Source organism: Lactuca serriola, chromosome 4, assembly GCF_051521515.1.
Source record: "Lactuca serriola cultivar US96UC23 chromosome 4, Lser_US96UC23_V15, whole genome shotgun sequence".
NCBI classification, from domain to species: domain Eukaryota; kingdom Viridiplantae; phylum Streptophyta; class Magnoliopsida; order Asterales; family Asteraceae; genus Lactuca; species Lactuca serriola.
In genome coordinates, this window is record NC_136411.1 from 143,320,228 (window position 1) to 143,392,316 (window position 72,089).

Consider the following 72,089-nt stretch of genomic DNA (forward strand, 5'->3'; position numbering starts at 1 on the left):
AAGGTCCTCATTCCGACTCACTCGAGTCCTATGGGCGATCCTCCTACCTGAATTATCAACCACGTACTAACCATCACAATTACACGAACTAACCGATGGGGAGTTTCTCAAACTCCCAAACCTGAACCCCTCAGCCCATCAATCGCTTTGCCACTCCCATTCCTTCTCTACGGCTGCGTACTCATTCTGGATCTGCGTGCTCACACCCTTGTATGCTCGGAGGGTTCTCCCCCACTTCGATCCTGCTTACACCTCGCTGCTCAATGCTCGAAAAGAATAATCAATCTGCTGAGGAAACCAAGCTTACCATAGCTAGGTATCTAACCAGTCCACCTCTAAAACTACACAACTCCGAACTAGCGAGACATACCAAGTCCCTCCCAGGCATGCTACAGTTACTGCATCCTAAGTAACCTTCTCCAATAGAGCACATCCCCTAAGTGCCATTCAAATATCCAAGTTATGCAGATGGCATATAACTCAATCACAAGCAAGCCACACAAAATTTAAATACTCATACCGATAATGATGTAGAACCATAACCATATAATCATGCACAATTAAACACTGAAAACGGAAGTCGCATACCTGAAATGTCCAACGTTGCTCGTGTCTCCAAGGTAGTCATGTGAAAAGCCCTGCCTCCTACCGCAGGCGCCTCTGCACGGCCCTGACGGTCGTCTGTGATCCTCAAAGTTGCAGGGGCAGGTGCCATCACCCGTCCTACCGAAAGCAAACTCGGGCACTGGGCCTTCTTGTTGCCCCGCTGATTGTAGTGAAAACATATCAAGTCTGATCCCTGTGTGGTGCTGGCAGTACAATCCCTGCTAAAATGACCAGTCCGGCCGCACTTGGGGCAGCCTGACTCACCACCGCTACCACTCCTGCACGTGCCCCTGTGCGCCCTGCCACACTTCCTACACCGGCTGCGGTCCTGATAATCCCTCGATCTCGAATCCGACCCCTTGGGCCTTTTTCCCGAACCCGTGACTGCCTGAACCTCATCCGACTTGCTCTTCCCGATCTGCTCCAAATCAATTTCCCTCTCTCTAGCCTGAGAAATCATATCTTCTAGCGTCTTATAGCCAGACCTGCTCACGAACTACCTGATGTCAGCCCTCAACATCTCGTGATATCGGGCCTTCTTCATCTCCTCATCCGCGACATACAGCGGTACAACAAGAGCCCTCTGCCATCACTTGGCGGTGATCTCCGCCACTGTCTCAATGGTCTGTGTTAAATCCTGAAACTCCCGTGCCAATTGCTACACCTCAATAATCGGTGAAAACTCAGCCCTGAACCTGGCTGAAAAATCACTCCATGTCATCGCGTCCAACGCGGCATCATCCCCCAAAGAATGACCAATCTCCTCCCACCATTCCCTCGCTCTGTCCTTCAGAAGACATGAGGCGAGTCTCACCTTGTCCCTCTTAGGACACCGGCTCGTACAAAATGCATTGGCGACATCAGCCAACCACCTGCTGCTAGATGTGGGGTCCCTAGCCCCATGATAGTCTGGTGCCCCGCAAGCCCTGAACTCTTGGAATGTCAAAGTACGTGCTCCCATCAAAGCCATCATCTCAGTACAAAAGGCTCACAGCCTCTCATCAAAGATCTCCAATATACCCTCCTTGACTGTGCCAAAGATCACAGGAGTCTGGTCTAGAATACTGCGCGTAACTTCAGCTGATATCAACTCCCTCATCCGCTCCTCAAGCTGGTCGGCTCCCAAACCCGAGCCTGATCCCTCCCCGGCGCCTGGTCTGCCCACTGGTCTCTCTCGCAATGTCACCATGCTGAAAACATATCGCAAAATTATCAGAATACTCATCACTGCTAAGGGATCATACGCACACACTACAAGTTTCCCGGTCTCATCTCGGCCTTTCCCGAATCGAGTACGGATCCTCTGCTTTCAGTAGTACGGGCTCATACTACCTTCCACATCTATCCGTACTTTCCTCAAGAACTGCTTCGACTCCACCAGGTCCTTTTTCTACCACTACTGCTCTCTGTACTATCTCATCCTAGGCTTACCCTAGGGAACCCTCTGACTCAACTCAAACAAATCCTCAGCCGCTGATGGCCTCCTTGTGATGCCAATTAGCCATCACCTGAATACCATCACATGTGATGATGCTCAGATAATCATATGAGTAAAAGACTCGTCCCTACAACGGTTGGACTCAGACAATAGCTGCACAATAGGGCCAAATCTAGCACTCTAAGATTATTCAACCCTAATCACATGTGACGTGACGTATTCACCTAATGGCTAACTCCCATCACTCATAATCCCACAATGCACAAAGCAAGCAGCATTCAGACAAGGGAAAATCTAACCGTAACATACTCAAGCAATCATATCCATATAGTAAGAATCTATACTAGCATGCAACATAAGCTCATATAATCAGGCATAACCTAAACAGGCTATCCTACTACTGTCTAACCAGCATTATCATGCAGCTCAAAGCACATATAACAGGCACATAAGGCATCCTCCCTAGATCCTTAGTCCTAATCTAGCATGTTGTTCTACTAGCTGATAAACATAAACTTGTATGGGTATTATGGGGTACTTACTCGAGCTCGACTGATTTCATGCACCACACCCTTTTCTCATATCAAAATTCTTTTCTTTCTGAATTCTTTTTGCTTTTCTAAAACTATTTCATTTCTAAAAACTCTTTTTACAAAACTGTCTTTTCATTTTGAAAACTTTTTATCCAATCCCTTAGTTTGAGTTCAGACACACCCGAGAGTATGTCCGAATCCCTCAAACCAAGGCTCTGATACCAACTTGTAACGTCCCGAAATTCAAGACTAAAAATTTCTTTTATAAAACATTACTTAAAACATAATTATCAATCCATAACATAATCAGGGTAAAACATCCCAGGCTGACAAATCAATGGTGTGTGCCATGCGATCACCCCGAGCTCTTCCCTCCGCTACCGGAAGTACCTGAAACCAAAACTGAAAATCATAAGCACGAAGCTTAGTGAGTTCCCCAACCTACCACATACGATGCATAACCACATACTGCACATACTCGGCCACGCCCGCTATTATGGGCCTCGCCCGCTACAACGGCACCGACACTCCAGGCCCAGCCTGGCTTCGAGCCCCGCTCGGACACAGATCTGTTTCATTTAGGCGTCGCTTGTCATTGGGCCTTGCCCGCCAACAAATACTAACACATAAACATATCGCAACACATACACTAAACACATACTACCGAATCCTGTTCTAAAGGCCTCGCCTATCTTGGGCCTCGCCCATGTCCTACAACTGATGTGTCATGGAACCCCGTCCACGCTCCTACTGATAGTGAGATACGGGCCCGGCCCACACTCACTCTTTCCCTAAGCTGGGCCTCTCCCTTACTCTACTGCTAATGAGATATGGAACATCGTCCACACTCTGCTGCTGGTGAGATACGGGACCTCGCCCACACTCACCTTCTTACCAGGTACATACATGTATCACACAGACAACAAGTATAACTATCATGCAAACCATTCCTTGGGCACCCGCCCGCTACACTGGACCTCGTCCTGAATATCATACTAGCATACTGTGCCTAGGGCTAACCCCCGGGTCTTCCTACTCATAACTATATGGGTCGGCATTGTGTCCGTAGACCCATCCACACAAAAGGGAAACTCACCTGCACTTGCTGAACTTGCTGATAACCCCTCTAGCTGCTGCCCAACAACTGTGTGAACTTAACTCCTCAAAAAGCCAAACTCTTTGACTTTCTCATCGAAATAAAGATTCCATCTGCGAGGTGCTTGTTTCAATCCATAGATGGATTTCTCAAGCTTACACACTCTATTTGGGTAATCTGTACTGACAAAACCCTCCGGCTGACTCATGTAAACATCATCAGCCAACTTTCCACTAAGGAAAGTAGTTTTGACATCCATTTGCCATATTTCATATTCATGAAATGCAGCAATGGCTAACATAACCCTAATTGACTTAATCTTCGCTACTTGTGAAAAGGTCGCATCATAATCAACTCCCGGTGTTTGAGAAAAGCCCTTTGCAACCAGTCGCGCCTTATAAGTGTGTACCTTACCATCCATGCCGGTCTTCTTCTTGAAGATCCATTTACACCCAATTGTCTTACGACCTGTTACATTGTCAACCAAGTTCCAAACTTGATTGTCATACATGGATTGTATCTCGTTGTCCATAGCCTCTTTCTATTTAGCAACCTTAGGGCATGCCATGGCTTCCGTGTAGCTGTTAGGTTCATCTAGACTTACCAATGTATTATCACTGATAAGTCTATCACCTTCCGCAGTAATATGGAAACCATAGTAATGCTTAGGTGTATTCCTAACTCTCGGGGAACGCCTCAGAGGTACAGACTCATCTTTCGGATCAACAGGAGTTTCCTCCTCATGTTGATTGCTAGGGTTTGAGGTTCCTTCACCACTTGACTCTTGAATTTCTTCAAGGTCAATTTGCCTCCCACTGTTTCCTTGGCTTATGAACTCTCTCTCGCGAAAGACTCCTCTCCTTGCTACAAATACCACATTATCACTGGGTCTGTTAAAGAGGTAACCAAAGGATTTTTGTGGGTAGCCGATGAAAATACACCTCTCACTTCGAGGGTCGAGCTTATCGTGAGTCTCGCGCCTCACGAAAGCCTCACAACCCCAAATCTTGATGTGGTACAAATTGGGAACTTTACCAGTCCACATCTCGTAAGGTGTTTCGGCAACCTTCTTTGTAGGGACTAGATTAAGAATATGGGCGATAGTCTCTAAGGTATACCCCCAAAATGAGATTGGTAGCGAAACTCGACTGATCATGGAATGAAAAATATCCAACAAGGTTCAATTACGCCTCTCAGCCACACCACTAAGTTGTGGTGTCATGGGAGGTGTCAATTGTGAGACAATCCCACATTCCTTAATGTTCCTGTCCAACTGATTCTCCACTTCCTGTTTAAACTCCTTGAACTTTTTCAAATGTTTCTGACTTATGCTTGATTAGGTAGACATATCCATATCTACTAAAATCATCAGTAAAAGTCATATAGAAGCGGTTAGCATCCCTTGTGGCGGTTCTGAAGGGTCCACACACATCAGTATGTATGAGATCCAACAAACCCTCACCCCTAGCACAAGAACCAATGAAGGGTAACTTCGTCATTTTCCCAAGCAAACAATATTCACAACTATCATCCGAATTTAGGTCAAATGACTCCAAGACTCCATCCTTTTGGAGTTGGCCTATGTGTTTCTTGCTTACATGTCCAAGACGACAATGCCATAATGATGCTTTATCCAAGCTAGTGGAAGAATCGATACACAACACATTATTTCCTAGGTTATCTACAACCGAAACAGTTTCATACACACCATCACAAGGTAATGCTTTAAAATAAAGAACATTATTAAAGAAAGCATTAATACCACCACATTCATTATCAAACGAAATGGTAAACCCTTGTTTATACAAACCATGAAAGGAAATAATATTTCTCGCCATTTCAGATGAGTAACAACATTTATTCAAATATAATGTAAATCCACTACTTAGCAACAAAGAGTAAACTCCAATCTTGGTGACAGGTGAAGCTTTCCTATTCCCCATGATTAAGTTTATCTTCCCATGCTCCACATTCTCACTTCTTATTAGTCCGTGCAAATCAGAACATATGTGAATACCATAACCTATATCAAGGAACCAAGAATTAGAATAGGGTGAGTTATTAGACAATATAGTGTAAATACCTGCATGGTTGGGTTTCACTTTCCCATCCTTAACATCTTGCAGGTACTTCGGGCAGTTCCGCTTCTAGTGTGACTTTTCATGGCAATAGAAGCATTCAGCCTCTTTAGGGTTGGTAGAAGGAGTGACAAAACCTTTCTTGGTTCCACTTAAAGAGGAGCCATCAAGAGACTTTCCCTTGGTACCCTTCGAAGGGCTCTTCCTCTTCTTCCCTTTACCTTGTCTGATTGCCAAGACAGGGGCCGCGGTAGGAGTAGGAGTGGTAACAACCAATTTACCCTTAAGACCACTTTCGGCGGTCTTCAAGAGTCCTTGAAGTTTGCTGAGTGTAACTTCCTCCTTTTTCATGTGGTATGTCATTCGAAATTGATCATAACACGAGGGTAAGGAGTGAAAAATGATGTCAATCGCCAACTCCTCGGGGAAGTTCACATTCAGTTTCAGCAAACGGTCTATGTACCTTTGCATTTTCTGCATGTGGCCTGTGATGGGTTCACCATCCTTCATCTAGGTTGTTATCATGGAGGAGATGATATCATACTACTCTTGATGAGCACTCTGATGGTAGCGGTCCATCAAGTCCTAGTGCATCTCAAAAGGGTAATAGTCCTCATAGGACTTTTGGAGCTCGTCTGTCATTGTGGCCAACATGATACATGCCACTTTTGTGGCATCTCTCACATGAGTCCGGTATTCAGCGATCTCCTCATAAGTTGCAGACGACTCATCAAGTTCCTTAAGCTCCTTGTCGAGTACATATTCCTTGTCCTCATACCGAGTGACCATCCTGATGTTCCTGATCCAATCCATCAAGTTATATCCATCGAAGATGACTCCCCCACAAAGGTTCTTGAGAGAGGAGTCAGTAGGGTTTGAGCCAGAAGCAGCATTATTGGAAGACATCTTAAAAAGAAGAAAGACAAGTTTAGATAAGATATAAAGGTAGTCCTTAATAAGACAACCAAATGTAATATTAAGGCTTGGACCCAACACAATATTTTATAACTTAAAAGAGGGATGCCGTAATCCAAGCTATAAAATATTTTAAGCTAAGTGAATGACGATTCATCAATTTCCACCATGAAAAACGAAATAACTTATTATGTTTTAAATGGTTTTGAAACTCCTAGATTCTTTGAGATTTGCTGAACTTTTCAATGGCATGTTTGCCCTTCAATTTTTGTGACTGGGATGCCGAGGATCACAAAAAAAGATGTAAAGTAACCATGTAAATTACTTGGTACTCTTAATGTTTATCACTCAACTGATGTGTCGGTTAACCACACGCGCTCCACCAATCTGTGATGAAACTTAAGCCACCCTTTGCCTACCTTGTTAAGTCCAGGTTAGTGTGTCGGTTAACCACACACGCTCCACTAACGACTTAAGCACAGTGCAAAGTGTAATTTCATGGGTTAGCACCTTATTCGCATTTTCCTAAAGTAACTAAGATTGGGAATTTATAAAAACATTTAGTTACTTTACAACCTTTATACTTTTAATGAGGATTAAAGTCATTGTCCTACCCGTTAGGCTAACGCCCTCCACCAGTCAAGGAAGCGGTGCGTGAGAGTGGACACCCATTAAGCTGTCATTTTATAGGCAACAACCTTATACACCCCTTATTGACCGGCTTCGTGAATGAGGGTTACTAACGGTAAAACAACTTGTTCTTTTATATATATATATATATATATATATATATATATATATATATATATATATATATATATATATATATATACCTTAAAAAGCATTTACAAGATTTTGCTGAAGTTTAAGAGGTACAAACTTTTAAGCATCATATACAATAATTTTATGCATCGGAGAATAATAAATCTTATCCGGTCAAAGACAGATTTTGAATAGGTCTTCTAAGCTTATCTTCAAATTGAATGGGTTAAATATGAAAAAGTCAAATAAGATGATGATGATGATAAGATTTTGAATGGGTCAAAGTTTGACCAAGTGTTCCTCACATCCAATTGAATCGGTAAATACTAAATCTTATCCGGTCAACATTTATGAAAAAGTCAAATAAGATGATGATTATAAGATTTTCAATGGGTCAAAGTTTGACCAAGTGTTCCTCATATCCAATTGAATCTGTAAATACTAAATCTTATCCAGTCAACATTTATGAAAAAGTCAAATAAGATGATGATGATAAGATTTTGAATGGGTCAAACTTTAACCAAGTGTTCCTCATATCCAATTGAATCGCTAAATACTGAATCTGTCAATAATAATGAAAAACTCAAATAAGATGATGATGATAAGATTTTGAATGGGTCAAAGTTTGACCAAGTGTTCCTCATATCCAATTGAATCGGTAAATACTAAATCTTATCCGGTCAACATTTATGAAAAAGTCAAATAAGATGATGATGATAAGATTTTGAATGGGTCAAAGTTTGACCAAGTGTTCCCCATATTCAATTGAATCGGTAAATACTAAATCTTATCCGGTCAACATTTATGAAAAATTCAAATAAGATGATGATGTTAAGATTTTGAATGGGTCAAACTTTGACCAAGTGTTCTTCATATCCATTTGAATCGGTCTAATACGATGTACAAGATATAAAACATTTCATATAAACTGGAAGAGGCGCATTGATCTAGCATTCGTCTATCATGAATGCCTTGCCATTGACCGCAAAACTTTGGTTCTCTCTCATGCTCGCTACCTCCTCCTTTGTTTTTCTTTCTATTAAAATCGAATAAGCCCAAAAATGTTTTACGTTTAATCCTAGCACAGGTATAAGAAATCTCTATCTGTTCATCATTTTGTTTAACAAATTTTTTATGTCATTTTGTTAATCCGCACCCGTCGCTTTGTGCGGGTAAACGGCTAGTATATATATATATATATATATATATATATATATATATATATATATATATATATATATTGTTTATTATGCAAATTTGGTCAAAGACTAAAAATTAAGAGTTACAAACCATTAGTGCATCATGTACAATGACTTTATGCATTAAAAGAATACTGAATCTTATCCGGTCAACATTTATGAAAAAGTAAAATAAGATGATGATAAGATTTTGAATTGGTCAAAGTTTGACCAAGTGTTCCTCATATCCAATTGAATCAGTAAATATTAAATCTTATCCGGTCAACATTTATGAAACAGTCAAATAAAATGATGATAAGATTTTGAATGGGTCAAACTTTGACCAAGTGTTCCTCACATCCAATTGAATCGGTAAATACTGAATCTTATCCGGTCAACATTAATAAAAAAGTCAAATAAGATGATGATAAGATTTTGACTGAGTCAAAGTTTGACCAAGTGTTCTTCATATCCATTTGAATCGGTCTAATACGATGTACATGTTATAAAGCATTTCATATAAACCGGAAGAGGCACATTGATCTAGCATTTGTCTATCATGAATGCCTAGGCATTAACCGCAAAACATTGGTTCTCTGTCATGTTCGCTATCTCCTCTTTTGGTTTTTCTTTCTACTAAAATCGAATTAGCCAAAAATGTCTTCCGTTTAATCCTAGCCAGGTATAAAAAATCTCTATTTGTTCGTCATTTTGTTTAACAAATTTTTTATGTCATTTTGTTGATCCGCACCCGTCGCTTTGCGCAGGTAAATGGCTAGTATAAATATATATATATATATATATATATATATATATATATATATATATATATATATATTATTAACTTATAATATTATAAAGTATAAGGGTTAAATTTTAACTTTTAAAGTGCGAGGGGTTGGGACTAAAGTTTTTATAGTGACTTTACATGTTCCAAAACTTGAGGGCAACTTTTGTAACTTTCAAAACTTTTCATCTTTCATAACTTATGAGTTAATGGTTTATTAAAATGAGAGACTTTTAATTTTATGTAACCTATGTGTTTAATAATGGACTTTAAAAGAAAGACTTTTGGTAATCCATAACTTGAGGACAAATTATGGTTTTCATTAAAACACATCAAGATCAAGAATTAAACTTACAAGCAAGTTGCAGATAATTCATATATTCTTCTAAACTCATAATTTAATGAACATTCATATCAACATTTTCAAGAATCATAAATAAACCATACAAAACTTGAAATTTTGATAATAGCCATTGAAAATGGATTAGCATAACCATTACACCATCTAAAACAAGTTGTATAAGACCAAAACAGTTTAGGGTAATGTTTCTAGTCCATTACTAGCAACAAAACTCAAAAAACTGCATTCAGGGGCTCCGACTCGTCGAGTGCAAGAACCTACTCGACGAGTAGGATGAATTAACTCATGGACTCGTCGAGTCCCCCCATGGACTCAGCGAGTTCATGCTGCAGAATGCAGAAAATTTAGTTATTTCATCAAGTTTGCATCAAGTATCAAGAAAACAAGCCTAGGCTCTGATACCACTGAAGGGTTTTGAGCACTCTAACACTCCTAAGGTGTACATGCAACCCTAGAAACCTTTGATCTATTTTTTACTAAGATACATGCAAATTTGATTTCCAAGGTTCTTAACCTATCTAGCATGTCATGGGGAACTTGAATCATAAAAGCTAGTAAGAAAAACATACCTTTCTTGTAGCTTGGATTCCTTGAGAACCTTGTGAGCCTAGCACCTCAAGTGTGATGCCTCAAATGTCTCACACAACACCACAACACTTGGAATAACCTTGAGAGAAGACACTTATCACTCACAATCGACTATCCCTCTAGTTCTCTTCTTAGTGCCCGGTTTTGCTTGCCTTGGAGCTTTTTATATAGTGTGCCACAAGTAGGGTTACTCCATGTAAACCCTAATGTGCATGGCTTTTCATATTCCATGATCCATGGGTTTGTAACCTCCATGGACTATCCATGGAGCACCTTATGGGTTTTAGCCCAATTCATATAAACCATGGATCATTAGCCCACTACACAAGAATAGATTATTTACACAATCAACCCTATATATTTAATTAGTCTCTTTTTGATCACTTAATTAATTCCAAATTAATTCTTGATCAATACTAATCAAATAATATTATTAATATATTAGAACTTATAATATTTTAATAAACCTTAAGTGCCATTTCTCTCATTTAGTCTATCCAAGTGTTGCAATGCCATGCAACCCAAATAGACCATGCCAACTGGGTCAAGTATATTCTAGAAATAGTTATGAACTTAGACACCTAATCCAACAATATCCTCCTTTTCTATTTTGGAGATCTTGGCATGTCTTTTAGCCTATGAATAAGAGGTAACAGTGATGTTAGATTCGCCTAAGATAATGTTAATTATCTTAGCGTCGGGGGGTGGAGATCCTGGTTTCTCTGGGATCCTGCGATCATCTTGGTTGTTCTCTTTGGATTTTTTCCCTTTTTCTCTCAAGGATCTACTTGAGGTGTCCTTTGCTAAGGAGGTAGTTGATTTATTTTTTTAAAGCTATGCAGTCCTCTGTCATGTGGCCAAACTCTTCATGGTAAGCATACCATTTGGACTTGTCTTTCCAAGCAGTGGACTTGCTGTCTCTCTTTGGCCATCTTGTTTTTATCTCTATGATCCTGCATGGCATGAATTACACCTGAAATATCCACATAAAAATAATAGTCAGTGATTTTAGGAAGTTCTTCTTCTTCTCCATCATCAAGGGAATTAACCCTGTGATGACCCAGTTTGGAGTAGGGCTTCGATTTGTAGGATCTTTGAGTCGAGGATTCGACCTTCCTGTTAGGGTTCTCGTACTTATCTGAAAGGTTGTTTCTCTTATTGATATATGTATCCTCTTTGAGCCTTATGAACCTCAATGCTCGGCACCTGACTTCATGCAATCTTTTGCATGGGGTCATCACAAGGTCTTCGTAGAAGGGTGAATCCTTTCTTAATCCCATTTTAAAAGCTTCCACAGTAGTGGCCATCTCAATGTTGGGGATGCTCAGAGCTTCCCTGCCAAACCTGTTAACTAAGTCCCTAAGTTTTTCTTTAGGATCCTAAACCACTCGGTAAAGATCACTAGTGATATTCTCGAAGGTTCTGTTGCAAGAAAATTGGTTATTAAAGATATTGACTAAGTGTGCAAACGAAGTAATAGAGTATGGGGGAATGTTTAGTAGCCATTTGAGGGCTGATCCTATAAGATTCAAACCAAAGCCTTTGCATAGGGAAGCTTCCTTCAAGTGCCCTGGGATGGGAATGATCTCCATCCTTTCTCTGTATTGGGCTATATGCTCTTTAAGATCTTTAGTCCCATTGTATAACTTCATGTTGGGAGTTTGGAAACGTTTAGGGACTTCGGTATCGGTTATCGCATGAGCAAATCTTGAGATCCTGTGGCTTATATGGGACGCTTCTGGTACTGGTTGGACCACTCCGGGTACACTGGAGATCATTTGTCTTAATTGTTGAAGTTCCCTAACCAAGTTCAGGTTTATTCCTGCAACAACATTAGTGTAGTTAATATTTGTTTAAGAAGTTACTAGAGTAAAGGTTTCTAGGAGTGTTGAAAAGTTCATTGAGATCATTGATCATCGATGCTCGGTTGTCCATAGTCGTCCCCCAGGGATATGCCACAGTGGTAGGAATTATGTCCTTCTGGTGATTTTCTGAGGATCCTGCATTATTGAAGTCCAGGATCCTGCATTGTTGAAGTCCAGGATCCTTGGTTGCACAACTATGGGTGTAGTTTCCTGGGATTTCTGAAATTCCCCCTTCATCCTCTCCATTTCTTTGAGTAGTGCTCTATTCTCCTACTACAGTTGGGTCACCTGTTGCATCATTTTCCACATTATAGCGAAAAGTTTTGCAGTAGTGACTGAGGCAATTAGATCCTGGAGCCCTGAGGATCCCAAACTTCCCGGATTAGCGATTGTGGGGGGAGCTTTTCTTAGAAGTGTCGGGCGTTTTCCTCTAAGTGGGAGGTCCACTCAGAGGATGTGGTAGGTTTTTGGTTGGAATGGAAGGAGTAGAGGACGAAGAGAGGATCGTTTGTGTAGACATGATTTTTTTGAGGATTTTGAACACCACGACCCCACGGTCGGCGCCAAATTTTTTGGTCAAAAATTACACAAGTACTAATCAACCAAATTGAATGAGAGGTTGTGATGTTCAGATTGTGTAATCGAAAGTAGTAAAACAAAAATTCCACGATGGTTTACAAGGAAAGCCCTTGATCCTTGCAAGGATCTCGGGCATAAAACCTTGGGAAGTGATAATGATCACCTGCCTTGATGATTTTATTGATATGAAGTAAAGATTACAATGAGTTCTTAGTAAGAATGAGTAGAGAATTACGTAGATTAAACTTAATCTAAAGAACAGTGTGTTGTGTGCAGATTACAAGTGTCAATTTATAGTCTATTCCAGCCAACAAGAAGTCCGATATTTCCGGGATCCTCTATGACCAGCTACATGAACGTTATTTGACGAAGTATTTCGGGTCTTTAGTTGAGATGATTCTTCGTTGAGAATTGGTCTTCCATTGACCACTTCTTCACACATGTTAGTTATAGACAAAATATGGCCGATATAAATATTAATAAAAATAATAACGGTAATTAGCCAGGATCCTGATGTTGCTGAGGATCATGGATATTTGAGGATCCTAGTCCCAACAGTAACAGAACTCCAAATTTTGGCACCTTTGTCCTTTCCTTTCAAGAATCTTTCCATTCTCATCTTCCAATGATCATATTCTTCGACAATCAATAATGGGGTTCTTGTTCGGCAACCCATACTGTTGGTGATTTAAACTAAACACGGTGATTGATTTAGGGTTACGAGCAGCCATCATTGTGTTGTTTTGAGCATAAGTGTTATATAGAAGAAATTTTATCCTAATACAAAAATGATTATGAAACCAAGGTATTCTTAATCAATGATAATCTAATGTTGTGGATTGAAAGGGCAGCCACTCAGGCTCAGATAGCAAATGATAGATCAGGAGATATCTTGAGGATATTTATGTACAAGGTTTAATTACTTAAACCTTGAGTGAACCACAACAATGAAGGCTGATAATAGATTCCATTCAAGTCTGGATAAAATTAGTAAGCCTTGAATGATGAGGAACAATAATCAAGTATTTTTGGTGTAAATAATTAATGTAAATTAAAGAGAATGGACAAATAGAAAAATGGAATGAGAGAATGTCAAATGTGATTCTTGATTGATCAAATGTGCACTTATTACATGGTTAATACTCCTATTTATACTATATATAAGCACAATGGATAAAAAGACACAATAAAGTAAAACACGGACTGTAGATCAACTGCATAACAATGCCTCGTGGTTGATCTTGTCTCCTACTACTATTACAACGAGTAAGACAAACACTACAACAAAAATGTACAATTCTTCAATTCGTCAGTCATTCTCTCTACTTTGGATGCACGTTAAACTTGAAACCTTCATTACTCTGGATAGGCCATGATCTCGGAAACTCGACAACTTCAGATAGCACAAAGGGTCACTTTTCTTGTATCAACAATTTTGGTCAACATAGTTATGATCTCGTTGTTCGAGTCTATAATTGGTATTTCTTTAGTTGCACTTCTTGAGTATTGGACTGGCGAGGATATTGGTTTTCTCCTTCTAAGGACCTTAACATTCCTTCTTTATGAGGTGGTTGTAGGAGGTGTGGGAAGGCTCTGACTAGTTGCGATTGATGTAATAGTACTAGAAGTATATATTGGTAAAGAATCCATTTTTGGTTCAAAAATGTGTAACTGGTTGAAAATCTGAAAAAAGCTTTTCGAGTAAATTTAAGGAGAAAAATGTAATAATACCACTTATCCCAATGATGGAGCCAAATTGTTTTGGTTAAAGTTTAACAAACTAATTTTATAACCAAATTAGAAAGTGTGGTGTGATGTTAGAAATGAAATGTTAAAAGCTAGTGTAACATCCCAATATTCGAGTCCTAAAATTTCGTTTGTAATTAAGTAATTTATAAATTCGTTTACTAAACACATTGTCAATATCATATCAATCCATAAACCATCATGAACATGTCTCCAAAATCAAAACATCGAACAGTAGCATAAATCAAAGTAAAATCCCAGAAACTCATTGCGGAAATCATGTGTGTGTGATACGCTGCTACGCCACCGGCTCCTTCCCCTTAGATGAAGAGGTACCTAAAACCAAAACTAAAACTGTAAGCACAAAGCTTAGTGAGTCCTCCCCCCCCCCCCCATCATACCACATACCGTACAATCATACATGCTGCCAGGAAATGCTACGGTGCCTAACCTACCCATGTCAAGCAATTCTAGGGTGCTGACTACCCGTGTCAAGCCATTCTGGGGTGTTGACTACCCATGTCAGGCCATTGTGGGGTGTCTGCCTACCCTCCGGTCTATCTCACCTGGTCACGGGGACTATTTCACCCCCACTACTATCAAATAATAACATATAATAAACGTGCTGTTAGACATATCTGAGGTGTCTGACCTACCCTTCGGTCCTAACAATCGATCGGGGACTATTCCCCTCCTACTACCACTATCACATAGAACATAGCATACTGGCACATAGAACATATCAAGTAATAACAAACTATACAATTATCACAAAGACAATCATCTCAACTATAATCAACTACTAGTGGGTCGGCCTTGGTGCCTTAGACCCACTTCTACTGGAAGGTAACTCGCCTCAATGTCGCGTAGTGTCTGAACTGTCCTCGACGTCAAAATCAACTCTCCTTGACTCCTTAATCCCTACACGATAACCCTTTTAAGTTATCAATTTGTACTTGCAACCCTTAACCAGGGTCAAATCAAATCCGGTCAAAGTCAACTTTGGTCAACATCCAGTTAACATGACTCACCGAGTTGGTCGACCAACTCGTCAAGTCCATACTCCTCCAACTCAATAATACTCCTGACTCTACTCATCGAGTCTAGCAAGAACTCGATGAGTTCTCCTTCAACCATACCATAGGGACAATCTTCAACCGACTCGCCGAGTTCCCCTTGAACTCATCGAGTTCATCTCCCTCAAAAGAGTGTGTTCAGTCTATGACTCGCCGAGTTGTATAAACAACTCGTCGAGTCCATCTTCATGGTTTGGGAGATTGCCTTGGACACACCGAGTTTTTTCATACACTCGTCAAGTCCTATGATTTCCAGGTCTATAATCTCATCCAACTTAGTTGAGTCCTTCTCTAGACTCAACCAGACCCCTAAAACTGCAAAGGTTGGGGAACTACTACCCGACTGAACAACTCGCCGAGTCCACTATGGTCCATGTCTACAAACTCGATTTCTGCTAAGCTCATGTCATCCAAAAGTTAGATCTTAACTCTTAGGGTCGATATAATACGTAAAGTCACGAACTTTATGTCCATGCATAAGTCTTTAAGCCCAAAAGGACCAAAAAAGAGACCTACAAGATGCATGGGGCTCTCATGGCCATAGAGTTGGCACCTTTATGCCATGAGACCCCTCCAAAGACCAAGATCTGAAGCCATAACTCCATATTACACTCCACAACCCGAAAATGGCTTAGATTAACCTAAATATACCAAAATCCAAGCCCTAAAGATGATTAAACACATGGAAGATCAAGATAGAAGCTTTTTAACTTAAAGGAGCTGGAAATGGAACACAATCTCGGGATCTTCCAGCTTCAACTTGAACTCCCAAGCTCCTTTCCTCTTCTCAAGCTTCACAATCCACCAAAATGCACAAAAATAGCCTTAGAACACTCAAATAAGGCTAGGGTTTCAGGCTTATGTCTTTTGGAAGTATATGGGACGATGGAGGCTAAGATGAGGGAAAGATAAGTTATTTAAATATGGTGCAAACCCTTAAATGTAGGGTTTCACTCAAATAGCGTCTACTCGCCGAGTCGGTCTCCCGTCTCGTCGAGTAGATCACTTAAACTTCCCGCGGAACACGAGTGTACTCGACGAGTTGGGGCCCCAACTCGTCGAGTCCCAGAGAAAAATATAAGAATTACTTGCGTGAAATGCATACCGGGAATCAGGTGTTACAAATCTCCCTCACTTATTTTAGACTTCATCCTCGAAGTTTGCTGCTGGGTCCTAAAAAAGCTCGGGGTAATACTCCCTCATCTCATCCTCCGGCTCCCAGGTCCATTCCGAGCCCTTGCGGTGCTGCCATTGCACCTTCACTAGTTGCACCCTCTTGTTCCTCAGATCCTTCGACTTTCTGTCGAGGATAGCTACTAGCTGCTCAATGTAGTTTAGGCTGTCATCCACCTGAATACCCTCGAAAGGCTGCACTGCTGAATCGTCCACCAGACACTTCCGCAACGGGGAGGCGTGAAAAGTGCTATGAATCAGACTGAGTTCTGATGGCAGGTCCAGCCTACGTGCCACCTTTCCCACCCAGGCTACAACCCTGAAAGGTCCAATACACCTGGGGCCCAGCTCGACCCGCTTCCTGAATCGAATGACGCCCTTCCAAGGCGACACTTTCAGGGGTACCATATCCCCGACCTAGAACTCTAGGTCTGATCGACGTTTGTCGGCATAACTTTTCTGCCGACTCTGAGCAGTCTGAAGTCTGCTCTGAACCTGCTGGATCATTTCTGTAGTCTGGAGCACCACTTCGGTACTCCCCATGACCCTCTGACAAACCTTACCCCAGCATATCTCCCATACAACATCTCGAAAGGAGGACGGTCGATACTCGCCTAATAGTTGTTATTATAGGAAAACTCCGCCAGAGGAAGGTAAGTATTCCAACTACCTCCGAAGTCTAAAACGCACGCCCGCAGCATATCCTCCAGAGTCTGGATGGTCTGCTCACGCTGACCATCCGTCTACGGGTGAAAATCGGTGCTGAAGTACAGACGAGTACCCAACTCGTCGTGAAACTTCTTCTAGAATATGGAGGTGCACATCCCTATCGGAAATCACTAAGACTGGCACCCCGTTCCGTGCCACTACCTCCCTGATATAGATGTCGGCCAACTTTTCGGCCGAAATGCTCTCCTGAATCGGAATAAAATGGGCGCTCTTGGTCAATCGATCAACGATGACCCAAATCAAATCCACTCCTCGTGCGGTCCTGGGAAATTTCGTGATAAAATCCATAGTGATGTCCTCCCATTTCCACAGTAGAATATCGAACGGCTGGATCTTGTCGTGTGGTCTCTTGTGCTCGACCTTGACCTTCCTGCAGGTTAGGCATCTCTCGACATACCAAGCTACGTCCCTCTTCATGCAGGGCCACCAATAATCAAGACGAAGATCCCTGTACATCTTCGTCGCCCCGGGATGAATAGAAAACCTAGATTTGTGTGCCTCCTCCATCAAGACCTGGCGCACACCCCCATGATATGGGACCCACACTCTACGGTGTAGCGTCAACCACCCACGACTGTCATAATCAAAGGAGGAAACCTGAACCATAATGCGCTCACTCTTACGGTGTTCCTCCTTCATGGCCTCCTGTTGGGCCTCCCGAATCCGCTCCAAAAGCAGAGTCACAACCGCCATCCTCATACAGATATCCCTGATCGGCGCTGCCTTGCGGCTAAGCGCGTCGACCATGACATTGGCCATTCCCAGGTGGTAGAGGATCTCATAATCATAATCCTTTACCACATCAAGCCACCGAAGCTGTCTCATATTCAGATTTGGTTGATCCATGAGATACCTCAGACTCTTATGGTCCGTGTAAATGGTACAACCAACCCCATAGAGGTAATGATGCCAAATCTTGAGGGCGAAAACAACATCCCCAGCTCCAGATCATGCGTCGGATAGTTCACCTCGTGAGGCTTCAACTACCTCGAAGCGTAAGCGATAATATGCCCTATTTGCGTCAATATCGCTCCCAAACCTGGGATGGACGCATCGCAACACACTACAAAATCATTCATGCCCTCCGGCAGGGCTAATATTGGCGCCTCACACAATCTCTGTCTCAACGTCTCAAATGCGGCCTGTTGCTCAGGCCCCCAGCGAAAGACCACGACTTTCCTCGTCAACCAGGTCAGGGCACGACCATCTTGGAGAAGTCCTAAATGAATCTCCGAAAATAGCCTGCCAATCCCAGAAAGCTCCGAATCTCAGATGGAGTCCTCGGAACCTCCTACCTCATCATGGCCTCTTCCTTGAATGGGTCAACTGAAATCCCGTTTTGGTTGACAAGGTACCCAAGAAACTGCACCTCGCGCAACTAGAACTCGCACTTGGAAAACTTAGTATACAAGCTCTCCCTCCTCAAAGTATCCAAAACCTCCCGCAAGTGCTCCTCATGTTGCTCCTGCGTCTTGGAATAAACCAAGATATCTTCAATAAAAACAATCACAGACCTATCCAACATTGGCCTACACACGTGGTTCATGAGATCCATGAACGCGGCAGGTGCATTGGTGAGCCCAAAAGGCATCACCACAAACTCATAGTGACCATATCGCGTCCGAAAAGAAGTCTTCTGCACATCCTCCTCTCTGACCCTCATCTGATGATGAACCGAACGCAAATTAATCTTGGAGAACCAAGATGCTCTCTGAAGTTGGTTAAAGAGATCATCAATACTCAGTAGTGGGTAACGGTTCTTCACTGTTACCATATTAAGCTCCCGATAATCTATACACATCCGATGCGACCCGTCCTTCTTTTTCACAAATAAAATCGGGGCTCCCCAGGGCGAACTGCTCAACCTAATGAATCCCTTGTTTAACAGCTCCTGTAGCTGTGTAGACAACTCCTGCAGGTGTGTAGACAACTCCTGCATCTCAGGAGGAGCCAAACGATATGGTGCCTTGGCTATCGGAGCCGCATCAGGGACTAGGTCGATCCTGAACTCTACCTGCCTCTTCAGAGGTATTCCAGGCAGCTCCTTAGGGAATACATCCGCGAACTCTCGTACCACCGGCACATCGCCCACCATCGCCTTACCCGCCACCCGAGTATCAATAACGTAGGCAACATATCCAGCACAACTTTTCTGGAGGTAGCGCCTAGCCCTCGTTGCTGAACATAAGGTCGGTCCTCGTTGTGGCCTTTCGCCCTGAATCACCAGCTCTCCCCCACTTGGGGTCCTAATCCACACCATCTGTTGCGTGCAGTTGATCACCGCCCTGTTGGGGGTTAGCCAATCCATGCCTATAATAACATTGTTCCCCCATAACGGTATGGGAACCAAGTCTACCAGGTAGCACTCCTCGGACAATCTCAAAACACAATCTCTGAAAACCTTCGATGCCCGCACTGACCGGTCATCCGCAATCTCGACCTCTAGAGGGCAATCCAACGTGCCTGAGGACTCAGGAAACCTCTTGCTGAGCGCAAGAGAGACAAATGATCTGGTGGCACCGAATCAAACAACACTTGAACTGGAATACCATTCACATGGAACGATCCAGTCACCACATCAGGTGCACGTGCCTCCTCGGCTGTCAACTGAAATGCTCGACTCCGCACCACTACAGCCTCTACCTTGACCTTCCGGCCATTCGTGACTCGCGCAGACGCTGGAGTCAGCGCCACCACTGGTGTTGCTGCTGCTGCTGTCAATCTGGGGCAGTTGGCCTTTTTATGGCCCCTCTAATTGCAATGAAAGCAAATCAGATCTGAAGTCTGAACAGTAGGGGCAGGAGTAGTACAATCCCTGCCAAAATGCCCCATCTTGCCGCACTTGTAGCAGCCTGATGATCCCGTCCTACAAGCTCCCTCATGCGGCCTATTGTGTTTCTTGCAGCAGCTCTAGCCTTGCTGGCCCTTCATCCTAGCGTCGGGTCCCTTGGGTTTCTTCCCCGAAACCCGAATACTCTGCTCTGTCTCTGCCTTCCTCTTCCTGAGGTGCTCTAAATCAATCTCTCTTTCCCTCGCCCTGGAAATCATGGACTCCAGGGTCGGGTAGGCTGAATAGCTGACATGCTCCCGAATGTCAGCCCTCAACATATCATTATAGCGAGTCTTCCGCATCTCTTCATCCCCTGCATATTGAGGTACTAACAAGGCCCTCTCCCGAAACTTAGCGGTGATCTCCACCACTGACTTCGTATTCTGTCTCATATCCAGAAACTCCCTGTCCAGCTGTTGAAGCTCCATAGCTGGTGCAAACTCAGCCATGAACCTGGTCACAAAGTCTGACCAAGTCATAGCCTCAACGGATGGGGCTCCTAGTGAGTAACCAAATGACTCCCACCAATCCCTAGCTCTGTCCCTCGAACAACCCGTAGCAAAACGGACCTTCGACCCCTCCAGGCAGAAGCTCGTCAACTGCACGAACTCGATGTCTGCGACCCATCTCCTGGCTATAATGGGGTCCTTCACCCCATGAAAGTCTGGCGCACCACTCCCTCAGAAGTCCTTGAAGGACAGTGTGCACGTAACCGACTGGTTGGACGCCAAGTCACTCCTGAATGCTCGGAAGCGATCCTCCATCAGCTCAACAATCCCCTCCTTCATCGACCCAAAAATAATCGGGGTCGCCTCAAGGATACCTCGCATGATCTTAGACTCGATGAAGTCACGTAGCCCGTCATCAACCTGCTCAAATCCCGCACTCGAGCCTGATCCAGAACTGGATACAGACCCTGAACCTCCCGCTCCATGATGCGTAACCACCATTTTGAAATAAAACATGTAAACATCAGGGTCATACATACTCTCGAGAGGTCTCGCATGCTCTCCAGGTCCTTGGTTCCATCTTAGCCTCCCTTGACTTGAGTACGGATCCTCTGCTTACAGTAGTACGGGCCTATACTACCTCCCACATCTATCCGTACTTTCCTCAAGGACTGCCTTAACTTCACCAAATTTCTTCTACCAATTCTGCTCTCCAAGCTAATCTCTTCGTAGGCTTGACCTAGAAAACTTCTCCGACCTACTCTCCGACATCAGTTGCATAAGGAGTCCCTACCCTCCTTCCCTAACTAGTTTGCGAATACTATTACATATCCACTTACTAGTTAGCAAAGGCTAGCTAGAACCCCTATAAGAACAAAGCAAGCAGCATTCGTGCATTGAGTAATCAAATCAAACATAACCCAATCAGGCTATCCTACTACTGACTAGACAGCCCTAATATACGGCTCAATAAGCTCATACATCAAGCATATAAGGCATCCATCCTAGATTCTTAGTTCTATTCTAGCATGCAGTTCTCAAAATCATATAATAGGCATACAAGGCATCCTCCTAGATCCTTAGCCCTGATCTAGCATGAATTTCTCACAATCATATCATATAACATAACATAACAAGTATGGGTATCTTGCGGAAAACTTACTCGAGCCCGGCCGGTTGCACGCATCACACACTTCGTTCTTTCTCAAAATTCTTTAACTTAGATTTTAGAAAACTATTTTCTTATAAAAATTCTTCAAGCCCTCGATTTGATTCCAGACACCCCCGAAGGTGTGTCCAAATCCCTCAAACCAAGGCTCTGATACCAACTTGTAACATCCCAAAGATCGTGTCCAAATATTTCGTTTGTAATTAAGTAATTTAAAAATTCATTTACTGAACACATTTTCAATATCATATCAATCCATAAACCATCATGAACATGTCTCCAAAATCAAAAAATCGAACAATAGTATAAATCAGAGTAAAATCCCAGAAACTCATTGCAGAAATCATGTGTGTGTATGTGATGCGCTGCTACGCCGCCGGCTCCTTCCCCTTGGATGAAGAGATACCTGAAACCAAAACTGAAATTGTAAGCACAAAGCTTAGTGAGTCCCCCCATCATACCACATACCATACAATCATACATGCTGCCAGGCAATTCTAGGGTGCCCGACCTACACATGTCAAGCCATTATGGGGTGCTGACTACCCGTGTCAAGCCATTCTGGGGTGCTGACTACCCATGTCAGGCCATTCTGGGGTGCTTGCCTACCCTCCGGTCTATCTCACCCGGTCATGGGGACTATTTCACCCCCTACTACTTTAACATATTAACATATCATAAACGTGTTGTCATACATATCTGGGGTGTCCGACCTACCCTTTGGTCCTAACAACTGATCGGGGGACTATTCCCCTCCTACTACCCTTATCACATAGAATATAGCATATTGGCACATAGAACATATAGAGTAATAGCAAACCACACAATTATCACAAAGACAATCATCTCAACTATAATCAACTACTAGTGGGTCAGCCTTGGTGCCTTAGACCCGCTTCTACTGGAAGGTAACTCACCTCAATGTCACGTAATGTCTGAACTCTCCTCGGCGTTAAAATCGAATCTCCTCGACTTCTTAATCCCTACACGACAACCCTACTAAGTTATCAATTTGTACTTGTAACCCTTAACCAGGGTCAACTCAAATTCGATCAAAGTTAACTTCGGCCAACATCCAGTTGACTTGACTCGCTGTGTTGGTCTACTAACTCGTCGAGTCCATACTCCTCCAACTCAATACCACTCCCGACTCTACTCGTTGAGTCTAGCAAGAACTCGACGAGTTCTCCTTCAATTATACCAAATGGACCATCTGTTGGAATAGTGTCTAAGGCTGTAACTATATTAGGCAAGTATTTGACCCGGTTGTGCATGGTCCTTTTGGGTTGCCTTCACCATAGCAACTTGATAGGATGATTTATTAAGAGAGAGTAAATATTATTAATATATTAAAGAATAATATATTGTTATTTCATTAATATAAGTCATAGAATTAATTGGAATTAATTTGGTGACTTAAAGATATTAATTAAATAAAGGGGTATAAACTGTCAATTGTTTGATAGTTAAGCTTTAGACTGTAAATCCTTATAGATTTACAAGGGACGGATTCTAGAAGCTAGGATAACTTCTAAATCGTCCAAGGGATTATCTATGGAAAGGATTTGGATAGCCTTAAGAGAAGATTATCCAATTAGGGTTTAGGTTGTAACCCTTAAGGAGTCTACAGGTATAAATAGACCCCATAGCCAAGGCAAATCGGCAATCTCACCTAAAGTAAGAGAACCCTGGCCGATTTCCTCCCCTCTCCTCTCTCCTAAATCATCTTCCTTGCCATTGGTGTTTGTAAGCCATTAGAGGAGTGACATTTGTGACTCTAGAAGCTCCAAGACAACAAGATCAACAAGGAATTCAAAGGTATGGTTCTAGATCTGTTTCAATGTTGTTATTTAACCTAATTAGTCATTAGAAGTCTTGGATTCAAAGCATGTTTAATTAGAAAGCCTAGATCCAAGCATTAGGGTTTTGCATGAGCACATAGGAAAGTTCTTATGGCTAAAACCCATCAGTGGTATCAGAGCCTAGCTTGGTTTTCATTAAATTGTTGCTTGATTAACTGAAACTAAACTGCAAAATTCGATTTTGTGTTTCTGAGTCATGGACTCGGCGAGTTCCAAAGTCGACTCGGCGAGTAGGCCTGACTCGGCGAGTCCCTTTGTGCACTCGGCGAGTCCAAGCGTCAGGAATGGCCAGATTCAGGATTTTTTTCATAATTATCTTATGGAAACTTACCTTAATCATAATAGATCAACCTAAATCCGATTTTTTGATATATATGACTATTATCTTGATCTAGTTAAAGGTATTTATCAACTAATAGAATATTTAATTTCCTTATATGATAATTAATTAATTATTTTAATTATTTTGGTAATTATCTTTCAAAGAAATCTTGAATAAAATCAAATATAGATAATTAGGATATTAATTGTTAATTGGAATTATTTGTTATTTGATCCTCTATGTTTTAAATGTTTAAAACTTGCCCTCATGTTTTGAAATTTATATTTGTGATTAAAAGTTTTAATTTAGACAACTTAAATTTCAAACCCTAGATTTTAAAAGGTTTAAAATACAACCCTATACTAATATGATATTACTAGAATAATATATATATATATATATATATATATATATATATATATATAACTAAATGCTAGTCTTACCGTTAGTAGGCCTCATTCACGAAGCCGATCTATAAGGTGGGTATAAGGTTGCAGCCTATAAAATGGCGCTTAATGGGTGTACACTCACACCCACCGCTTGCTTGATCGGTGGAGGGTCGTTAGCCGAACGGGTAGGATAGGGCAACCTCATCCTCTCATTAAAAGTATAATTTGAAATACAAAGTAACTACATGTTTTTAAAATTTCCCAATTTTAGTTACTTTAGGAAAAGTGAATTGATGCAATCCCATGAAATTACACTTTGCACCCTTGCTAAGAAGTTAATGGAGCGTGTGTGGTGTACCGGCACACTAATTGGTTCTAAGCAAAGGTGGCAAAGGGTGATTCATTGTTTATCATAGTTCGATGGAGCGTGTGTGGTTTACCGGCACATCGAATAGGTGATCGTTACAATGAAGGCACCATGTGAATTTGCATGGTAATTCACACCCGCTTTGTGATCCTCGGTATCCCAGTCACAAACAAGAGGGGCATATTGAGATTTAAACATGCCATTGAATAGTTTCAATGAATCTCATCCGAACCTAGGAATTCTCAATACATTTAGGACTTAAAGTTCTGTTTTTATGATGGAGAATTAGTGAATCGTCATTCACTTACCTTCATATTATTTCCATGTTGAATTACGGCGTCCCTTTTCTAATATGTAAATATTGTTGTTGGATCCTAGCCTTAATTTTTCTTACTGGGTGATAATTAGGGATTCATATTCTAATCTATCTTTGTCCTTTCTATTTGTAGATGTCAAACGCAAACAACGCTGCTGCTAGTTCTTTCACATTGATGAGCCTTTGTTAAAAGGTCACTTTCGATGGAACGAACTTTAGCGAATGGATAAGATACATTCGTACCATTGCTCGCTATGAGGATAAGGAGTATGTCCTCGATGAGAAGCTCGAGAAGATTAACCCTAAAATCTCTACTCCAGCTGAAATGACCGCTTTTGAAACTCATGAGCGCGATGCAACGAAGGCACATTGCATCATGATAGCCACCAAGAACTCCGAATTCCAAAAGTCCTATGAGGACATGTACCCGTACGAGATGCATCAAGTCTTATTGGAGAGATACCACAAAAATGCGAGACAAGAGCCTTATGAGATTTTCACTAACATGATTTCCGCCAAGATGGGTCATGGAGAGTCTCTTACCGTGCACCTGCAAAAGATGCAAAGGTATGTCGACCGTCTTCGCAAGTTGAATGTTGACTTTGGGGAAGACTTGGCGATTGACATGGTGCTTCACTCTTTGCCTCCAAGCTACAATCAATTTAGGATGACCTACCACATGAACAAAGAGGAGGTCACCCTAAGCAAATTCCAAGGTCTCTTGAGGGTCACTGAGAGCAACTTCAAGGACAAGTCTGCTGCACAAACTCCCAATCCACCCGCTGCTCCTGTCTTGGCTATTGGACAAGGAAAGGGAAAGAAAAGGAAGTCTTCGTCTAAGAACTATTGTAAGGTTAAAGCCCGAGATGGTGCCTCTTCTAGTGGGACCAAAGTTGATCCTGCTAAGCCCTGCCCTAACCCAAAGGAGGCAGAGTGCCACCACTGCCACAAGATAGGACATTGGAAGAGAAGTTGCCCAGAGTACCTGTAAGCCATCAAGGAAGGAAAGATCAAGCCATCTTTTGCAGGTATATACACAATTAAATCTAACGATTCATCTCATGCTATTTCTTGGGTTCTTGATACCGGTTGTGGTTACCACATTTGTTCTAATGTGCAGAGACTAAAAAGAAATAGGGATGTGGAGGCTGGAAGAATAAATCTAATCATGGGGAACAGAAGATCGTCGCCTGTGACCAAGATTGGAGTGTATTCTTTAGTGCTTAGGAATGGTTTAAGTTTAGATTTGAACAATTGTTGCTATTCGCCAGAAATGGCTAGAAACATCATTTCATTTCATGGTTTGTTTAGACAAGGTTTTAGATTTTCTTTTAATAATGAGAATGGTTCTATTTTGGCTTATCTAAATGGTGTCTTTTATTTTGAAGTTATACCATGTAATGGAATTTATGAAACTGTTATGATTGTAGATAACTTAGGAAATGAATTTTTGAACATAGATTCTTCCAATAGTATGGATAAAGCATCATTGTGGCATTGTCGTCTTGGACATGTCAACAAGAAACGCATAGCCCAACTCCAAAAGGATGGAGTGTTGGAGTCATTCGACCTTAGGGAAGATGACACATGCGAGTCTTGTTTGCTTGGAAAGATGACTAAGTCACCCTTCGCTGGTTCTTGCGAAAGGGGTGAGGGTCTATTGGACCTAATACATACCGATGTATGTGGACCGTTTAGATCAACCACGAAGGATGGGAACCGCTTCTACGTGACTTTTACCGATGACTATAGTAGATATGGGTATATCTATTTAATCAAGCAAAAGTCAGAAACCTTTGAAAAGTTCAAAGAGTTCAAGAATGAAGTGGAGAATCAATTCGGCAGGAAAATCAAGATGCTTCGATCCGATCGAGGAGGAGAGTACCTAAGTCTCGAATTCCACGATTATCTCAAGGAGTGTGGAATAGTTTCACAATTGACGCCACCTAGGACACCACAATTGAATGGTGTGGCAGAAAGGTGTAATCGAACCTTGTTGGACATGGTTCGCTCTATGATGAGTCGTGCTTCACTACCTATCTCTTTTTGGGGGTATGCCTTAGAGACTACTACCCATATCCTTAACCGAGTCCCTACTAAGAAGGTTGCCAAAACACCTCACGAGATGTGGACAGGGAAGGCTCTCTCGTTAGCACATATCAAGGTTTGGGGTTGCGAGGCTTTCGTAAGACGAGATACTCACGACAAGCTCAAACCTCGTAGTGAACGATGTATTTTCATCGGCTACCCGCAGAAATCCTTTGGATATCTCTTCTATAGACCGAAGGACAATGTTGTCTTTGTTGCAAGGAGAGGAGTTTTCCAAGAGCGAGAACTCATAGGCCGAGGAGAAAGTGGGAGGCAAATCGAGCTTGTAGAGATTCAAGAATCGATAGATGAAGGAACCTCTACCGCTGACACTCAACCCGAGGAGGAAACTCCGGTTGAACTAATTGACGAATCCTTACCTCTTAGACGTTCCGAAAGAGTTAGAGTTCAACCCTAGTTTTATGGTTTTCATATTACTAATGAAGGGGACACGTATATTAGTGATGGTACACTAATAAACCTTGATGAACCTAATAGCTATAAGGAAGCCATGGCAGGCCCGGAGTCTACGAAATGGAAAGAGGCAATGGATAGCAAGATCCAATCCATGTATGATAACCAAGTATGGAATTTGGTTGATAATGTGCTCGGACGTAAGACCGTTGGGTGCAAATGGATCTTCAAGAAGAAGACCGACGTGGATGGAAAAGTACTCACATATAAAGTGCGATTGGTCACAAAGGGCTTTACTCAAACTCCCGGAGTTGACTATGATGAGACCTTCTCACCAGTTGCGAAGATAAAATTTAATAGAGTGATGCTAGCGATTGCCGCATTTCATGATTATGAGATTTGGCAAATGGATGTCAAGACCGCTTTCCTTAATGGGAAGTTGGCTGAGGATGTTTACATGGCTCATCCAAAGGGGTTTGTGGATCCGAAGCATCCGAATAGAGTGTGTAAGCTTGAGAAGTCCATTTATGGACTTAAGCAAGCATCTCGTAGATGGAATCTTTGCTTCGATGAGAAAGTCAAAGAGTTTGGATTTGTACGAAGTGAAGATGAATTGTGTGTATATGTCAAAGCCAGTGGGAGTATAGTAAGCTTCCTCGTTCTATATGTAGATGACATATTACTCATAGGAAACGACATCCCGACTCTGCAGGAGGTTAAATCCTGGCTCGGGAAGTGCTTCGCTATGAAGGACCTCGGAGAGGCTTCTTACATTTTGGGAATAAGGATAGTAAGAGAAAGAAGTAAGAGACTGATTGGACTTAGTCAGAATACTTACTTAGAGAAGGTACTAAAACGTTTTAGTATGGAGAATTCAAAGAAGGGAGAATTACCGATACAAAGTAATGCCAAGTTGAGTAAGACTCAAAGTCCGAGTACCGAAGCTGAGATAGCAGAAATGAGCCGAGTACCATACGCTTCCGCAGTTGGCTCAATCATGTACGCTATGACTTGTACTCGCCCTGATGTAGCCTTCGCTTTGAGCATGGTTAGCATATATCATGGGAATCCTGGCAAAGCCCATTGGATTGCGGTGAAGAATATACTTAAGTACCTTCGGAGGACGAAGGAATGGTTCTTAGTCCTCAGAGGGAGTGATGACTTGAAGGTGCGAGGGTATAGTGACGCCAGTTTTCAGACCGACAGGGACAACTACCGTTCGCAGTCGGGCTGGGTCTTTACCCTAAATGGAGGAGCAGTGACATGGAAGAGTTCCAAGCAGGAGACCGTAGCTGATTCAACGTGCGAATCAGAGTACATTGCAGCGAGCGAAGCGTCGAAGGAGGCAATATGGCTAAAGAACTTCATCGGTGACCTTGGAGTTGTACCTGCCATAAAGGAGCCCATGGAGATTTTCTGTGATAACGAAGGAGCGGTTGCCTTGACCAAGGAACCGAGGGATCATGGTAGGTCAAGACATATCGACAGAAAATATCACTTCATTAGACATCGTGTAGAAGAAGGACAACTCGTAGTAAAGAGGATATCATCAGAAGATAACCCAGCAGATCCGCTTACGAAGGGACTGAGTAGGGTTAAGCACTTGCAGCATGCTAGGAGTATTGGGCTGAAGGATGATATTAGCATAGATTAGATAGTATTAGAAATGTGTAATAGATAAATGTAATTAACATTTGATGATTAAATAAAGGAGTTTTATTTATGAGTAATGTTACTATCTTATGTTAATTGTTTAACTATTGTTTCACTTTGCATGTTTTGACTTCCAGAATAATTGAGTTTATTAGGAATAATCGAATTGTTCAAATTGTCCACAATCGTTCATATGTTGGAAGTAGATATGAATGAAGATTGTCATGAACTGGTGTGTAGAATGTCTAAATGCTGTTAGACATAGCAAAGAGTTGCTGCAACGTTCATGAGTGCTTATGAACTAGTTTTGAGCATTGGAACAAACCCGTGCTTGCTGGAATCACCTTATGGAATACGATATAAAAGGTGATCGCAAGACGATAATATCATATAGTCTTAAAACCTAGATATATGGTTTGTTATTTGTTAATTGATTGTACATTGATAATGCGAAAACGCATCAGTAACTCAGTGTTATAAAACGCATTGTTGTGTATAGTTGGTTAATGAATAAGTAAATGCATATAAGTCGAAGTTTATCTGTAACTTTTATCTAAGAAGGTAAAAGCGATATCTCGGCCGCTCGATGATTTGATTTGACTTATGTGTCGGGCCCGGTCAGAACTGAATTGACGTGTTCGATTAAGTTCTATGTCAAATAAATCAGAGATCGAGAAACCTAAATGCTTGACTAACCATTCCATAGGATTGTCAGCATGATATCTAACAGAGGACTGTACGTTCCCTTATCTAAAGGACAAGATTGATTAGATCAGAGTTTGACAACGTCTTTGAGAGCTACGATTGCAAACCGAATTGTACTTGTGCATATAGTTACTAGACTTATCCAAGTGGGAGACTGTTAGAATAGTGTCTAAGGTTGTAACTATATTAGGCAAGTATTTGACCCGGTTGTGCATGGTCCTTTTGGGTTGCCTTTACCATAGCAACTTGATAGGATGATTTATTAAGAGAGAGTAAATATTATTAATATATTAAAGAATAATATATTGTTATTTGATTAATATAAGTCATAGAATTAATTGGAATTAATTTGGTGACTTAAAGAGATTAATTAAATAAAGGGGTATAATTGTCAATTGTTTGATAGTTAAGCTTTAGACTGTAAATCCTTATAGATATACAAGGGACGGATTCTAGAAGCTAGGATAGCTTCAAAATCGTCCAAGGGATTATCTATGGAAAGGATTTGGATAGCCTTAAGAGAAGATTATCCAATTAGGGTTTAGGTTGTAACCCTTATGGAGTCTACAAGTATAAATAGACCCCATAGCCAAGGCAAATCGGCAATCTCACCTAAAGTAAGAGAACCCTGGCCGATTTCCTCCCCTATCCTCTTTCCTAAATCATCTTCCTTGCCATTGGTGTTTGTAAGCCATTAGAGGAGTGACATTTCTGACTCTAGAAGCTCCAAGACAACAAGATCAACAAGGAATTGAAAGGTATGGTTCTAGATCTGTTTCAATTTTGTTATTTAACCTAATTAGTCATTAGAAGTCTTGGATTCAAAGCATGTTTAATTAGAAAGCCTAGATCCAAGCATTAGGGTTTTGCATGCGCACATAGGAAAGTTCTTATGGCTAAAACCCATCACCATCTTCAACCGACTCGCCGAGTTCCCCTTGAACTCGTCGAGTTCATCTCCCTAATAAGAATATGATCAGTCTATGACTCGCCGAGTTGTATGAACAACTCGTCGAGTCCGTCTTCATGGTTTGGGAGATTTCCTTGGACTCGCCGAGTTTGTTCATACACTCGTTGAGTCCTATGATTTCCAGGTCTATAATCTCATCCAACTTTGTTGAGTCCTTCTCTAAACTCAACCAGACCCCCAAAACAACAAAGGTTGGGGAACCACTACTCGACTCATCGAGTCCCAAGAACAACTCGCTGAGTGTACTAAGGTCCATGTCCATAAACTCGATTTTTGCTAAGCTCATCTCATCCAAAAGGTAGATCTGACCTCTTAGGGTCAATATAACTCGAAAAGTCACGAACTTTACGTCCATGCATGGGTCTTTAAGCCCAAAAGGACCAAAAATGAGACCTACAAGATGCATGGGGCTCTCATGGCCATAGAGTTGGCACCTTTATGCCATGAGACCCCTCTAAAGACCAAGATCTGAAGCCATAACTCCATATTACACTCCACAACCCGAAAATGGCTTAGAATGCCCTAAATATACCAAAATCCAAGCCCTGAAGATGATTAAACACATGGAAGATAAAGATAGAAGCTTTTTACCTTAAATGAGCTGGAAATGGAATACAATCTCTGGATCTTCCAACTTCAACTTGAACTCCCAAGCTCCTTTCCTCTTCTCAAGCTTCACAATCCACCAAAATGCACAAAAATGGCCTTAGAACACTCAAACAAGGCTAGGGTTTCAGGCTTATGTCTTTTGGAAGTATAAGGGACGATGGAGGCTGAGATGGGGAGAGATAAGTTGTTTAAATAGGGTCGGTCTCCCGACTCGTCGAGTAGATCACTTAAACTTCCTGCGGAACACGAGTCTACTGGATGAGTTGGGCCCCCAACTCGTCGAGTCCCAGAGAAAAATATAAGAATTACTTGAACTAAATGCATACCAGGAATCAGGTGTTACAACCAGAGTGCTTAAGATTCTTAAAATATGTCGAAGATCCTAGCCATGCCTAGGATCCTGGGTAGAAAACAAAAATGCGCAGAAAAGTTCTTAATGAAAATGTAATGTTTCGTAATATGAATAAGTGTAATTTTGGATCAAAATAGTGTTAAAGTGTTTAATAAATGATTGTGTGTAAGAAAGTAGCAAGATACTCGAAAAGGTATCAAGATACCACATAATATCTTGATAAGTTGATGTAAAAGTAGAAAAACAATCAAATTAATATGTAAAAAAGTGTTGTAATAGTTTAAACAATAAAAAATGAGTAAAATTAAAGCAAGAACACAATGATGTACAAAAAAAAGCCCTTAAACCTTTTGGATCTCCAGTATAAAACCTCAGGAGGTGATAAACTCACCTGCCTTATAACATATATTAAATCGTAAATAAAGGGTACAAGTGCTAGTTGATCTTAGAAATAATGTGATTGTGTTCAAGTGTTGAAAGAATCAAAGAAGAAGAAGAAGTGGAAGTATCCGTGTGTGCATTGATCAACTAGTCTTTTATACATTACAAGAATAACTAAAACTCTGAGATTCTTGGGATTCACCTTGATCTTTGCTTGACACAACTTTCTCGAATGTCTTCAACGTTGAAGAGGCATTGACCTTGTGTTATTTACTTGGTCTATTCCTTTTTTATTAATCCTTGAGTCCATGCACAAGAGTTTACAAGAAAAACGATGGCACTCCAAGATAATGAATAAATCATCTTGGGCTTGCCTGAGATGGTAGTTCGAGTTTAAGATATTAAAGTGGTAAGACAAAATTTATACCCACAAAAATACAATACTATATTTTACATAGTAAAAGATCTTAGAATCCTATCATTATTAAAAAATAGTAATCAACTACTAAAACCATTTAAGTAAGAATAGAAAAATATAGTAATTTTTATGTAATTTGCTTAAAATTGTTATTTTTTCTGTTGGACATGGTCGAACCCTTTAGGGGCCTGAAAAAACCACCCTACCCCCATGTTTCCCCCCTACTATCTGTAAATATTGTCAAAACATAGTAAAATCATTGAAAAATCTCTACAAAACGTTGGTCTTCTTGTCAATGCCTTTTTCATGAGTGGTCTACTTTAGAGAGTTGCACTGAATTTTGACACTTGTGCATTTTAGTAGGATATTCTTAACCCGATTTTCAAATTGGAAATAATTTTGCATAAGATTTTGATCTAGAAAATCTTACCTTATATGGGTTTAGTTTAATGTTTTGGCTTCAACACCTACGTTTAGTGCTCGAGGCATGCCTCTGCAACTCGAAAAATGTCTTCTAGCGACCGTCAAATCCGTCACTTCAATAGCATTGATGGAAAGTTATAAGATGAAATCATGAAGGTTATGGCATGAAATCGTTCTCACCTAATATCATGGCCCCTACCCTTTCTAATAAGGATGAATGAATAGGCTATTAATTTTTTTTTGTTTAGATTTATCAAATTTATTAGTCATATTCAAATCTTTATAAGCCAACTTGGTTATTTTGTTTCATTCCTTTTGCACAGGAGAAAAAAATATGCTGGAATTTAATGCACATAAAGGTGGACTCTTCACTCTAAAACCCAAGTGTTGTGAATTAGAAGATCAAGCTTTTGTAAAGCCCCTTTAGAATTTCTATCGTAGTAACTCATTTTCTGATCTTTTATTCGTTCAGAATACGCAAGGCTGAAAGGTTCTATATTATGTTGTTAAATATATTTTTCTAATGGCGGATTAACTAAAGTTGAAGATTATATATAGACTTTGAATATGACATAACTTCTTTATTAGAGTGAGTAATCTTCAAGTGATCACCGGCCGGTCTCATTTTGGGTATATGTTGGATGTAGCATGTATTTTAGTTTTTATAACTAAAGAATCTTTGAATCTGCTAACGTGTAGTTTTGGGTTGTTGTTTAACCAACAAAGTAAAGGTTATGATGATCCATAGTTATCTTGGCTTGTTCAAAAAAAAAAAAAAAAGACAAACTAAATTGCCCATTTACTTAGTTAATGATTCGTTAAATAATTCAATGCCCAGAATCCTTTCGAAGTGCAACGGTTAAAATAGAAAAATCCTTTTTTTCTTTTTTTTTGAATGACGGAAATATTGGTAAAAAAAATGTCTAGCAGGATGCTAGAGATACATGTAAATAAGCTAAAATGAGCAATCTAACATCAATGAAATACGCTCTTGCCAATTAAGGCTATACATTTTAGTAAGGGTTTAGTACTATAAAATGACAATAAATACCATCCAATTATAATTATATTATATTATATTATAATGATATAATAAAGAACAAAGAAACAAGTCTTTCAACTATTAAATACAATTAAAAAATAAATAACTTAAAGACCTGATTATTAAAACGAATCAACCTTTTTACTAAAAAATAATATAACACGAATTAAAACGGTTCTAGTTTAAAAAATGGGAAATCTTGAAGATACCATTTGTGGGTGGTGGCCACATAAAGTAAAAGATTATAGCTAGCCAATACAATTATAGAAGCATTGATTTATTAGATGACAAGATTTATTAAATGGACTTAATTATCATTAATATAAACAGTAGACCTCTTGGGAATAACCTATTCTATATAACGACCTTCAGCCTACTAACCCGGCCCAACAAACGCAAACGTATATTTGTTGTACATGTGACACGATAGCCGAAGACATTCAATTTATCTCAAACACAACATTACACACTATATATAATTACGTAGATTTTCAAAATATTTCTAATAGAAATAAGGAAGACATGATATCATAATCATGTAGATTTTCCAAACTATAACGTCGTTGCATATAATGCAATGTACTTTCAATTATTTTGTCATAATATCAACATATAAGCATTTTCTAACTCTCACACCCCATTCCCGAGTTCAACTTAAGGAGAGAAAAAAAAGAAAAAGGGTGGAAATGAGAAAAAAATAAAATAAATTGGTGTTCCCGAGTTTCATTATGACGAAACAATGATACAAAACTCAAGACTGAGCAGGCTATATCCATCTTTAGATGTGTTGTATATAATTTTTGTTAAAACAATACTTTTGTTGGTTAATTAAAAACTAAAAAGTAACTTTTACCAAAAGAATACAAAAATCACCCTCGTAAACTTGTTACGGAGTGATAGCCCAGATCCTAGTGAACCCTTGTTGATGGGCTTATGGAACATGGTCACATGGATTGAAGGCCGATATGCATTCCGACATTTTTGAAACTAAATTTGACTGTCATAAAAGTATAGTTGCTCTAGTGGTAAATGTTGAATAATTTATTTGCACTATTTTGCTTTACAAAAAATATTTGGCCCTAACTTAGGGTATGTTTATACCCATCTGATCGGGTCTGAGTCAGCAAATTGGGCTGACCTGGTCAGACCATAGTTGTTTGATGATCTACTTTCTCAGTAAGATGTCTGGCTCAAGTTTCTTTCCCGGTCAGCTTTGTAACATATGTTGACTGGAATAAAGACGTCTCCTACCCTTGTATTCTTTCTTACCTGGTTACCATCGTGACCTAAAAATAAAGCGCCCACACAAAAAATGTCGCCTCCTCCATTGACAGCTCCTTGTCATCTCACCGATCACCGCTTGCATCTCACCGGTCGCCGCTATCTCGCCACCAGCTAGCCCTCCAAAGAGAGCTCGCCATCTCCGAGCAGCTTCTCGCTTTCCCTGTCATTCAACCGCTACAATTCTTCAACCAACTCGTTGAGTTGTTCATCCAACTCGCCGAGTTTCTCCTCATCTTCAAGCTACTCGCCGAGCCCATTCGATGGACTCGCCGAGTCTATCCAGTCTTCAATCCATGCAGTGGCTTTTCGAGCCAAACAGAACTTCCAACTCATAGATCCATACTTCTAGGGCCTATTCCCCACGTAAAGTGGCAAACTTTACGTGTAGATTGAGAGATCTATGCTCAAAACACACTAAACTAGGGTTTATGGCAAACATGCTTCTTCAACATACCAAGGGCTGATACTTTAGGGGATTCAAGACCAAAACCAACATGGATCTGAGGTAGCAACCCCAGATCTGAACCTCCAACCCGAATTGGTTACAAAACATACCAATAATGACCAAAACTCACACATAGAATAGATCTAGATGCAAAGGGAGTCCAATCAACAGCTTATTACCTCCAATTGATCTGAAATGTCTTCTCAATCTCGGATCTACAGTCCCTTCTTGCTCTTCCAAGGCTTTTCTTCCTTCTCCAAGCTTATAGCTCTCTCTCTGATGCAAGATCTAGCTCAAAAACGGATATGGCGGCTAGGGTTGATGTTCTGGGGGTAAAGAGGCACTAAAGGAACCCTAGGAAAGAGAATGAGACGCTTAAATAGGCTCCAAGTCCCGGATTTAGGGTTTTCCTCATTCAGACCCAACTCGTCGAGTCTCCTTGGCCGACTCGCCGAGTCGGTCGCTAACACCTCACCCGGTTCCCGCTCGGACTCGCCGAGTCCCTCCTTGGACTCGCCGAGTCTCTCCTTAAAATTGGGGTCTTCTTTCTTTTATTGACTTTCCAAACTTTGGGGTGTTACAACACCTTTATGAAGTTGGCACATTTTGTATATTTGTTATTAATGTGATTATTAATAAATAATAATCATTTTTGTATTTATTTATGAAATAATTATTGTTTTGAGAAATTGATAATTATAAGAGAGTATAACTATTATTATTTCAAATTGTATGAATTAATAAGTCATGCACAACCTTTTGGACTAGTTGAATCATTTTGTTTTTTTCCTAATGAAAAAGTTTATATTTTATAAACTTTGAATTTATAAAATTTAAACAATTCTTCTTCTTTCACTAGTCATGACCGAAAGTAAGAGAAGGTATGGGAGGTTGCTTGTCAACCTCCCTCCTTTGCCCCTCATGCCTCTAAAATAAAGTCATTACTTTAGATTATAATACATGTTTGTTTTTGCTTTTGCATGAGTATATAAGAGAGTGTCTTATATGACTTTTTGGCTAGTTTTTTTTTGTTGAAATCTCCTCTTTTATTCTCCATGGTTGAAACCATATTCTCTCCCACTCTTCTTCTTATCTTTTGAAGTATGTTGAAGAAAAAGTGTTCTAAAGTGCTTCTCCTTTAATGCTTATTTGAGTTAAGCACTTAAAGGCTTAAGGAGTACTTTATTATAAGAAGGAACTAGCATTCCAAGTGTCTTATTCTTGATGATGAATACACATATAGAAATCATACTCTATAATTTTTGCTATCTACATCAACACCCCAAAACCAAGTAGGTTCAAAAGATTCAATGATTGTCATTGTAAAACAGTCTTTGGTTGTTTTTAATATCATTTTAACATCTATAAATGTAACCTAGATGGTTTGGTTTTGTTATAAACTTAAAAATAAACTTGTTATTTTTAACTCTTCCGTTGACCTTTTTTTATGAAAAGCACACTTATATTTTGTATCAAAACGCATCAGTGGTATCAGAGCCATATTTTATATATTAGAATGATTTTTTTATGTTTGATAATCTTTGGTTTTTGTAAAACATGCATGTATTTCTTTTGGTTAAGAAAAATCCATATTTGTCTTCTTTGGAAACGTCTTGATTAAAACTTTTTATTTTTGTATATAACTATTTTCATGAATTTTCATTATATAAAAGTTGTCATAGAAAAAACAAAGAGTTGTTTATTATAATATTTGATATGTTTCGTATAAACAAGTCATTTAGCCATGTGTGTTGTGTTTGGTTGATATTAATTTATTCATAAGATGTAATAAATAAATAGGTATTTTTTATTTGTTGATTTGTTGTAATAAATTAGTTAGACTAGTTGTATTTCTTTTTAAATATAACAAGATGAAGAAATGACTTCCTTGAAGATGAATTAACCACATGAGACTATAATCTCAATCATGAGCTTCTACTTTTGGTTTTGGCTTAATTACAGTCTTAATGATTTAATTGTTGCAACATTTACAACATGAAGATTTGAAGTCAATTTGCAAGCAAGAGTTGACTTGGCAAATGGTAGCTTAAAAACCTTTTGAAGACTCCCTTAAGTCCTTTATGAAAGACTTAATAATTCTTATGATGTTTATTTGATGATTGTTATATGTTATGTTTTATGTATGAAAATGGTTTTTACAAACTAAATGACATTTTATCATAAAATAATATCACTTGGAGTTTGAGTAAAAAATATTTATAAGATAGCATATGATGTTTATAAATGGATATTTATAAAATTTTTTTTACCGATTATCGGTTTGCCAGTTAAAAATCGATATTTTGTTAAAAAAAAGTTTTATTATAAAACTTATAAATAGTTAACTCTAAAATCAGTGTTGTAAAAATCGGTTTAGGCAGCCGATTAATCGGGGATTCTTCGCATCGCGGTCTTCAACCGAATAAGATTAAGGCTAATCGGTTTTGGTCAAAGGGGGTCAAAGTCGGAGCTAGACGGTTCTAATCGGTCCTAGGTGGCCTAATCGGCCAAAGTTTCAAATTTTAAATATTAAACCAAATTTTTCAAAATTTCAAAAGTTCAGAGTATTTCAATGTTCAACAAACATATAAAAAATTTTTAAAAAATTAAACTTTAAAGTTTTTCTCCAAAATTTCTATTTTTTCAAATATACAAATACCCAAATTTACTTCTTTTCGTAAGATATATTAAATTTTGAATAATTTTTTTTATTAATTGGATGATAAATTGTTGTGCTTGTAAAACTTATTATTAAACTTTTATGCTTATTTATTTACATTCATACAATTAAGCTTAGATTTATAAAATTTTGAATAACTTTCTTAATAATTAATGGTCACCGATTAATCCCTACACCCCAGTTCACCGACAAGCTAACGTCTAACGTTTTCTGCAACCTAATCTAAAATATTTATAATAGTGTAAAAGGTGTTTAATATATAAACTTCATGTCTTTATAATAAATAATGAGTTTTTATTAAAAACAATAAAATCGGTTTATAACGTTATAATGGTAAATAATAAAAGTAGTGATTATTTTTCGTCGAAACATAATATGTGATATTAGTGTTTTAAACATAATGCAACATGTTGATATTATGTTTTATGCACTCCAAATAAGATTTAAAACATAAGTATCATTACCCAAGTTATGGTTTATCAAAATATGACTTTAATCATAACATACATAAAGTTGAGTTTATAGAATAAAATGAGTTTACTCTACAAACTCATAAAGCCACAAGATTTTGATTGTTTGAAGCAGATTTAAAATAGTAATTTTAGAACTCATCCAAAACTCCAAATCTTAAAAATAAAATAAAATGTAAATAAAAACTATTAGTGGTTCTTAAAACCGCTCTACGACTAAGCTTCAAAATAGTGGATTTTGGTTTATAATTGATTACGACTAATGGTAAATAAAATTAATTTTTATTGGTACCTAATGAACCTTATAATAAGTGATATGATTTTTACAAAAGGGTACATGAATTGTTTTTGATGCATGCAATATTCACGAGACCAACTTTTTTAACTATAACCATGAATGAGCATCGGAACCGGCCTGGCCCGAACCGGCTCGAACCGGAACCGGCCTGGGAATCGAACTTGGTTGAAAATAGGAACCAAACCAATTTTATTGTTTTTAATAACAACTCATTATTTATTATAAAGACATGAAGTTTATATATTAAACACCTTTTACACTTGAAAAACCCTAATGCTTGGATCTAGGCTTTCTAATTAAACATGCTTTGAATCCAAGACTTCTAATGACTAATTAGTTATAGGAACAATACAAAATCAGATCTAGAAGTTTACCTTTGAATCTCTTTGTTTGATCTTGTTGTCTTGGAGCTATAGAGTCACAATTGTCACTCCTCTAATGGCTTACAAACACCAACTAGCAAGGAGGATGATTTGAGAGAGAGGTTAGGGAAGAAATTCGGCCAGGGTTTCTTTTCTTTAGAAGAGATGCCGAATCCCCTTGCTCTAGGGGTCTATTTATACTTGTAGACTCCTTAGGGTTTCACCTTTAAACCCTAGTTGGATAAGCTTTCCTTAAAGCAATCCATATCCTTACCATAAATAATCCTTGGACGATTTTGAGCTATCCCAAGCCCTAGAATTCGTCCAACCCTTATCACTTAAGGATTTACAGTCTAAAGTGTAACTATCAAACAATTGACAGTTTATACCATCTTATTTAATTAATCTCTTTAAGTCACCAAATTAATTCTATGACTTATATTAATCAAATAACAATATTATTATTTCATATATTATTCTCATAATATATTAATAATATTTATTCTCTCATAATAAATCATCCTATCAAGTTGCTATGGTGAAGGCAACCCAAAAGGACCATGCACAACCGGGTCAAATACTTGCCTAATATAGTTGAAGCCTTAGACACTACTCCAACAGTCTCCCACTTGGATAAGTCTAGTAACTATATGCACAAGTACAATCCAATTTGCAATCATAGCTCTCAAAGACGTTGTCAAACTCTGATCTAATCAATCTTGTCCTTTAGATAAGGGATCGTACAGTCCTCTGTTAGATATCATGCTGACAATTCTATGGAATGATTAGTTAAGCATTTAGGTTTCTCGATCTCCGATTTATTTGACATAGAACTTAATCGAGCACATCAATTCAGTTCTGACCGGGCCCGACACATAAGTCAAATCAAATCATCGAGCGGCCGAGATATCGCTTTTACCCTCTTGGAATAAAAGTTACAGATAAACTTCGACTTATATGCATTTACTTATTCATTAACCAACTATACACGACAATGCATTTTATAACACCGAGTTACTGATGCGTTTTCGCATTATCAATGTACAATCAATTAACAAATAACAAACCATATATCTAGGTTTTAAGAGTATATGATATTATTGTCTTGCGTCACCCTTTTATATCATATTCCATATGGTGATTCCAGCAAGCATGGGTTTGTTCCAATGCTCAAAACCAGTTCATAAGCACTCATGAACGTCGCAGCAATCCTTTGCTATGTCTAATACCATTTAGACAATCTACACACCAATTCATGACAATCTTCATTCATATCTACTTCCAACATATGAACGATTGTGGACAATTTGAATAATTTGATTATTCCTAATAAACTCAATTATTTTGGAAGTCAAAACATGCAAAGTGAAACAATAGTTAAACAATTAACATAAGATAGTAACATTACTCATAAATAATACTCCTTTATTTAATCATCAAATGTTAATTACATTTATCTATTACACGTTTCTAATACTATCTAATCTATACTAATATCATCCTTCAGCCCAATACTCCTAGCATGCTGCAAGTGCTTAACCCTACTCAGTCCCTTCGTAAGCGGATCTGCTGGGTTATCTTCTGATGATATCCACTTCACTATAAGTTGTCCTTCTTCTACACGATGTCTAATAAAATGATATTTTCTGTCGATATGTCGTGATCTACCATGATCTCTTGGTTCCTTGGTCAAGGTAACCGCTCCTTCATTATCACAGAAAATCTCCATGGGCTCCTTTATGGCAGGTACAACTCCAAGATCACCCATGAAGTTCTTTAGCCATATTGCCTCCTTCAACGCTTCGCTCGCTGCAATGTACTCTGATTCGCACGTTGAATCAGCTACGGTTTCCTGCTTGGAACTTTTCCAAGTCACTACTCCTCCATTCAGGGTAAAGACCCAGCCCGACTGTGAACGGTAGTTGTCCCTGTCAGTCTGAAAACTGGCGTCACTATACCCTCGCACCTTCAAGTCATCACTCCCTCCGAGAACCAAGAACCATTCCTTCGTCCTCCGAAGGTACTTAAGGATATTCTTCACCGCAATCCAATGGGCTCTGCCAGGATTCCCTTGATATCTGCTAACCATGCTCAAAGCAAAGGCTACATCAGGGCGAGTACAAGTCATAGCGTACATGATTGAGCCAACTGCGGAAGCGTATGGTACTCGGCTCATTTCTGCTATTTCAGCTTCGGTACTCGGACTTTGAGTCTTACTCAACTTGGCATTACTTTGTATTGGTAATTCTCCCTTTTTCGAGTTTTCCATACTAAAACGTTTTAGTACCTTCTCTAAGTAAGTGTTCTGACTAAGTCCTATTAGTCTCTTACTTCTTTCTCTCACTATCCTTATTCCCAAAATATAGGAAGCCTCTCTGAGGTCCTTCATAGCGAAGCACTTCCCGAGCCAGGACTTAACTTCCTGCAGAGTCGGGATGTCGTTTCCTATGAGTAATATGTCATCGACATATAGAACGAGGAAGCTAACAATACTCCCACTGGCTTTGACATATACACACGATTCATCTTCGCTTCGTACAAATCCAAACTCTTTGACTTTCTCATCGAAGCAAAGATTCCATCTGCGAGATGCTTGCTTAAGTCCATAAATGGACTTCTCAAGCTTACACACTCTATTCGGATGCTTCGGATCGACAAACCTCTCTGGCTGAGCCATGTAAACATCCTCAGCCAACTTCCCATTAAGGAAAGCGGTCTTGACATCCATTTTCCAAATCTCATAATCATGAAATGCAGCAATCGCTAGCATCACTCTAATAGATTTTATCTTCGCAACTGGTGAAAAGGTCTCATCATAGTCAACTCCGGGAGTTTGAGTAAAGCCCTTCACGACCAATCGCGCTTTATATGTGTGTACTTTTCCATCCACGTCGGTCTTCTTCTTGAAGATCCACTTGCACCCAACGGGCTTACGTTCGGGCACATTATCAACCAAATTCCAAACTTGGTTATCATACATGGATTGGATCTCGCTATCCATTGCCTTTTTCCATTTCGCAGACTCTGGGCCTGCCATGGCTTCCTTATAGCTATTAGGTTCATCAAGGTTTATTAGTGTACCATCACTAATATACGTGTCCCCTTCGGTAGTAATATGAAAACCATAAAAATGGGGTTGAACTCTAACTCTTTCGGAACGTCTAAGAGGTAAGGATTCGTCAATTGGTTCAACCGGAGTTTCCTCCTCGGGTTAAGTGCCAGCGGTTGAGGGTCCTTCATCTATCGGCTCTTGAATCTCTTCAAGCTCGATTTGCCTCCCACTGTCTCCTTGGCTTATTAGTTCTCGCTCTCGGAAAACTCCTCTCCTCGCAACGAAGACAACATTGTCCTTCGGTCTATAGAAGAGATATCCAAAGGATTTCTGCGGGTAGCCGATGAAAATACATCGCTCACTACGAGGTTCGAGCTTGTCGTGAGTATCTCGTCTTACGAAAGCCTCGCAACCCCAAACCTTGATATGTGCTAACGAGGGAGCCTTCCCTGTCCACATCTCGTGAGGTGTTTTGGCAACCTTCTTAGTAGGGACTCAGTTAAGGATATGGGCGGCAGTCTCTAGGGCATACCCCCAAAAAGAGATAGGTAGTGAAGCACGACTCATCATAGAGTGAACCATGTCCAACAAGGTTCGATTACGCCTTTCTGCCACACCATTCAATTGTGGTGTCCTAAGTGGCGTCAATTGTGAAACTATTCCACACTCCTTGAGATAATCGTGGAATTCAAGACTTAGGTACTCTCCTCCTCGATCGGATCGAAGCATCTTGATTTTCCTGCCCAATTGATTCTCCACTTCATTCTTGAACTCTTTGAACTTTTCAAAAGTTTCTGACTTTTTCTTGATTAAATAGATATACCCGTATCTACTATAGTCATCGGTAAAAGTCACATAGAAGCGGTTTCCATCCTTCGTGGTTGATCTAAACGGTCCACATACATCGGTATGTATTAGGTCCAATAGACCCTCACCCCTTTCACACGTACTTGTGAAGGGTGACTTAGTCATCTTTCCAAGTAAACAAGACTCGCATGTGTCATCTTCCCTAAGGTCGAATGACTCCAACACTCCATCCTTTTGGAGTTGGGCTATGCGTTTCTTGTTGACATGTCTAAGACGACAATGCCACAAGGATGCCTTATCCATACTATTGGAAGAATCTATGTTCAAAACATCATTTCCTAAGTTATCAACAATCATAAAAGTTTCATAAATTCCATTACATGGTATAGCTTCAAAATAAAAGACACCATTTAGATAAGCTAAAATAGAACCATTCTCATTATTAAAAGAAAATCTAAAACCTTGTTTAAACAAACCATGAAATGAAATGATGTTTCTAGCCATTTCTAGCGAATAGCAACAATTGTTCAAATCTAAACTTAAACCATTCCTAAGCACTAAAGAATACACTCCAATCTTGGTCACAGGCGACGATCTTCTGTTCCCCATGATTAGATTTATTCTTCCAGCCTCAACATCCCTATTTCTTCTTAGTCCCTGCTCATTAGAACAAATGTGGTAACCACAACCGGTATCAAGAACCACAGAAATAGCATGAGATGAATCGTTAGATTTAATTGTATATATACCTACGAAAGACGGCTTGATCTTTCCTTCCTTGATGGCTTGCAGGTACTCTGGGCAGCTTCTCTTCCAATGTCCTATCTTGTGGCAGTGGTGGCACTCTGCCTCCTTTGGGTTAGGGCAGGGCTTAACAGGATCAACTTTGGTCCCGCTAGAAGAGGCACCATCTCGGGCTTTAACCTTACAACGGTTCTTAGACAAAGCCTTCCTCTTCTTTCCCTTTCCTTGTCCAATGGCCAAGACAGGCGCAGCGGGTGGATTGGGAGTTGGTGCAGCAGACTTGTCCTTGAAGTTGCTCTCAACGACCCTCAAGAGACCTTGGAGTTTGCTTAGGGTGACCTCCTCTTTGTTCATGTGGTAGGTCATCCTAAATTGATTATAGCTTAGAGGCAAAGAGTGAAGCACCATGTCGATCGCCAAGTCTTCCCCAAAGTCTACATTCAACTTGCGAAGGCGGTCGACATACCTTTGCATCTTTTGCAGGTGCACGGTAAGAGACTCTCCATGACCCATCTTAGCGGAAATCATGTTAGTGAAAATCTCATAACGCTCTTGTCTCGCGTTTTGGTGGTATCTCTCCAATAAGTCTTGATGCATCTCGTACGGGTACATGTCCTCATAGGACTTTTGGAATTCGGAGTTCATAGTGGCTATCATGATGCAATGTACCTTCGTTGCATCGCGCTCATGAGTTTCAAAAGCGGTCATTTCAGCCGGAGTAGCGATTTCAGGGTTGATTTTCTCGAGCTTCTCATCAAGGACATACTCCTTATCCTCATAGCGAGCAATGGTGCGAATGTAGCTTATCCATTCGCTAAAGTTCGTCCCATCGAAAGTAACCTTTTGACAAAGGCTCATCAATGTGAAAGAACTAGCAGCAGCATTGTTTGCGTTCGACATCTACAAATAGAAAGGACAAAGATAGATTAGAATATGAATCCCTAATTATCACCCAATAAGAAAAATTAGGGCTAGGATCCAACAACAATATTTACATATTAGAAAAGGGATGTCGTAATCCAACATACAAATAATATGAAGGTAAGTGAATGATGATTCACTAATTCTCCACCATAAAAACATAACTTTAAGTCCTAAATGTATTGAGAATTCCTAGGTTCGGATGAGATTCATTGAAAATATTCAATGGCATGTTTAAATCTCGATATGCCCCTCTTGTTTTATGACTGGGATACTGAGGATCACAAAGCGGGTGTGAATTACCATGCAAATTCACATGGTGCCTTCATTGTAACGATCACCTATTCGATGTGTCAGTAAACCACACACGCTCCATCGAACTATGATAAACAATGAATCACCCTTTGCCACCTTTGCTTAGAACCAATTAGTGTGCCGGTAAACCACACACGCTCCACTAACTTCTTTGCAAGGGTGCAAAGTGTAATTTCATGTGATAATCTCTTTGTGAGAGCAGGTTTCTTTTATCAAACAAATGGCTTCATCCTCTTCTTCTTCAAACTCATCAAATCATCCTTCTGCTAAAATTCCTTCGTTTGATCAAACAAATTTTGCTATGTGGAAAATAAAGGCTCTCTATGCATTAGAGTCGGTAGATGAAGACATGTTGGCCATCATCGAAAAAGGTCCATATGTTCCGATGTATCAGCCCCTGAAAAACAACGTTCCTGATGGTGCCATGAAGAAAACACCTAGAGAAAACTGGACGGCAGATGACAAAAGAAAGAATGGTCTTGATGTTCGTGCTCGGGTTGCAATCAACTATGCTTTGCCATACAATATCTTTGGGCTGGTTCAGAATTGCATCTCAGCAAAAGAGATGATGGATACACTGACTGTATCTTTTGAAGGCACTGAAGAAGACAAGGCTACTCAAATAAATGATCTAAACAGAAGGTATGAACATTTTTTTTGCAAAGAAAGGTGAAACCCTGACTCAAACCTTTAACATGTTTAATACTCTTGTTAATGATCTGTGGAGACTAGATCAGTTGAAGCATCGAACTGTTCTAGGGCAGAAGTTTTTGGATTCTTTGGGTGCAGGTTAGGAGAACCATGTTGATGTGCTGAAAAATAGTGAGAAGATCAATACAATGGACTTACAAAGTCTCTATGGAAACCTACGATACTATGAGGAATCCAAGCTTCAGAGAAAGGAGCTGATGAAGGATTCTCAACGTGAGTCATCAGTAGCCTTATTTTCAAACAAAAAGCAAGTGTCAGAGTCAGACACTAAAAACCATTCAGACACTGATTCTTCTAAAAGTGACACTGATGATATCGAAAAGGTTGTGGCCAGTGCGGCTTTGATTGTGAAGACTTTTGAGAAATCAGGCCGAAATTTCTCAAAGTTTCAGAAGAAGATGGGTGGGAAATCTTCAAAAAAAAAATCAGATGCTGATAAAAAGCATGGTACTGATAGGAAAGGGAAAGCTCAGTGCTTTAACTGTGGGAGCACTGATCATTTTGCAAAAGAATACAAACAAAGAACCCAAAGCTCGGATAAATACTGGAAGCAGAAGTACAACAAGCTAGTTGAGAAACTAAAAGCAGAGAACTTGGAACATAAAGTTCTTGTCGCTGAAGAAGAAAAATGGAAGACTAATGAGGAGTCATCAGATGATGAAGTTAAGTGTTTGATGGTCAAGATAGAAGACACTGATGAATGTAAAATTAGCAACAGTTCATTTGATTCTGATATGTCTGATGCAGTGGAAAACTCCAGGAAGCACAACACTGATTCTCCTTCAATGTATCAGGTTCAAAACTTTGTTTCATATTCAATGAATGAAAAAATCAAAATGTTTGAGTATTTGGGTGTTCTTAATTCTAAGAAGAATCAAACCATAAGAGATATGCAAAATCAAATTGATCTTCTTAAAACTGAACTATCCTTAAAAATTAACATTATTAACACTACTCAGGAAACTCTAAGAGTTACTAGTTTATCAAATTCCTCACTATCAGCTGAAATTGATAAAGTTAAAGATCTTTTAAACAAAGAACAAAATGTTTTAAAACTTTGGGCTAAATCTCACAAAAATACTAATTATGTTATTTCTGCTCAAATACCTCACTCATGTGAGAAAATCCCTGGGGGAAATTTTGCTGAAGCAGAAAAAGTTTTTAAATCTCAAGAAAAGGAATCTGAATTTTATTCCATAAATGAATTAAAAGATAGTTTCAAAAACACATTTATCAGCAACACCTTTATTAATCAGAGTCTCGTTGATGAACATTGTGTTACTGACTCTAATGGTGTTACTGAGTGTAATATTGAAATTACTGGAATTGATCCTACTTCTTATCCTGCACATCTTGTGAGACCAATCCCTCTCATTGAAAATATTATTGCATTTCCTATCTCAAACAGAGTGTTTCATGCTGTTCATGAACAACTTGAACAATATACTTATTGCAGTGTTTCAGTACATAAGTCTAAATCTGATACTGATGTCAGCTCCTCATCCATCACTGATTGTAGTTCTTCTGACACTGAATTCTTTAGTAATTCAATGTTAAATAAAAGAACTCAAAGTTCACTTGGTGAATCTTTCAAATATAAATGTGTTAAATCTAAAAATGTGTTTACCAAGAAAAACTTTGGTACTAGAATTTGCTATAAGTGTGGTGATTCGAATCACAAAATCAGTGAATGCAAGTTTGATAAAACATCATTAAGAGCTGATAACATCAAAGTTAGAAATGAAAAATGGACTCTTAAATCAAATTCTTTAAACTGTCTTCCTAAAGAGTGCTATAATATATTGTCAAATAACTTTGTGAATGACCCATATTCCAATGGGTCAGTGTGTTCTAACTAGTTTCTCAGCACTGCAGGGTCAGGAGCATCTTTGGTACTTAGATAGTGGTTACTCAAGACATATGACTGGATCCAAGTCTCTCCTGGAAGACTATGTCAAGAAAACTGGTCCTGCAGTAACATACGAAGACAATGGAAAGGGGTTCACTAAAGGATATGGAAATATCAAGTGCAATAACGTGGTGTTTCAGAATGTTTCATATGTAAAGGGTCTCAAACACAATCTTATATCAATAAGCTAATTGTGTGATGCTGATTATGAAGTTCACTTTACAAAGAAGGAAGGAAGAGTTGTCAACACTGACAAGAACATCGTACTTTCAGCAAGTAGAAAAGATGATATACATATATATATATATATATATATATATATATATATATATATATATATATATATATATATATATATGTTCTTGATATGTTCTCAAGTGACAAGGCACTGATGCAATGTTTCTTTACAAAGTCTCAAACCAATCTCAGCTGGATTTGGCACAAAAGGTTCTCTCATTTGAACTTTAAGAATCTATCCAAAATATCCAATCAAGATCTAGTTAGAGGTCTTCCAAAATTCAGCGTTGTCAAAAACAAGATGTGCTCAGCGTGTGAACAAGGAAAACAAACCAAGTTATCATTCAAACCCAAGTCATGTTCTACCATATCTGTTCCTCTTCATTTACTACACATGGACTTGTTTGGACCTATCCCTGTTCGTTCCCAAGGAGAAAACAAGTATACTCTAGTGGTTGTGGATGAGTTTACTCAATTTACATGGGTGGTTTTCTTGAAGAAGAAAAGTCATGCTGCACAGGAAATTATCTCGCTAATTCGTAAAAATGAGACACTGATTGGTCTCAAAGTTAAGCAGCTAAGAAGTGATCATGGCACTGAGTTCCGGAATTCAACTCTTGAAGAATTTTGTGATTATAAAGGCATTGGGCAAAACTTTTCAGCTCCTTGCACTCCTCAACAAAATGGAGTTGCTGAACGAAGAAATCGAACACTGATTGAGGCAGGAAGGACCTTAATGATTCATGTTGGTCTTCCTATGTCATTTTGGGATGAAGCTATTAATACAACATGCTTTACTCAAAATCGATCTCTAATTCACAGGATTCACAAGAAGACACCATATGAAATGCTGAAAGGTCGAAAGCCGGACGTATCCTTCTTTCACGTGTTTGGATGCATTTGTTATATTCTTAATCAGCATGATCCAAGATCAAAATTTGGGCCTAAGGCTGACAAAGGTATTTTTGTTGGGTACTCATCTATTTCAAAAGCTTTTCGTGTTTTTCATGTGAACAGGCAGTGCATTGAAGAATCCATTCATGTGAAGTTTGATGAGGAATCTTACACTGATTCTGTGATTCGGTGTGACAAAACACATGCTGATGAGAATCTAACAATCTTTGCCGATGGTTAGACAAAACACCAAGTTCTATCACACGCAACTATCGACTCTTACCAATCTTACACTGATTCTGTGATTCGGTGTGACAAAACACATGCTGATGAGAATCTAACAATCTTTGCCGATGGTTAGACCAAAACACCAATGTCTATCACATGCAACAATCCTCTCTTCACCTTCTTCTCACTCAGTGTCTAATGATTCAGTAAGAAATACCACTCACTGATAAAGACTCGACACTCTGTGCCGATGGTTAGATAATTAAACCAGTATCTATCACACGCACCAATCACCTTGCTAACCCTAAAAAAGCAAGTTGTACCTTGAATTGACGATACACTATCTTTCAGCATGTAACTTTCCGTGATAGCAATCTCAGCGCTTCCGCAGTCACTGATTGTCGTTTCATCTTCGGTACAACGGCTCTATTTACCCAACAGCTATTTTTTGATTTGACAGTCAGGCAAGATACGCAGTTATTTTCGCTAAAGATAATCATTACTTTTACCGTTTCATTCCCTATTTAAACCTTTTCACCTTTTCCCCAAACCTTTTTACTTTCCTTCAATCTTCTCTCTCTCTTAATAAAAAAAACCCTAGAATCCTAAACTTCTTCAATGGCGGCATCACTGTTCACCTTCTCCTCCATTTCAAGAAGAGTCGTTCCAGCTCAAAACTCTCCTCCTCTTCCCATACACATCAAAGCCACCAACGTAGCTTTCAACCCTGATATTCCAGATGTTCATCGAGGTCTTGGACTTGATGACTTTGTTAATTTCTTAGTCTCCTGCCGACTCCAATACGCAATCAGTGATGTTCCATCAGAGTTCTTTCCCGAACAAGTCTGTGAGTTCTACTACATTGCAACAATCAATGATGAAAACAACGTCATCTCCGGAACTATTGGCCGTGGAAGACACTCAGTCTTTATTACCACTGACCTTCTCAGTGCTGCACTCAGATTACCAATCTTTGAATCCTTCTCTGAGCTTCCACCTATTGAATGATGTCGACGTCTCTTTGATCAACTGGGCTATGATCACTCAAAGGCTGGTACTCAATCAGCTCTCATTCTGCGTCAATGTATGACTCCAGGATGGAAGTTCTTCACCGGTGCTCTGTGCAAATGTGTGGGTCACAAATCTCGTAGTGGTGATCAACTGAGCACTTATGAGCAACAAGTCGTATGTTCCCTTCTTCTCAACAAACGACTTGATTATGGGGCCTTCTTCTTTGATCAACTTGTTCAACTTCTTCGTGGAAATGTACGCGCTGATCATGTCCCCTTTCCACGCTGGATTGCTCTTGTGCTAGATAAATTTTTCGCTGAAGCTTACTACTCACACCTTGGAAACCCCATCTAATGCCCACGCACGTCAGTACGAATGTATCAGGATGATCCGTTGGAAACTGACATCGGCATCTCTGATCGGATGAGAGAATGGATTGCAAATCCATATACTGTTCCTTCACTAACCGCTGATACTGATGAAAGAGCTGATGGTAACAATGAAGATCATGCTGATCAAGAAGCTGTATCACAGGATGGTGGTCATCTCTCCCCTCAACTTTCTCATCATACTCTCTCTGTCACTGAGAGAGTTCACTCAGCTCAAGAGGAGCCGCTAATTCAAGGGGGGCAACCATCCCAGGGGGAGCCATCATCTCAGGGGGAGCAACCATCTCAGGGGGAGAACCCATTCCAGGGGGATCAACCTTCTCCGGGGGCGCAACCTCACTCACAAGAAGTTCCAGGTACTTCATTCCTTCATATACCGGCCTCAACATTTAATGAGCTTCTGACACTGACTCGGGACATGAGTCAACGTCTTCTACGAATTGAGGCCGATGTACATCAGCTGAAGGAAGTTCTCTTGCCAACTTCTTCCCCTGACCCACAAAATGATGATGATCAAAAAGGGGGAGACACTAATGATGATCAAAATGGGAGAGACACTGATGATGATCCAAAAGAAGGAGACACTGAATATGTTGAGCTTGGATCTACGGACAACACTTTAGTCCAGACTGAGCCACCACAGCCGATGCACGAGTCTGATAAACTAGTTGCTAAGGAGCCTGATAGACCAGCAGATACTGAAAAGCTTGCTGAAGATAGTGAGCATGATGATGAACATGATGATGAGTGTCATATCCAACTTGGCAGCTGAATGGAACATGTCTCCTGATCAAGTTAAGCATTTTCTTGATGAAGCCAATCAAGCTCAACTTCTAAAGAATATTGCTCAAGCTGATGAATCTCTCATTCAGCATCAACTTCAGGTCAAAGGATCCTTTGAAGCTCAGATGCAAAAGTTCTTAGAATATCAGTCCAAATCTAAATCTTCCCAGCCTCCTCCCCGTAACAGCAAGTCAAGGACTGAAAATATTCTTCACAGGATTGATCGAAGGAGGTTTCAAGATGTTCATAAATGACGAGTGAGTAGTGATAAAATCATCAAAGTTAAAGCTTCTAAACCTCGTAATGAGAAAATTCTTACATTACTGATCACTCGTCAAGGTCCTCAACATCCATACACTGAAGTTGTCAAGAGGGACGAGCTGATCAGATATGGATATTCTGAATGGATGGAATTGCTTGAATTAGCATCCAAGCAAACTTCAGCTATCTCTTCTGAACTGACATGTGCTCTCCATCTACTGATCAAGAAAGTTCAACGTTTGGATCTTGTTCCTATACAGCACTCTCAGCAACAAGGCCAAAGTTCCTTAGTTCCTAGAATCCGAAGGACCAGATTTCAAGTTGATGGTGAAGATGTGTTGGTTCTAAATTTTGGTGCTGAAGGGATAAACAACTCTCTTCCTATCGGTGTTGAGCCAGTTCAATATAAGTTCATCTCAGTTCCTGAACATGGAATGTTTTATCTCGATAAAAACAGAAGAATGTGCTTTCAGCGCACCACAGAAATTCCAAGAGCTCCAACAGCACATCTTGTTGGCTTAAGACAAATGTGCATGAGTCATCAAGATTTATCTGGAGAGTTTCACATACTGATTGCTATGGAACTGCTGAATAGAAGACAGGAGCTGCTGGATAGTCCTTACTGGCCTGTGAAAATAGAAGCTGAAGCTGAGTATGAAGAATTTTTGTCCAGAGGTGTTCTCGTATAGCTATTGTTTTGAACATCATCATATTGGGGGAGATTGTAAGGTCGAACCTTATAATATGATGATGTTTGAAACTGATCCATCAGCATCAGTGTCAGCATCAGCATCAGTGTCAGCATAAAAGTTGTTCAGTATATATATATATATATATATATATATATTGTCTTATATGTAACAGATTTAGTATTTATCTTGTTTCCATAGTTATCATATATTAGTTAGCTGGAACATCCCTGATTTGTAGGGATTGCCTATAATAGTTCTATATAATATCTTGTACGGGTTTGTGAAGGTGTTGTCTTTCAAAAACCCTAATAGCCGCTTTGTGTGAACAATAATCTCTTTGTGAGATTATCATTCTTAGTGAAAGCTCTTTGTGATATTTCGTTGTTCTGTTCTTATTATTAGTCATTGTTTGATAGATTGATTGATCTAAGGTCCTTTCATTGCACCAATTCACTTTTCCTAAAGTAACTAAGATTGGGAAATTTAAAAAATATGTAGTTACTTTATATTTCTTATTATACTTTTAATGAGAGGATGAGGTTGCCCTATCCTACCCGTTCGGCTAACGACCCTCCACCGATCAAGCAAGTGGTGGGTGTGAATGTACACCCATTAAGCGCCATTTTATAGGCCGCAACCTTATACCCACCTTATAGATCGGCTTCGTGAATGAGGCCTACTAATGGTAAGACTAGCATTTTAGTTATACATATATATATATTAATCTTGTAATAATATATTAGTATAGGGTTGTATTTTAAACTTTTAAAATCTAGGGTTTGAAATTTAATTGTCTAAACTAAAACTTTTAATCACAAAACATAAATTTCAAAACTTGAGGACAAGTTTTAAATATTTAAAACATGGAGGATCAAATAACAAATAATTTTAATTAACAATTAATTCCATAATTATCCATATTTGATTTATTCAAGATTTCTTGCAAGATAATTACCAATTTAATCAAAATAATTAATTAATTATCATATAAGGAAATTAAATATTTTATTAGTTGATAAATATCTTTAATTAGATTTAGATTATAGTCATATATATCAAAAAATCGGATTAGGGTTGATCTAATATGATTAAGGCAAGTTTCCATAAGATAATCATCAAAAAATCCCAAATCTGGCCTCTCCTGACGCTTGGACTCGCCGAGTGCACCAAGGGACTCGCCGAGTCAAGCCAACTCGCCGAGTCTACAATGGGACTCGCCGAGTCCATGACTCAGAAACATAAAAATCAAAATTTTCAAGCAAGATTCAAACAAACAAGCAACAATTTAATAGAAACCAATCTAGGCTCTGATACCATTGATGGATTTTAGCCATAAGAATTTTCCTATGTGCGCATGCAAAAGCCTAATGCTTGGATCTAGGATTTCTAATTAAACATGCTTTGAATCCAAGACTTCTAATGACTAATTAGGTATAGGAACAATACAAAATCGGATCTAGAAGTTTACCTTTGAATCTCTTTGTTTGATCTTGTTGTCTTGGAGCTCTAGAGTCACAATTATCACTCCTCTAATGGCTTACAAACACAGACTAGCAAGGAGGATGATTTGAGAGAGAGGTTAGGGAAGAAATTCAGCCAGGGTTTCTTTTCTTTAGAAGAGATGCCGAATCCCCTTGCTCTAGGGGTCTATTTATACTTGTAGACTCCTTAGGGTTTCACCTTTAAACCCTAGTTGGATAATCTTTCCTTAAAGCAATCCATATCCTTACCATAGATAAGCCTTGGATGATTTTGAGCTATCCCAAGCCCTAGAATTCGTCCAACCCTTATCACTTAAGGATTTACAGTCTAAAGTGTAACTATCAAACAATTGACAGTTTATACCCTCTTATTTAATTAATCTCTTTAAGTCACCAAGTTAATTCTAATTAATTCTATGACTTATATTAATCAAATAACAATATTATTATTTCATATATTATTCTCATAATATATTAATAATATTTATTCTCTCATAATAAATCATCCTATCAAGTTGCTATGGTGAAGGCAACCCAAAAGGACCATGCACAACCGGGTCAAATACTTGCCTAATATAGTTGCAGCCTTAGACACTACTCCAACAACCTTGTCACTGGTTAGTTGCACTACTACAAGTTGTTCAAGTAGGATGACTTGGTCGAATTCTTGTGTGATAAAGGTCACCTAAACATTAGAGGTGCGAGGCATAGATGGGATCAAACAGACCAATATAAGCAATAGTTATTTAAAATATCATTATCTAGGAGTTACATATCTTATGCAATTAGTAATCGCTACCTATCGAGTTTGATTAAGTTAATGGGATAAAGGTCATCTAACCATTTACTTGTTTCGTTACTTGGATCCTAGACTTTAGTAAATTAATGTTGTAGAAACAATAAAAGGTATTAAATTTTAAATACTTAACATTGAAAATACTAAATGAAATTTTGTTAAATTCTATGAGTAACTATTAATACTCTTACACCCTGTAATTCTTTCTTTTATTGAGTTTCAAGAGATAGTAACATTTGATGGTTATAATTTCTATAACTAGTATAATACATTGAGGTTCTACCTTAACGATAGTTAGAGATTATATATACTAATAAATCCCATACCTGAACAACCTCAACAAACTAGTCAGTCTGATCATAATGCTTTCATGGAAGTGTTATTGTGGTGATATTGATGTGTTTCACATCATATTGGAGTAATTAACCTTGACTTGTAGAAAGTATTGGATAATTATGAAACATATCGGATGTCTCATCAAGTAAAGAAGATATTCATTATATTCATCCATTGAATAAAGGAAAATTTAAGAGATTATTTACTTAAATAGACTTGTAGTTCTGTTAAGGGAAATACATCATAAACCCATAAATCAAGAATGGATCTAAATGATTAATGTTGTTTCTATAATGGAAGAAATTGGACACTGAAATAAGAACTGTTCCTCTGATTTTACAAAGTTGAGGAAGTCTGGCATGACCAAGACTTTAGATGTCTATATGATAGAATTATTTATTTTTTCATCATTCACTTGAGTATTTTATACTTCAGGTGACACTAATAATTGATATTATGTGATAGTGATTGGAATAAATAATCAACTGATTACAAATGAATGGTATTTCGTGCTGAAGATATAACAAGTGTTGTTATAGTCTTTATTTGAAGAATTGATGTTTTGTACCTATTCTTATTGGAACATGTAACTGTTGTAATTTATGAATAAATTTAGATTTGCTTATCGTTTAGTGGATGTTCACATTCATGTTCTGAAACGATGTATTCTATGTTAAAGAATATTTTCTCATAATGTTATTTATGAAAGTAAATTTGTAAGCTTTCATTAAATTGATTGTTTTTATCATAACACCCAAATAACAAATGATATTTGATTAAAAGTTATATATATATATATATATATATATATATATATATATATATATATATATATATATATATATATATATATCATAATCATCATGACTATATAAATAAGAAACACATATACCAAATTCAAAATGATGGAATTTTTTAAGGCAAATGAGCTTGATTCATTTGATATATGTGAACCCTATTTATATGGGAAGATGATTCGTAAGTGTATTTATCTATTAGTATTTAAAGAACAAAAGGCTTGACAAAGAATTATACATAAGTGATGTATGTAATCTTTTCAATCCACAAATAGATTTGGTGATAGACGCTTAGTCATTTTCACCGATGACTTTTATTTGTTATTGTTGAGAACTTTGATCTGCTCAAATTGTTTCAAAGTGAAAATTGAAATACACCTTAACGAGACTGTCATTAACCTTTCATTGCTATAGAAAAATGAGTTTTTTTTTGTAAACCTAGTCTTCTTGGAACATCTTAGGAGTGTGGAATCGATTCACAACTCATTTCATCAAAAACACTTGCTCATCATTAGAATGGTTCTTGTGGTACAGGATCACCTAGTCACTTGGATCTATCTTTTGATGTTCATGGTAGCCTTCATATTCTATAGTAGGATAGGGTCACCTGGCCAATAGTTAAATGTCGATAGTACATGTTTTTGAATAGGATAAAACAAACCTTGTAGCCTGTTATATGATGTTTTTAAAAGAACTATTTACTTTATAAATTTTTTGAATTATGCTCATTGGAACAAATACACACACATACATACACACACACGCACACACACACACACACACACACACATATATATATATATATATATATATATATATATATATAACCAACCAAATAAGTAGATTAAGCACTTTCATTAGACTAAGGATGTAATGGTTTATCTTTATCTGAAAGACATTAAGTTATGGAGCTTATGTTAAACAGTAAGTTTAACCACTCTAGCATCTACTAATTGCATTTGTGTGGATTATCCTAAATGATTTTTTTGGAACATTTTCCAACTAATCCCACCAAATGTCATTCCAAAACACAAATACTTAGAAAGTTCTTTTTCTAAGTGGGAGTAATATGAAACCTTAAGAACTAAAGAACCAGAAACTAAATGCATCATAGTTTGGAACTAACAAGTTTTTTAAATGTTGTTGAAATCTGCTTAATAGTTGATTAGAAACTAATAAAACACATAGAGATGCATTCATGTATGATTATCAAGTATAGGCTTGATTAATCTTCCTTGGTATATTACGAATATAAAGAGTAAGTGAGTTTTCAAAGGAGAAAACATACATGACTAAAAATAATTTAGATTTAACTAACATCTCGAAGTAGGAATCTTATTTATTAGAAGTTAATTGCATATTGTGATTTAGTTATAAATCAATATGACTCTTGTGTTTTCTATAAAGATAGTGGGAGCACAGTAAAATTATTCGTCTTATATGTAGTTGACATACACTTCGTGGAATAAAAATCTACATAGATGGATCATAGCAACTTAAAGGATTAAGTAAAATTGCATTAATTATCAAGGATCCTAAAGAGCTTAAGATAAAGGACTATGAGAGATTTATCTTGTCAAATACCACATGACATATTTTTTAGCACTCCTCAAAATCCTATTACAATGTTTTAAACTAGATAATATGATTGTATTGCATATTTTGTTGCAATTAGATTAATCATATATATCATGATTATGCATGAAGGCCAGATAAGTCATACGCTTAGAGCGTACTGAATGATACCAGTATAATCCGAGAATAAGTAAGGATGTGACTTATAGGAACATTCTAAAGTACTTGACAGAACTAGAGAAATAATCCTAAGATATGGATTATTTGAAACAAAGCTATGTTTAAGTTGTTACACATATGGTACATGGATAGTGGTTTCATGTGGATTTTAGTTACAGTTAAACATCCGAGTTAGAGTACATTGTGGTTTGGAGAACCATATACAAAGATTCTTAATGAATAGTTCATTATGACTATAAGTAATCCGATTACGCAAGTATTGGTATCTAAGTTATATTTAATCATATAATATATTATCAATAGTTTTCTCTATATATGAGTTATACATATAAAACTGAAAATGTAGGTATTCACGAAGTTTATACAAATAAAGTTTTTCAAATCTACTTAACAAATCTCCTTCATTAGCTAAAAAATCAAATTCAAGCTGGTAATATAGGGCCTTGTTGATATAAGTAGACGTATTTGAATGAAACATAATATTTGGATATTGAAACAAGACAAGCAACGTATATTTTAATGAGTTGATATATTGAATATGAGTCTTTCATTAAATAATTGTTGTGTTATATATTAAAATGTTTAATCCTTGAATAACTAGGTTATTAAAATGTCCATAGTCGTTCATGGTTGTGGGAGTATCTATGAGGTAAGACTAATATGAGTGGACTAGTTGATTCTCATGGAGATGAGAATAACAAGAGCTGCTACCAACTTCATAGGTACTTGATTTGGAAATAAGTATTGTACATGACCAGCATCAAAATCACTTTATGGATCGTATTCATTAGTGATGTTTGGATCAAGGTTGTATCTTTGTATTCTTAAACCTGAGATACATTTTTGGGACTTGAAGTGTAGGAATTATATCATGCTTTGACATGGTTTAACGATGTTCCATAAAAGGCGGTCATAAGATCCATCGTTGGGTATGACATGAACTACGTGATAGGCATATGTAATCAAGATGGGATTTGTTCCTTCTATTCATTGAGAGTTAAACATCTAAGAACTTACCAAAAGTTAAAGACTAAATGAGATTGATGGCGATCCATATTTCATGTTCAACATGATGTATGAGACAAAGGAATAACTGATACCACACCTTTAGTAATTATTGTTGCTTATAACTCCTGAAATTGGTTGTCGATGACATGACACCCTTCATATGTTGTTAGGGGTAGTAGCTTGTTGCTAGACGTCAGCTACTGTCAATGTCAGTCTATAATGAATCTTGTGCAAGTAGGAGATTATTGAATATATATGCCTAAGAATCATTATTGAGTGATATTGCTTATAATATATGATCATATATGGTCACACTTTATATATTTCTTATTAATGTGATTATTAATAAATAATATCAATTATTGTATTTATTAATAGAATAATTATTGTTTTAAGAAAATGATAATTATAAGAGAGTATAACTAGTTATTATTTCACATGATATGGATTAATAAGTAATGCATAACCTTTTGGACTAGTTGAATCCTTTTGTCTTTTACCTAAAGATAAAGTTTATATTTTATAGACTTTTAGTTTATAAAATTTAAACAATTCTTCTTCTTTCACTAGTCATGACCGAAAGTAAGAGAGGGTATGGGAAGGTGTTTGTCAAACACCTTCCCATGTACCCCATTCCTTTAAAGTAAGGTTATTACTTTAGATTATAATATGGTTTTGCGTTTGCTTTTTCATGAGTATATAAGAGAGTGTCTTGCATGAGTTTTTGGCTAGTTTTTTTTGGTTAAATCTCCTCTTTTCTTCTCCATGGCTGAAGCTATATTCTCTCCTACTATTCTTCTTGTCTTTTGAAATATCTTGAAGAAATGGTGCTCTAAAGTGGTTCTCCTTTAGTTTTTATTTGAGTTAAGCACTTAAAGGCGTAAGTAGTACTTTTTTATTTTTTCTATATTCATCAAAACCAAGTGGGTTCAAAGACTTCAAAGGTTTTCATTCTAAAACACTATTTGGTTGTGTTTAATATGATCCTAACATCTATAAATGGATCCTAGGTGGTTTGGTTTTGTTATAAATTTAAAAATACACTGGTTATTTTTAATGCTTCCATTGACCATTTTTTTTTCGAAAAACACACTTATATTTTGTATAAAAACCCATCAAAGAACCCATCCCCTATAGAATTATGAACAAGTTAAGATACAAATAGGTTTGAGATAGGAGACATTCACCAAAAATACCAATCCATATTACGAAATTTTAACCTATTTTTGATCCATTTAAATGTATTAACACTAATATCATATGTTAGTGTTAAAACAACTTTTCTCTCCTTTTTGAAGACTATCCTATTACGTCCCTTCCAAATCGCCCAAAGAGAGGAATAGACAAGAGATGCGGTCAACTTCTAGATCCTCTTACTATTTGTGATTGAATTTAATAACTCCATAAGATGCATACTATACACAGGCTGTTCACCAAGAGTGGTAGACCATGTAGTCAACCAGCTCCAGATAGCTATAACAAGGTGTAGGAAAAGAATAAATACTTTGTGCACTCTTCCATGTATCGACATAGAGGAGAAAGATTGGAAGAAACATTTACTCCCCTATTCACCAAGTTATCATAAGTTGGAATCTTGTTTAGGGATGAGCGTTTGTACCAGGGGACCTGCCGGAACCGGAACCAAATAGAACCGATCGGGCCGAGATCAGGACGATATTCTTGTGGATTTTTGGAACCAGAAACCGATATAACTAAAAAAACTGGTAGAACCGGAAAAAACCGGAACCGTATATTGCTATTTCTCGAGGACCGGTTCCAACATTGAAGACACAACAATAACCGGTAGAATCGGCGGTCTGGTTCGGTTCCTATTCTCCACCAAGTTCGATTCCTGGGCTGGTTCCGGTTCGGGCCTGTTCTAATGCTCATCCATGATCTTATTTTAGAAATCGCCATACAAAATAGTTACTTTTCAACGGAATCCGATTCACCCAATCAAATTTCAAATCCATGTTAACACGAAGATCATTAATAATATGTCTCAAAGCCTTGACTAAGAAAACTCCTTTTGAATCACCTTTCCATAGCCACCTATTATAGTCACTACTAAACTGAAAATCTACTAATATATCTGATAAAACTAAGAGTTGGATACTCCCTGCTCCTCCTTAATTGTCGAGACCAATCCCAACACCGTTGTACGTCAGAATCATTAACATTAAGTACCCTATCCCTGATCAAACCATATTTGTTTTTTTTTCAATCGCATACAAGTTTAGACATATATCTTTTAAAGGGAAAATCCTTACATCAAATATCTTTCAAAAAATGTTTTGTCCCCAGTTCTAGCCACTATTTTAAACATGTTTCAATGGACATCCCTCTAGCCACCATCTCTTCCTTGATACAACAAATGCTTAGCCAAAAGCTTTTAAATGTAATTTTAGCCAGGGTTTTTCCATCAACTAACATGAGATTATAAATTGACTTAATACAAGAAAACCAAAAAGAATTATCCTCACTTTTAAGACGCCACCTATTTGGCAAGAAGTGCTAGGTCGGCAGAAGAAAGATTACCTACACCAAGACCACCCATTTTCTTTGGTTTGGTTACAACCTCACACGATACCTAATTGATCTGATTTATGTCTCTACCACCCCATAGGAACCCCCTCCTAACACCTTCAAGTAAATTGATAATTTTCCTTGGCACACGAAATAACGAAAAATAATAAAGGGGAAAGCTATTAAATATCGAATTAACGAGTGTCAAACGACCTCCGAAAGATTAAGATTTTGCTTTCCAAACGGGAGGGTTAATAACCAACATATGATAACTACCTCAACTTTCTTCAAGATTGTCATGGCATTTTCAGTGAAAGGGGTGAATGATGTCGGGGATATGCAAAAAATATATCTAATATGCACTGAAATATGAATAAAAGAAACACAACTAATACTAACTTAGTTAGAAAATATTTAAGAAAAATTAAACACATGCAACCTTTAAATGTGTGAATGCTGACAACTACAAAGAAGATTAAGATATTTTTATATCGATATCTATTTTAGTGATTATTTAAAGAATGCACATAAAACTAAATATTAGTATGCTCTTCGAATCTGTAACAGGGAAAGAAGTTATGCTCATCGAAAGTTGTTTAGGTTTCGCAAATGAATATATTTGTCCAACAAATTGAGCATCTCCCATCATTTATGCATATCCTATGATTGAGAATACAAGAAGTTGCATAAATTGAAATCATTGGTGAAGACCTAGGTAAGGGTCCTAGATTAATACATCTTGGTGTATGAATGTTTCATCGTGTTATATATATATATATATATATATATATATATATATATATATATATATATATATATATAAATATAATTTATAATTGTATTTTTAAACATTTGTATATATTTTTTTAAAATCTTAATAAATCTTTTAAGTATTTTTATATATCTTTTTGTCGTACTTTTATGTATATTAAGCATATAAATATATTTTTATATATTTATTTTTATTTTTTAGGAATTTTACACAAGTAAGTATGCTCTATGTATATTTTTGATGTATTTTTATGAAATATATATATATATATATATATATATATATATATATATATATATATATATATAAATAAGCATAAAAATACATAAAAAATATATAAATAAGAAAAGAATATGTAAAAATAAGTAAATATAGTAAAAAAAATGTATATAAAAACATAAAAAAGAAGTGTTTATACATTTAAAATACGTAAAAATATAAAAAAAAATACGTAAATACGTGTGTGTATATATATATATATATATATACACACACGTATTTACGTATTTTTTTTATATTTTTATGTATTTTAAATGTATAAAAACTTCTTTTTTATGTTTTTATATACATTTTTTTTACTATATTTACTTATTTTTACATATTCTTTTCTTATTTATATATTTTTTATGCATTTTTATGCATATATATATATATATATATATATATATATATATATATATATATATATATATATATATATATATATTTCATAAAAATACATCAAAAATATACATAGAGCATAATTACTTGTGTAAAAATTCCTAAAAAATAAAAATAAATATATTAAAATATATTTATATACTTAATATACATAAAAGTACGATAAAAAGATATATAAAAATACTTAAATGATTTATTAAGATTTTAAAAAAATATATACAAATGTTTAAAAATACCATTATAAATTTTATATATATATATATATATATATATATATATATATATATATATATATATATATATATATATATATATAACACGATGAAACATTCATACACCAAGATGTATTAATCTAGGACCCTTACCTAGGTCTTCACCAATGATTTCAATTTATGCAACTTCTTGTATTCTCAATCATAGGATATGCATAAATGATGGGAGATGTTCAATTTGTTGGACAAATATATTCATTTGCGAAACCTAAACAACTTTCGATGAGCATAACTTCTTTCCCTGTTACAGATTCGAAGAGCGTACTAATATTTAGTTTTATGTGCATTCTTTAAATAATCACTAAAATAGATATCGATATAAAAATATCTTAATCTTCTTTGTAGTTGTCAGCATTCACACATTTAAAGGTTGCATGTGTTCAATTTTTCTTAAATATTTTCTAACTAAGTTAGTATTAGTTGTGTTACTTTTATTCATATTTCAGTGCATATTAGATATATTTTTTGCATATCCCCGACATCATTCACCCCTTTCACTGAAAATGCCATGACAATCTTGAAGAAAGTTGAGGTAGTTATCATATGTTGGTTATTAACCCTCCCGTTTGGAAAGCAAAATCTTAATCTTTCGGAGGTCGTTTGACACTCGTTAATTCGATATTTAATAGCTTTCCCCTTTATTATTTTTCGTTATTTCGTGTGCCAAGGAAAATTATCAATTTACTTGAAGGTATTAGGAGGGGGTTCCTATGGGGTGGTAGAGACATAAAGCAGATCAATTAGGTATCGTGTGAGGTTGTAACCAAACCAAAGAAAATGGGTGGTCTTGGTGTAGGTAATCTTTCTTCTGCCGACCTAGCACTTCTTGCCAAATATGGTCAGGATCTTTTACGAATTCATATATTCCCACAAACTATTTTATGTGAATATTTTTAGAAAAAAATGACTTCAAACATTAAATCGGTCATATAAAAGTGTATTCGCAAAAAAAAAAAAAAGATTCTCGAAAAAAATGAGCACATATGAAAGTTATTTTTGACGAACATATGCATTTTCGACATTAATGCATATATGCACTTTTCGTGTGTGCTCATTTTTTTTAGAACTGTTTTTGCGAATACATTTTTATATAACCGACTTAATGTCTTAAGTCACTGTTTTCTAAAAAAAATCCACATGAAAAAGTTTCTGAGTTCATGAGAGAATATGCATTCATAAAAGATCTTAACTCTCTCTCTCTCTTTCTCTCTCTCTCTCTCTCTATATATATATATATATATATATATATATATATATATAAAGAGAGAGAGAGAGAGAGAGAGAGAAGAAGAAGAAGAAGAAGAAGATCGATACACAACCAAATAAAATTTATAAAACCATAAAACTATATTTATAACCATATAATTATCATATTAATGACTTCGATTAAAAAAATGCACGATAAGACTATACACCCTTCTCTATAGACCAAGTATAATAGAAATTCTATGTTTTTTTAGGGATGAGTATAAAAACCGAAAAAACGAACCATTACCGATAAAACCGAACCATATTTAAAACCGTTTGATTTGGTTTTTATTTTTGATAACAGATATCTAATGGTAAGTTATGATCTTTATATGGTAACCGACCCTATATTAACCGAACCGTCTATATCATTATATACTTGAAACTCCCATGTATTTTTCGTTTCACCACATTCAGTTGAAACTCCCATGACTTTTCAATTTCTTTCTAATAAAAATTATAATTTGGTTAATTAGGTTAAATAAATATCAAACCTAAAATGTAATCATATATAAACTAAATTTCAATATTAAAATAATATCTTTACTTCTACTTATAAAGTTATTTTTTTAACTTTTAAAATATTATAATTAAAATATTAGTTTTAATATATTGTTAGATGTAAACTATTATCATTTTAAAGATACAATTTTGGAACAATTTGTATAAAATACTTAAATTATTAATTTAAACATAATATTACAGGGTCAACTTAAATATAAATTTTAATTTAACTCAAACAACCCAAATAATATTTTATAAATAGTTAAAAGTGATAAATTGTAGCGTCTTTATAATAATGATTATAAGTTAGTTAATAAGATTAAACAAATATCAAACCTAAAGTGTAATCATAAATAAACTAAATTTTAATTTTAAAATAATATATTTACTTCTACTTATAAAGTTATGTATTTAGATTCTAAAATATTATATTTAATTTATTAGATTTAATATGTCGTTATATATAAACCATTGTCAGTTTAAAGCTACAACTTTTGAACAGTTTTGACAAAATACTTAAATTGTTAACTTAAATTTAACATTACAATGTCAACTTAAATATAAATTTTAGTTCCCTTTAAAAATCAAAGAATATTTTCTAAATAGTTAAAATTGATAAATTATAGTGATAAATGCGAAAAACTAAAATGTAATCTCGATTTAACTAAAATATTTCCTAAAGATATTTTTATAATTGTTAAAAGTTTTTAAACAAGTAGCTTAAAATAACTTACAATAACAATAATTAAAAATAACTCTATAATAAATGATTATATTGTTATCTTGAAAATTAAAAATTAATGTTTGATTTTTAAATAATTATAATGTTAGAAATTAAAACATTAAGCAAATAAATTTTAAAAAACTAATTAATAATAACAATAACTATAAATAACATTATATCATATATTATATTTAATTTTATTCATGTGTAACTCGCGGGTAAAAGTCATTCAAACGATTGAGATTATGAAATTATAATAGATGAATATATTATCATATAATTCAAAATAATGAATATATTATATCAATTTAGTATAAAAATTAGTATATCAAATTTAAAAACTATTGTTATATTTAAAAAAAGCATATATGTGTAAAGACTTCAACTATATAGGTGTTTCTGCGCAACGCGCAGACATTCGCCTAGTTATATAATATATATAGATTATGTAATACTAAATAAACTCAATAGCAAATCTCAAAATCCAACATCCAATCGTCCATAATTAAAATTACCAAAACCCAAATAAAATAAAAGCCTTTGATTATTGAAAACATTGGCGGCATCTACTGTTCTTGTCTTCTCCCTTCTTCGTTAATATTCATAGTCGAACGTCCACTTGCATATCACGTCTCTTGTTCATCCCCTTCGGATTTAGGTATTTTTTTATATCCTTCTCTTATTTGTTTTTTGTTTTTTTATATCCGTTATTTTGTTTTGTTTTTTTTTCATGTTTTACTGTAATTTCCGTCTTCATTCGTTCTATGTTTGTTTTTGAAGTTTGTTTTAGTGAATTTAAATTCCAATCTCACTGTTACGTGTAGGACTGGCAAAATTGTACCACAGAAAACCAATCAATATGTCACGACCAACCTAAAAATCTTGGTAGCCAATATATTTGGTAGCTAACATGCTTGGTTGGTAGTACCCTACCATTTGATCAATGTTGGTATAGTAATGGTATAAAAGTTTGAACACAATGGTAATACCATACCAAACAATTCATTATATATATATATATATATATATATATATATATATATATATATATATATATATATATATATATATATATATGAAATAGTATATTTGAGCGGTTAATTGTTTTCAGTGTTTACAATTTTAATAACATTATATTAGTCATTTGGTCGTATTAGTCAATAGTTACTACCACGTTAAAACAAAAAATTAAAATGTTACTTTAGCTTTACTTCTGTTGAATTCTTTTGTAAACTAAAAGAACTACGTAACTAATTTCTATACTAAACATCAAAATCCCGATGTCTTTGCTTATTTTTAAATCTTGCAAAATAAAATTAAAAGAAGTTGGTATATACCATTATCAATTTATATCAACCAAACTTGTTGGTAGCCAAATAAATTGGTACAATGTATACTTTGTATGATACTGGTAGCGATTTTTTTATACCAGTTATAGTTGGTACGGTATATAGTTTATAGAAATATGAATTGCTACCATACCAATTGCAACCCTACTTACGTGACCTCTTAAAATGCTAAACCCAATATCCACAAATTTTAATGAGGACATATTTTCAAGAAATATTGTAAGTACACCTAAAGTACATTAAAAAACCAAAATACAACATGTGAGTGGGATTGGAATTTAAATAGCTTTTAACTCAATCCTAAAATATTTAAGTGTCATCACTCATTCTGTTGATGACATATCATCTATAATTCATTATGAATAAAATTTTAGGAAATTCTATATGGAAGAAACGATAAAAACCAAAATAAGAGTTTTAGGGATGAATCGATTCTGGTCATTGGTGTTACTAATGAAAGCAATGAACCAATAATTGATGTTAGTAGTGTTAGGGGCAGGATTCTTAAATCATATACATGATCTTTAATATTGCTACAGGCTCAGGATCCTTAAACACATCTCAGGATCCTGATTATTATCATTAAAATTTATTAACACTTACAACGACTATATTCTACTTTCTTTTTCTCACATATGCAGAATTAGTCAACTAAGGACTTATTCTCAATAGATAATCGTCTCAACCAGGCAAAAGACCCTGAATACCAAGTCAAAAAAAGTTGATATGTTGATTCTTGGAGGATCCCAATATTATCGGACTTATTGTTATTAGCATTAGACTATAAATGACACATGTATTACACACACAAGACATGATTAGCTTATCTACGATACTTGTACTGGCATTTACACATTCATCTTTGTAATTAACATTTTACGTCAATAAAATCATCAAGGCAGGTGATCATAATCACCATCCAAGGTTTTGTGTCGGAGATCCTATCAAGGATCAAGGGCTTTCCATGTAAACCATTGTGTCACATTGTCTACCCCTTCATACTTGTTTTACCTTGAACATCATAACCTCTCATACAATTTGGTTGATTATTGATTGTTCATTTTTTTACCAAAACAATTTGGCGCCCACCATGGGGCCGTGGTGTTCGTAACCTTCGAAAAATCATTTCTACTCAACCAACCTTATCCTCATCCTCTATTCATACTATTCCAACCAAAAACCTACCACCTTCTCCGAGCTGACCCCCTAGTCAGAGGAAAGCACCCGACACTTCTAAGAGAAACACCTATTCGGTCATCAGCCAAGGAAGTTTGGGATGTGGAGGACTCCATGATCCTCCCGCCATGGTCTCTAATATTGAGCTCATTGCCATGATAAGGAAAATTACACAAAAGATGTCCCAACAACAGGAGGATAACAAGACTCTGTTTAAGGAAGTGGAGAGGATGAAAGTCAAGATCCAAAGATCCCAAGAGACAGCACCCACAGTCATGCAGCCAATGATCCTAAACTTTGATACCATAGGATCCTCAGGGAATCAACACGGGAATACGATTCTTGCAACTGCCGCATCACCCTGGATGACAACTCCAATTAATCGAGCATCTATGATCCATGATCTCGATGAACCTTTCACTACTCCTAGAAATACTGATACTAGTAACTCCAAAAACAACAATACTTTTAATACCAACTCTATGAACCTTGATGCAGGAATGAGTCCAATCATGGCCAAGGAACTTCAACAATTAAGGAAAATTCTCTCAAATGTGTCCGGGGTAGTTCAACCTATACCGGAAGCATCTCCCACAAGCCACATGATCTCAAGATTTACTCTTGCAATAGCTGACACCGAAGTTCCAAAGCACTTCCAAACTCCCAACATGAAGCCTTATGATGGAACTAATCCTAAGGAGCATGTGGCGTAGTACCGAGAAAGGATGTAGATCATTCTCATCCCCACACACTTGAAGGAAGCTTTCCTATGCAAGGGCATTGGTTCAAACCTCACAGGATTAGCTCTTAAATGGCCGTTGAATGTTCCTCCTTATTCTATTACATTATGTGCACATTTAGTTAACATCTTTAATAATCAATTTTCTTGTAGCTGAACATTCGAGAAGATCACCATTGATCTCTATCGGGTGGTTCAGGATCCTAAAGAACGACTTAGAGACTTCGTTAACAGGTTTGGCAGGGAAGCTCTGGGTATCCCCAACATTGACATGACGACTGCAGTTGAGGCCTTTAACGTGGGCTTAAAGAAGGACTCTCCTTTCTACGAAAAACTCGTAATGACTCCATGCAAAAGGATGGAAAAACTTAGGAGCAGAGCAATAAGGTTCATAAGGCACAAAGAAGACAAGAAGATCCAAAATAAGAGCAACCCACCAAGCTCGTATGAGAATCCTAACGGGAATGCCGAATCTAAGACCCAAAGATCCTTCAAATCAAAGCCCTATTCAAGACCTGATCATCATAGGGTTAATGCCCTTGAAAATGAAGGAGAGGAACAGGAGCTTCCTAAGATCACTGACTATTGTTTTTTTATGGATGTTTCAGGTCTGATATATGCTATGCAGGATCTTTATGATAAGGCAGCATGGCTGAAGAAGTGAGATAAATCCACCAGCTGGAAGGACAAGTCTAAGTGGTGTGCGTATCACGAAGACTTTGGTCATATGAGAGAAGATTTCATATCTCTAAGGAAGAAAATCAGTTACGTCCTGAGCAAAGGACACCTTATAGAGATCCTCGGAAGAAAGAAAGAAAAATCCAAGGAGAACAGTGAAGATGGTCACAAGATCCCGGAAAAACCAGGATCCCCTCCCGCAGACGCTAAGATAATTAAAGTCATCTTAGGAGGTTATAACATTTGTGGTACCTCTTATTCTCAAGCTATGTTGGGTCAAAAATATGGTTTATACTTTGCTTTTCTAGGAAAATATATTTTTATTTAATGTTGTATGTGTTTACGGTTTGTGTGTATGGCCGCACACCCTATGTACGGCTGTACACAGGGTGTGCGGTTGTACACATGTGTATGGCTGGAGGTCCATATAAATTGAGGAGTGCATGTGGGAGTGTATGGTTAGAAAAGAGAGAAGGCTAGAGAAGAGAGAGAAAGTTAGAGAGAAGAAGTGTGTGTGAAAGAGAATCTATTGTATGGAGCATCATTGATATTGAATACATCATTAGATTCTTAATCTTCTTCTTCTCCTTCTCTTCTATATTGATCTGACATCATCCAATTGATTGGGATTCCGCACCATCAATTGGATCTGATTGATACACAAGCAATTTTGGGGACTTACAATTGGTATCAGAGCTTGGTTGTATCAATAAATTTTTCCAGATCTGGAGCTTATTTGATCTTATTTTGAAAAGAGAATAGCGTTTTTGGATAGATCTCGCAAAAATAAGGGGGGTTACTTCTTTGTATTTTTCATAAAAACGAGTTTTTGATCGAGTTGTAGAGCAAAAAAGGGTGAAAAACGTCGTTTTTTTTCGTGAATCTGTTGAAGGTGTGCGGCCCGGTTGAAGGAGTGTTGCTGGTTGAAGGTGTGCGGCTCAGCAGCCTCGGTGTGCGGATCAGTGTGTGCGACTCGGACGTGTGCGGTCTCGTGTACGGTCCAGCTCCTTCGCCTCGGTCTCGGCTTCGTGGCTTCGTCCTCGCTTCGCAGCCGTCCTCGCTTAGAAAAACGAAACGGGAATTGGGGCTGCCGGGATTCGAACCCGGGCCCCTTGGTCCAACATCCAAGCGGCTTACCATCTCTTCTAGCCAGAATCTTGTTATTTAACTCCCGTTTTTTTCTTCTTAAAGAATCCCATTCGGTTCCAAACTTTCACAATTTGACAAAATCAGCCCAAAAATTAAAAATTTTATTTTTTAAAATTCCATTTTCAACCAAAATTTTAGTTTTTAAATTTTAACTTTTATTTTTGACTTTTTACTTAAAATTTTGACTTTGACTTTAAATTTTGACTTTCTCGTTTGACTTTTAATTTTTCAAATTTGGCTTTTCGGTTTGACTTTTCAAGTTTGGCTTTTCAAGTTTGACTTTTGAGTTTGACATTTTAAATTTGACTTTTAAGGTTGACTTTCTCGGTTTTTCAGTGAAAGGGCAATTAAAAATATATAAAAAAAATTAATTAAAAAATTAAAAAATATACAAAAAATAAAAAAAAATAAAAAATGAGTTCCACATCAATTCCGGTAAATGAAGTATCATGTACTCCATCTTGTAAAGCTACGATTAAATTTCTTCGCGAACAAATTGATTTGCTAAAAAGAGAAAATGAGGACCTCAAATACGAAGGCTAGACTCTAAGGAAAGGTCAGAAACCTTTAAAAGCTCAATTAGAGGCCAAGACTAAGGACTTTAGGAAATTACAAGAAGAGTACAGCAACAAGTGTGAAAATTATGATCACATTAAACGCAAACTTGCTGCTGTAACTGAAGAAGTTGATGCTTTGAAAACAAAGTATGGAAAAACAGATGTTAGTTTCAAAAATTATACTGCATCAAGTAAGACAGTCGAGTCCTTAGTAGAAAATCAATTGAGTTTTAAAGATAATCAAACCAAGGGTCTAGGGTATCACAGTGTTCCACCTCCTTTTAATCACAATTATAACCCACCCTTTGAGACCAATGAGGAAGAAATGCCTGCTCAGTATGGCCAAACCCCTGCTCCAGATTCAGTTAAGACTAAACAATCAGGGCCAACTGAGGGTGCTGAGCTGACCGATACTAATGCTTCTACTTCATGTGCAGGTAAAGTAGCAAAGGATGAGAACAAGGAGAACACCTTTGAACAAACCAACATCTCCTTGAACTCTGAATCTGTTGCTTCGAATTCAGTTGCTTCTGATCAACCTGTTGTTGAGAAGTACAGGCCACCAAGTCAAGTGAAACAACCGACCTGTTGCAACTGTGCATGTGGGAAAAGCAAGAGACAAGGCAAAGACACGCCACCAGGGGTAGGAAGAAACAACTCCACAGTGAAGAAAAAGACATGCTTTCACTGTGGAACACCTGGACACATTGCCAGAAATTGTCCTAATAGAGCATACGTTCCCTACTATGCACAAGGCTGGCAAAACGCGCCAAGGGGGAGATACTTCAAAAGAAACCCCTC